This window comes from Carya illinoinensis, chromosome 5, assembly GCF_018687715.1.
Source record: "Carya illinoinensis cultivar Pawnee chromosome 5, C.illinoinensisPawnee_v1, whole genome shotgun sequence".
In the NCBI taxonomy this organism is placed as follows: domain Eukaryota; kingdom Viridiplantae; phylum Streptophyta; class Magnoliopsida; order Fagales; family Juglandaceae; genus Carya; species Carya illinoinensis.
Window position 1 is genome coordinate 135,087 of NC_056756.1, and position 72,089 is coordinate 207,175.

Below are 72,089 nucleotides of genomic sequence, written 5' to 3' on the forward strand. Positions count from 1 at the left end.
TCAGGCAAGTGGTATGGCCCAATGGGTCCTAGGGATATTAAACCTCTTCCAGTTACCCCGCAAAGTCTCGTCACGCACAGCATGATGCGACTTGTAATTATAGTATCACTTTTTTGTTTGGGCTTTCCATCATTTTGTGTCTCTTTGTCATAATATCGTTTCGTATTCACACCCTTATACTTCCCTTAACCGTCATAGGTATTTATTATCTTTAAGCACTCTTTTTTTCACTTCTCTCCTTTTGGTTTCTTTCACTCCTGTTTCATGCACTCTGTTACCTTGTTATTTCTCTCATTTTTCTTTGTGAATCCATTGCCTCCTCTAAAGTTAAACCCACGTGCAGATCTCATGGTGCTGGTTCTTTGTGACCCTGGGATTCTCTTAGTCACCCTGAGGGGGCAACTGCTAATCCCATTATGGAGGAGGAATTTGGTCTTCGTTCAATTTTCAGGGCCCATCGCTGGTCCTCCATTGTTTCTTGTCACGAATTAGACATCGCGAGGGATAACTTCAACATCCCAGATTCTGTGACTTTGGACCTGCTTGATTAGCGTCGCGAACCAGTTGACACAAGAGGTATGGCTACTCTATCGCTTTATATATGACCATGGTTGTGATGGGGCTCCCTTTGCCCTTTGTATGACGTGTTCATGACATGTTAGACGTTTTGGGGCTTGCTCTAGCCCAACTTGTGCCTAACGCCTAGTAAATTCTAATGGCTTGATGCATTCTTTAGCGGCGAGTGTTAGAGCCTATGGGTGATGAATATCCTGACCTCATGGCTTATGAATTCCTCTCCTTACATGGGTTGAAACACTTAGATAGGGACCACTGCAGCTTTACGTCTCAAAATAAATTGGTTTAGTTAGAACGCAAATATTCTCATGCCAAGGATTGGCAAAGGAAATTTTTCTTTGTATCAGGTGATGGTTGGGAGTTTCTTGTAGATGAGGCCTCGAATCAAGAATTCCCCATTAGGGCTTCATGGCCTCTAGTTCCTAATGAACACAAGTTCAAGATTCTCCAACTCCACTTGGTTAGATGTCATTTTCGATCCCCTCTAATATTGATAGGTTCTTGATGATGCCCAGCAAGGCACACGTTTCTGGTCACGAATTTTTGGGTGCCTCTTTGTCAACGACTAGTTTGAAAAGAGGCTTACTGCCCATGGCAAGGGAAAGAAAAAGAAGAGGGCTTGTTTGGTTGTTTGGTCTTTTGCACATTTGAGAACATGTCAAAAATTGCTCATGTCTACACTTTTTAAGTCAAAAGCCATTTTTCTCTTTCATATAGATTTCATGAGTGAATGCAGAACATATAATCGATGTTATTTTCACATTTTCTTTTCAAAACATAATATGCACATTTTTACAAACCAACCCCAATTCACTTTTCGTTTTATGCAAAGTCTAGTATAGGAGCCTCGTTTACCTGAACTTCTTAGCATATAATTGATTTAGTTGGAAAAAGAGAATCAGTCCATGTGATCTTTTATCGGTAGGGCTCATAGCACTGTCTGTGCTACTCACGCCAAGAAAGAAGAGATGGCTGGTGAGTTATCCCACTCTGAGTCCCATTCTCATTAACTTGAGGGCGAGGTGGCCACCTTTCATGCCTAAGTCGGTTTGCTTAAATAGTTGGTGGCGAGTTTCACCACAAAGCAGAAGATAATGGAATAGAACAGGAAAACCTAGCTACCTATCTTAACCAACTAGAGATAAAGATTGAGGAACTGGAGAAGGCGAAGACTAACTACATTGCTCGCCTACTGAACTCCAAAGAAGGGCGTCGAGAAGCCAATACTCGACTAAGCCTAGTTAATGGCGAGAAACTCAGGGCAGAACAAGATCTTAAGGTGGCGACAAAAGAACTTAAAGAGCATGATCGCAATTACTTGCAGCTAAATCAAATCAAAGAATTTGTTGTCAGACTTCGAAATCAAAGGTGACAGAGTTAAGTGTTAAGTTGGGCCGCTCTAAGTATGAGGTTGCTCGCATTATCCCTCAATTGGCAGCTACCTACTCCATTCAAGGCCGAGCCCCGGGTCTTGTATTTAAGCTCAGAAAAAAACAATTGCGCAAATTCCTGCTCAATCACCCCGAGAAAGATCTTCACACTTTGGACTAGAAGTCAATTCGAGCCACCTCTTCCGCTTATCACGTTTTTTATTCTCTTGGGAGGGATACCATGTCGAATGCTTTCCCTCCTCCTTGTAAATCTTGAAGTTTTTTTTTTTTTTAATGTTTGTATTAGGAATAAGATCTGTAAATATTTGGTGGACTTTGTTTGCAGAATCATTCAGTTTTCAATGATATAAATGTCATTTCAATGGATGTACTTTCAATAGATGTTATGTCATTGTATTGCACTATGCCATGTTGGTTTTTTTTTTTTTTTTTGAATGAATTCAAATGAAATGCTAAATATGTACATTTCTATCCAAAGATATCCCCACCATAAGGGAGGCATGAATTCAAATGAAATGCTAAATATGTACATTTTTATCCAAAGACTTCGCCACCCAAGGGAGGCACCTGGCCACTGGGCAAAGCTTGTCTATCTTCTTGGGTGTTTTTGTTAAAGTAAGGTTAACTAACTAGGTAACCTTGGTGATAAAAGTGTAGCGGGAGAGAGCCTCGACCACATTATCTTGTATGCCCACAAGATTTTAGGGAGCTCATCTGCCCACATCCCTTTCTTCTCACCTACCTTCTTCTTTAGTATTCTAACAATGGTTTTGTTGGTTGTTTCAACTTGTTCATTTGCTTGTGGGTGTCCTGGAGATGAAAATTTGACTTCGATCTTGAGTTTGGCACACCACTTGCGATAATGTTTGGAGTCAAACTATTTGCCATTGTCAGAGATAATGCTTTTTGGCACCCCGAGTTTGCATATTATAGCTTTTCATAAGAACCTCATCACGCTTTACATGGTCACTGTTGCCATCGCTTCAAATTCTGCCCACTTGGTAAAGTAGTCAACAACAACAATGATGAATTTAGTTCCCCTTTTGCTCGGGGGCATAGGGCCGACCAGGTCTATACCCCACTGAGCAAATGGCCAAGGGCAGGTTATTGACCTCAGTTCTATTGGAGGGGTATTGGGAATCAGTACATGTAGCTGGCATTGAAAATATCTTTTTACAAATTCTTTTGCATCTCTTAGGGCATTTGGCCAGTAGTATTCTGCTCTCACGATCTTCGCGGCGACTGACCTTCCTCCTAAGTGATTTTTGCATACTCTTTCATGCACCTCTCATTACATATTTGACTTCCTTCTTCAAGATGCAACTCAACAATGGGGTAAAAAAACCTCACTTGTATAGTGTCCCATCTATCATGGTGAACTGAGTTGCCCTACTTCTAACTTTCCTTACTTCCTCTCGAGAGGTGGGAAAGTTTTTGGTTTCCAGGTACTTGATTATATCATCCACCCACTCTGGTATGCTTTTTTTGACCTCCAAGACCTCCTTTCCGATATCCGATGTGTCAACAGCCTGGAGGCTGACCTCCCATGACAAAGTTTCTCCCTACTTTGCCGAGGCTGGTCATGCTAATTGATCGGCCTTCCAGTTACTCTCCTATGATTTGGCCAACCACGACTTGCGAGTCTACTCTCATCTCAACCTTTTCCCCACCTAAAGTCTCTCCTATGGCCAACCCCACAAGCACTGCTTCATATTCGGCTTTGTTGTTTGTTACCTTGAAGTTCAGTTGTATAACATGATTTGACTCAACCTCGTCGCCCATCACCATGTGTACACCTATGCTGCCTCCTATTCGGCAAGATGATTCGTTGACATACGCTTGCCATGGCGTCTTCTAGGGATCCTTGTGCCTCTTGGAAATTCATGAACTTCACTACAAAGTTGACTAGGACTTGTCCTTTGATAGCAGTTTTGGGAACATAAAAGATGTCGTATTCACTCAATTTGATGGACCATTTAACCAATTGCCCCGAAGTGTCGGGCCTTTGCAGCACCTTGTGTAAGAGCGATGAAGTTACAACTTTTGTTGGATGGACTTGAAAATAGGGGCACAATCGTTGTGCATCTATTACAACAGCGAAAGAAATAAATTCTATCTCCAGGTATCTCATTCCAGCTCCTCTAAAAGCTCTGCTTATATACTATACATGTCTTTCTTCTTTTCTTTCATCCCTCACTAATGCAGCCAATACAACATCTAGGGTTGCGCGGCCAAATACAGCGACAAATGTTCCCCTTACTTGGTTTGGCTAAGTAGGGGCGAGTGTGTCAAGTATTCCTTCAATTGTGTGAACGCCTCCTCACATCTAGAGTCCCAGCCTTGGGCTTTCTTTAATACTTGAAAGAAAGGGAGACACTTGTCTGTCGATTTGGACATGAACCTATTGAGGACCGCTATATTCCCTACCAACTTTTGAACCTCATTCAAATTCGTGGGCAACTGCATCTCAATGATTGCCCGCAACTTCTCAGGATCTGCTTTGATGCCTCTTTTCAACACCAAGAACCCCATAAATTTGCCCAATTGCACTTTGAATGCACACTTAGTTGGATTAAGTTTCAGACATAACACGCTGAAGGCTTCCCTTAGATCCTCCATATGCTATTTGAAGTCCATGCTTTTCACCAATAGGTCATCTACGTACACCTTCATGTTTCAGCTTATCTGAAGCTTGAACATCCTATTTATCAATCTTTAGTACGTTGCTCCTGCATTCTTTAGGTCAAAAGGCATGACTTTGTAGCAATACAATCCCCAATTGGTTATGAAAGCTGTCTTTTCTTAGTTGACCTAACTCATCCTGATTTGGTTATACCCTCAGTAGGCATCCATGAAGTTCAATACTTTATGCCAGGGTATTGAGTTTCTCTGATAAACTCAACTGCTAACAACCAATCTACCTCTTCTACAATTGCCATATACTTCTCGGAGCTAAAATTCATTTTCTTCTATTTGATTGGCCGTGCATCTGGGCTAATGTTCAACTTGTGCTCTATAACATACTCGCCAATTCCTAGCATGTCTTTATGACTCCATGCAAAGACATATTTGTGCTCGAGAAGGAGTTGTTTCAGTTGCTGTCTTTCATCTCTCGTTATTTTGGTTCCAATCTTTACATAGTTCTCTGGTTGAGCTAGATCAAAGTTGACATGCTCCAAGGGTTCATCCACCTCCCCTTTCTTCAAGGATCTTCGTCTCTTGTTTCTACCTAGGTCATAAATATTTCTGGTGGTGGTGGGAGGACCGTGACAATAACTTCCCGTAGTTCAACTACTTTCACCTCTCTCTTGCCTTGCCTGAGCTCCTGAACGTAGTATTCTCAGGCAAGCACCTGCTCGCCATGCACTTCACCAATCCCTACCTTTGTGTGGAACTTCATTTTCAGATGATAGGGACAGGTGATTGCCCTTAAACATTAAGCATGGGTCAAATGATGATAACATTATATGCTGATCGAGTCCTCACTATTAGATATTCCATCATGGAGGTGGCAAGGTGGGGGTCTATCCCTACTAACATTGGTAGCGTGATAGACCCCATGGGTTGTACTGCTTCCTTAGTAAACCTTTTCAACATAGTTATCACTAGGCATAGCTAGTCTACACTGATTCTCATTCTTGTGAAGGCGTCCCAAACAGGACATTTGCGGAAGTACCATTATGGATCAATATCCTCCATATGGTGTAATTTGCTACCAACATTGTCACTACCAATGCGTTACTATGTGGATAAACTACTTCTTGACAATCATCATCGTCAAAAGAAACTGTGGGAGAGACTTGTATTCGAGGTTGCTTGAGAGGTCTTTCTACGTTGTATACTTCCTCATACCTTGCCCATCTAGCATATGCCTTCCTCTTGGAGGAAGTTGGGCCACCTTCAACACATCCTCTGATGATCGTTCGTATCTCTCCTAGTGGTGGATGTCTTTGATCTGTGTCTTGCCTAGGATGCCAATTTCGTGGTTTCTACAATCTCCTTCCCCTTTTTGGTGATCCCCTCCCTCTTGGGCTCTCATTTGGTTAGGGCTTGCACTCCTATTTCCTGTCACCCAAACACCGTGGTGGAGTAGCATTCTGAACAACAATGCACTCTAGCTTGTCATTGCCCCTCATCTCTTTAATATTTTGTTTTAGTGAGTGGCAATCTTTAGTTCTATTCTCGCTTACATTGTGGTACGTGCAATAATTCTGAGCCTATCACCCTTGATCCTCACCACGCCTAGTCTCTTTGACCTTATCTTGATTATGCACACTACAATAGTGTACATGATTGCTGCTATGTTGCCTTGTGCGAATGTTTCGCCTTCTTTTGTGTTGGCCTCTCCTCGCCTTTTGTTCTCTTTTCTGATCTCTTTTTGAACCCCCCCTCAACACCTATTCCTCCTTTCGTTCCGATCTAGTAGTCAAGGTGATTAGCATATTTTTGGTGTTGACAAAATCATCTGTCCTATCCATAAATTCTCATAAAAGTAGAGGGGTTCTTCCTCGCCAACTCGGCGAAATGCCCTTGAGTAGAGCGGCCAACAAGATCATATCATCTTGGTTGTCTGTTGTCATTCTCTCCTTATTTAACCGTGCCAATTATGCTTTCAAGCTCTCATCTTCCCTTTGTTTTTGATAAAGGGTTAAAATTGCATAATTAAGTTGTTTAAATAAGTGATTTATTTTATCAAATAAGAATTGAACACTTAATTATGCATCAAATTCTAATATTGAATGTCAAATTAATTGATGCCAATATTTTATACACATAAAGTTCTATATTTGCCTTTTAAAGAATTACATTTTTAATGTACTGCAGGGCATTTATGAAAATATTAAAAGAGAATAAAATCCAACTGGATGAGGAGTAGGACAGCATATGAAATTAACACAAGATGAAGGGGCATTTCAGAATTTTCACAGAGAACATCACGCATAGACAGAGGGGCTGCTTCTATTTTATTTTTTTTTTACTTTACTTTCATTTTTTTTTTGGACGGCTGGAGGCTTCATTTCCAGGCCTAGGAGGAGAGTAGTTTTGAGTTTTATTTTTCTTTACTTTTCATTTAGACTTTTGGGGCGGTTGTTTTTGTTTTTTTTTCTCTTGCACTTTACTTTTTCGTTTAGATAGGAGGCAGCAGGATATGTTTTGGAGACTTTTTTTTTTCATTTTGCTTTTTGGACTTCACGGCTGGAAGCTTTTGTCCAGGCCTAGGGTAGAGTAGTTGAGGGTGGAATTTATTTTTTCCTTACTTTTCGTTTAGGCAGGAGAGGGCGGCTGGATGCGAGTTCTTTTCTTATCCTTTTCATTTCGTTCGGGCAGCGGAGGCTTGGAGATGGGTTTTATCTTTTCATTGCTTTTAGTTCTTAGTTTTTTTTTTTTTTACTTTAGTTCTAGGCTATTCGGCTGGTTTGCATTTTACTTTCTTGTTAGTTTAATCTCTTTCCAGACCTTAAGGAGCCGACGGGAGGCTTGGACGCTGGGCTTGTTTTTTCATTTCAGTTTTATTTTTTTGTTATCCAATTTTACTTGTTAGTTCTTAGTTGCTGTCGGCTGGTTTCTTTACTTTTATGCATATTCATTATTTCGGCAGTTTATTTCTCTCTTATTTATTTTACTTCAGTTTTTAATAGACTCACAAATACTTAGAGAGATTATCCATTTAGAAATGATAGGCTAGATTTTTGGACTTGGGATTCAATAAGTAACCTATGACTGATTTGGGGTAATTTTTTTTCAATATTATGTGATTTCAATGATTAAATTGGTAGATGATATTTCAGTTTACATCTAGAAAGGATCGAAGTTCTTTGTTCTTGGTTTAGATTAGTTGTAGACGTAAAGGCACAATTAATACTTGAACAAGTAACAAGACTTTGATGGTTTTCTTTCATTTTTTTACAATTGTTATATAATCTGTCAAGTAGTTTTGTTAGACCAAGAATTGTTGTTCATTGCTATATTATCCGACCATGACTTCTAGGAATAGGATCATGGTTGAGAGAATGTGAAAAGAGAAGTAAATCCATCTCCAAATCAGTGGGTGAAAATTGTATCCCAAGTGTTTGTTTTATTGTTTTTTACAAGTTTAATTCATTTGCTACACTTTTTTTTTCTAAACTTATTAGTTTTGGTAATTTTAGAAACATAGATTCACATTAATTTTCAACTTTCATAATCGATACATTTTTTTACACAAAGGAAATTTCACGAACGCTTTGATAACTCTTTGTCCCTGTGGAATACGATCCTGGACTCATCCTTGATACAACTTGACACTTCTACACTTGGAAGCACATTCGAAACCGAGTCAAGTTTTTGGCGTCGCTGCCGGGGACAACTGGTGTTTATTAGAGCATTCCTCTACTGCTAAGAGGACGTTTGTGGAGCTGTGAATCTCTTCACAGCCTGGGTGACATCTAATCTTTTTCCCTTCTCTCTGTTTATTCTTCATAGTCTTTGATTTTCTGCTCATGTTTGTATGACTGGTTGGACTAGAGACCATACATCTCGACTGTTTAAGACAGAATCATTGATATCTTTTAGCTCTGCATCATCTTCTGTTGAATCATCATCAGACAGTGATAGCATCATGGATGAAAATGAGCATCATGATAGGGAAGTGGAGAATCCAAACAGGACACTTAGAGAATATCTTCAGCCTGTTAGGACTAGCACACCTTCTTGCATCATTTTACCTATTAATGCAAATGCTTTCAATTTCAAACCCGGGATGATTCCTTTGTTACCACACTTTCATGGTATGGAATCTGAAAACCCATATTTGCATATCAAAGAGTTTGAAGAAGTGTGTTCCACATTCGTGGATAGAACATGCACTGATGAAGTCATAAGATTGAAACTGTTTCCATTTTCCTTAAAAGACAAGGCTAAGACATGGTTAAATTCTTTAAGACCAAGATCCATTGGGACTTGGCAAGAAATGCAAACTGAGTTTTTAAAGAAATTTTTTCGCATGCATAGAACCAATGCCTTGAAAAGACAGATCATGAATTTTGGCCAAAAGGATGTGGAAACATTTTATCATTGTTGGGAACGATTCAAAGACCTTTTAAATGCATGTCCTCATCATGGATATGAGAATTGGAGGCTCATTAGTTTTTTTTATGAGGGGTTGCAACAAAAAATGAGACAATTTGTGGAGACCATGTGTAATGGAGCGTTTTTTAACAAAGAACCTGAGGAAGCTTTTGAATATTTTGATTATCTAGCTGAAAATGCACAATCATGAGATACATCTGATGTTCATGATAGGTCGGAAAGTTCAAGAACAATTTCAGGGGGTGGGAAATATAATCTGAGAGAAGTAGATGATTTGAATGCTAGGTTGGCTATGATTTCTAAGAAATTAGAAACCATAGCACTGAAGAAAGTGAATGAAGTACAAGCTGTACCTCAGATTACCTTGAGCTGTAATATTTGTGAGGACCAAGGACATTCAACTAATGATTGCCCGACCATTCCTGCTTTTAAAGAAGTTCTCTTGGATCAATCTAATGATGTTAATATGGTTGCTAAATCTTTTTCAGGTCCTTACTCCAACACCTACAATTCGGGATGGAGAAATCACCCTAATTTCAGTTGGAGGAGTGAACAAGCTGCTTTACCTGCACCCAACATAGCTGGTTCTTCACAATTTGCACCATACACTACCCCAGGAGGTTCAGGACCATCTCAATATGCCAACCACATGGTGCCAGCTCAGAAAAAGAACCTTGAAGACAATTTCCAGCAATTATCCACCAACTTCCAGCAGCTGTCCACCAATTTTCAGCAATTCATGCAAAGCCAAGCTGCTATCAACAGTCAAAATTCACAAGTCATTGCTGAGATTCGAGGGTCAATCACAAGGTTGACTACAACCATGAGTGCTCAAGAGAAAGGGAAGTTTCCTGCACAATCTCAGCCTAATCCCCAAGGCCAAAACCAACAATTTCAAAGTATGACAGGAGATTCAAATGTCAAGCAAGTCAAGGCTATTACAACCTTGAGAAGTGGTAAGGTGATTGGCGTTCCAGCTCAAGAGGTAGAAAAGAATGGTAACACTTCTAAACCATCTTCTGAAAATGAGGCACATGATCCTTTGAAATCTGAAAGTGTCCCAAGCACTACACTTGCACCTTTTCCTCAAAGGTTAGCCCCTTTGCACAAAAATAAGCATCATGCGGAAATTCTTAAAATTTTTAAGCAAGTTAGGATTAATATACCATTGTTAGATGCTATTCAACAGATTCCTACCTATGCTAAATTTTTAAAGGATTTATGTACCGTAAAAAGAAAATTGAATGTGCAAAAGAAAGCTTTTCTTACTGAGCAGGTTAGTGCTATTATCCAAACCAACACTCCTCCCAAATACAAGGACCCAGGATCCCCTACCATAGCTTGCATGATTGGGAGCTCAAAAATAGGCCAAGCATTATTAGACTTAGGTTCAAGTGTGAACTTATTGCCTTATAATGTCTATGTTCAGCTTGGATTGGGTGAGTTGAAATCTACTTCTATCACATTGCAGTTGGCTGATAGGTCTATAAAGATTCCAAGGGGTGTTGTGGAAGATGTTTTGGTTCAAGTAGACAAATTCTACTATCCAGTAGACTTTGTCGTACTCGACATGCAATTAACTAATCATTCTACTTTCCAAGCACCTGTTATCTTAGGAAGACCCTTCTTGGCTACTTCTAATGCACTCATAAATTGCAGAAGTGGAGTTTTAAAGTTGAGTTTTGGAAATATGACTTTGGAGCTAAATATTTTTAATCTTTGCAGGCAACCGCAAGAAGTTGAAGAAGTTCATGAAGTGAATTTGCTGGAAATTTTCATTGATGAAAATTCTGCACATTACTTTCAATTGATTAATTCTTTAGAAGAATTTGAAGAAGATTTGAAAATATTTGATAATGTTAATGACTCATCTTTTGTTTCTTCAATAGGTCAGCAAGTTACTCCACCATGGAGGCCAAAATTTGAGCAACTTCCACCATTGACATCAACCCTCAAGCCTTCGGAGGAGCAATCTCCAACTGTGGACTTCAAACCTCTTCCATTGGAGTTGAAGTATGCTTTCTTAGGACCACAAAGCACCTTCCCTGTGGTAATTTCTTCTCACTTAACTAGTGAACAAGAAGATAAATTGCTAGAGGTCCTTAAGAAACATAAAAAGTCTATTGGGTGGACAATGACTGATATAAAAGGTATAAGTCCCTTGGAGTGTACCCATAGGATTTATTTAGAAGATGAAGCAAAGCCTTCTAGGGAAATGCAAAAAAGGTTGAATCCCACAATGAAGGAAGTGGTTAAAGGTGAGGTGTTGAAATTGCTTGATGTGGGTATCATTTACCCCATCTCGGATAGCAAGTGGGTAAGTCCCATTCATGTAGTTCCAAAAAAATCCAGGCTTACCATTGTTAAAAATGAACAAAATGAATCGATTCCTACAAGGATTCCTACTGGTTGGCGCATGTGTATAGATTATAGGAAGTTGAATGCCGCCACTAGGAAAGATCATTTTCCTTTGCCTTTTCTTGATCAAGTGTTAGAAAAAGTTGCTGGACATGCCTTTTATTGCTTTTTAGATGGATTCTCCGGCTACTATCAATTAGAAATAGCACCAGAGGATCAAGAAAAGACCACCTTTACTTGTCCTTTTGGTACTTTTGCTTTTAGAAGAATGCCTTTTGGTTTATGCAATGCACCAGCAACTTTTCAAAGATGCATGCTTAGCATCTTTAGTGACATGATTGAAAACACTCTAGAAGTGTTTATGGATGATTTTTCTGTATTTGGTGATTCATTTGAGAGTTGTTTAACCAATTTACAAGCTGTTTTGGCCAGATATGAAGAGAAACAATTACTACTTAATTGGGAGAAGTGTCATTTCATGATACAACAGGGCATTGTTCTGGGACATATTGTTTATCTAGAGGACTTGAAGTAGATAGAGCAAAAATTGAGTTGATTTCTAAACTTCCTACATCTAAGTCAATAAAAGACATTAGATCTTTTCTTGGACATGCGGGTTTTTATAGGAGATTTATCAAAGACTTTAGCTCTACTTCTAAGCCTCTATGTAAGCTATTGATGAATGATGTAAAATTTGATTGGACACCCGAGTGTCAAGAAGCTTTTTGTCGGCTTAAAACTTTGCTAACCATTGCTCCTATTCTTCAACCTCCTAATTGGTCACTTTTTTTTGAAATCATGTGTGATGCAAGTGATTTTGCTGTAGGAGCTGTTCTTGAATAGCGTAGGAACAAACTTCCTTATGTCATTTACTATGCAAGTAAAACTTTAAATTTTGTTCAAAAAAATTATTCTACTACTGAAAAAGAATTACTTGCTGTGGTATTTGCTTTAGAGAAGTTTCGTGCATATATTCTTGGTTCTCCTATAGTCATCTTTACTGACCATGCAGCTCTCAAGTATTTATTGGCAAAGAAAGATGCAAAACCAAGGTTGATTAGATGGATACTTTTACTCCAGGAGTTCAATATTATCATCAAAGACAAGAAAGGAGTAGAGAATGTGGTAGCCGACCATTTGTCCAGGCTCACAGTTGCTGAAACTGAACAACCGACACCTGTTCTTGATTCTTTTCCTGATGAACATCTTATGTTAGTTGAAAATTTGCCTTGGTTTGCTGATATAGTAAATTTTTTGGTGACAGGACAAACACCACCTCATTGGAGCGCTCAAGATATACGAAAATTCATGCATGAGGCGAGATCGTTCTTCTATGATGATCCTTACCTGTTCAAGTATTGTTCAGATCAAATCATTAGGAAGTGTGTGCCCAATGATGAAATTTGTGGTGTCTTAAATTTTTGCCATACGGAAGCTTGTGGTGGGCATTTTTCAGCCCACAAAACAGTGGCCAAAATTCTTCAAAGCGGATTTTATTGGCCAACCATGTTCAAGGATGCCTTTAGTTTTTGTAAAACTTGTGAACCTTGACAGAAATTAGGAGGAATCACTAGGAGAAATATGATGCCTATGCAACCCATACTAGTGATTGAAATTTTTGATTGTTGGGGAATAGATTTTATGGGACCATTTCCTTCTTCTTATGGCTATTTATACATTTTGCTTGCTGTTGACTATATTTTTAAGTGGGTTGAGGCAGTCCCTTGCAAATCTAATGATCATCAAGTTATTTTAAAATTTTTAAAAGAAAACATTTTTGCAAGGTTTGGCATGCCTAAAGCCATAATCAGTGATAATGGCACCCATTTTTGTAACAAGCATTTCTCGGCCTTAATGAAGAAGTATGGTATCCATCACAAAATCTCTACTCACTATCATCCTCAAACCAATGGACAAGCTGAACTAGCAAATAGGGAGATTAAAAACATTCTTGAAAAACCAGTTAACCCGAACAGGAAGGATTGGTCTTTGAGATTGTCTGATGCCTTGTGGGCTTATAGAACAGCCTTTAAAACCATTTTGGGCATGTCTCCATATAGACTAGTGTATGTTAAGGCTTGCCATTTGCCTGTAGAGTTGGAACATAGAGCGTATTGGGCCATTAAGCAATGCAATTTTAACATTGATAAAGCCGGTTGCGTGAGAAAATTGCAGTTGTCTGAATTGGATGAGTTGAGGAAAGATGCCTATAACAACCCTAAGTTGTCCAAAGAAAGAATGAAGAACTTCCATGACAAACACATCCAACGTAAGACTTTTGAGCCTAATCAAAAAGTGTTATTGTACAACTCTCGGTTACACTTGTTCCCTGGTAAGTTAAGGTCTCGATGGAGTGGGCCTTATGTGGTACAAACTGTTTTTCCTCATGGTGCTATAGAGATAATGAATCATCTCAATGATAACATTTTTAAGGTTAATGGTCAAAGGCTCAAGCCTTTTATTTCTAACTTTGCACCTGAGGAATCTACTCTACATTTGCTTGATCCTAATTGATGGATCTTGATCTATCCATTTCTTTTCATTGTTTTCTTTTGTTCTTCAGTTTTTATCTTTTATTTTGGTTGCATTCCTTTCAAAGCTATCCAGGTACTTCATTTTCCTCTTTCCTTCAGTTTTTCTTTGAATTTTCGGTTCTTCTTTTAGTTGTTTTGCCCCTTAACTGCTCTCTTTGTGTAAATTCTTTCGTTTCTCTTGCACCATTGAGGACAATGCTACAATCTAGTTGGGGGGTGGAAGAGAATTTAATTTTCTGTTTGCATGCCTTACACTTATGTTGGTCCACTTTGGGGGGAGTGTTAGTAATGAGTTGAAAGCAGATTAAATCTCTCATTCTTGAATTTTACATGCTGGAAAGTGATCAAAAAAAAAAATTGGATCCGTCCGTGACCTGACAAGTGTAGCTGGAGATTTGAAAAAAAATCGCCTGATGTTGTTGACAAACGAGATTGAAGGCTCCGAGTTTCTAAGAAATGTCATTTTCACCGAAAAAAAAATCACATTACTCTTTGACTTGGATGATAGCTCGTCTGGTTCTTTATGCTATCTCTATAAAATCAGTCCTGAAGTTCATCCAATCCGCATCAAGTTTTCTTCTCATCTCTATAACTCATCTGCATTCTGTCAACATTCTCATTTTAAGCCTTCTATTCCTTTGTCAATGGCTCATTCTTCTAACATTTCTCTAGATCCCTCCATGAGGCATTCTGCATCTCAACCTCCTGTCCTTTCTGCAACTACCATTGGTGCCATGTTGCAACAAGAGAATAATAGTATGGCTAATAAGTCAGACTCCGATGCTATCTACGACTTGGTGAGTCTTGGGACTCGCTACTCATCCTCTATTGTTGCTTTTTCCTAGCGGGTACAAGCCAAAAACCATGAGGTTGAAAGGCTTAAAGAACAAATTGTTGTACTTCAACGAATTGTTCAAAAGTCTCACACAAGGGAAGGAATCATTCGGCAGAAGAATAAACAGTTGAAATCTCTATTAGATTCTTCATTTCGCTTGTCAGTTCCCATGGATAGGAATGACATGATATTGTATGAAGAGAATGAGTGTCTCAAACATGAGGCTAAGAACCTCAAGTTTATGTAAAAGTAAAAAAAAAAAAAAAATTCTTTTTCTTTCTTGCTTGTTTTGCATTTTGTTTATTTTGTTTTGAGTCCACTACTCTGGAGGATCCTGCTTATTAGAATTAATTTCTGATTTTTCATTATATATACCGTATTTGTTTGTTTTGTTTTTCTTTCTTTTGCTTTTTGTGTTTTTAACTTTGACAGAAATCTACTCCTTGTGTACGCTCGAATATCTCAGGTGAATTTTTTTTCCTCTCTGTTTAATCATTTTCATCTCAATATATATTCTACAGTGTTTATTTTGCTCCAATTCATGTCTGTATAATATACATCATCGAATATTCAATTGCTGAACATTGAGGACAATGTCACATTTAGTTGGGGGGAGGGTTTTCTGTTAAAAATGTGTTAAAATTCTGTTAAAAAATGTGTTAAAAAAAAAAGATTTGTTGAGGTCATGAAACATGTGGAATGTAGTGCAAATATGAGTATATGTCAAAAGAGGGACTTATCCACTTTATTTAGTTATTAAACCAAGGGAAAAATGTTAAAAGTTTTGCTAAAACACACACAACACATACCTGGAAGGCCTAGAAAGACTACATTGAGTCATTGTTGGTTGATTTACACTTCAATTGTTTGAGACTCTAATGAACCATATCCTAATGGCTTAGGAAGAGATCTGAAATGAATTAAATGAGAAAAGGGACAAGCCAGGGATCCAAAAATAAAAATAAAAATAAAAAAATAAAAAAATCCTTTAGGTAGACTAGTGGTAAGGGCTGACTTGTGAAAGTGTGGATAGGCGCACATTCATAGGTCCGATTCCCCACTAAGAAATCTAAAAACATAAAAAAATAAAAATTACATTTGTGTAGTGGAAAAGGCTGCCTATTACCGGGGTCCTTACAAAAAACAATTAAGCACTTTTCAAAGTGTAATGGCGTGAAAGCCGCCACTACAATGGTTTTGAATTAGAGTAAGACCATGTGGTTTTCTCAGATTGGTTGTTGTGATTGAAACTGTTAATGTCTCTTGTAGTCGATATTGGAATTCTAACCCCATTTCCATGCACTTGAGAAAGCAAGCTTTGTTACATGTAATTCCCTTGGTTGATTAACTAAATTGTGTATAAATCTCTCAGTTGATACAAAATTCAGATTAATCTATCTCCAGTGTTCTTAAACTCAACAAGTCTATTTCATAGCATGTGATTTTTGGATTTTCTGAAATTGTAGTTGGTAATCTCACATTTGCATGAATTCATTCGCTTTGTTTGCTAGAGTCTAGCAATAAGCTAGTTGGGGTGTGTGATAAAGGATTCAAATTGCATAATTAAGTTGTTTAAATGAGTGATTTATTTTATCAAATAAGGATTGAATACTTAATTATGCATCAAATTCTAATATTGAATGTCAAATTAATTGATGCCAATATTTTATACACATAAAGTTCTATATTTGCCTTTTAAATAATTACATTTTTAATGTACTGCAGGGCATTTATGAAAATATTAAAAGAGAATAAAATCCAGCTGGATGAGGAGTAGGACAACATATGAAATTAACACAAGATGAAGGGGCATTTCAGAATTTTCACAGAGAACATCACGCATAGACAGAGGGGCTGCTTCTATTTTATTTTATTTTTACTTTACTTTCATTTTTTTTTGGACGGCTGGAGGCTTCATTTCCAGGCCTAGGAGGAGAGTAGTTTTGAGTTTTATTTTTCTTTACTTTTCATTTAGACTTTTGGGGCGGCTGTTTTTGTTTTTTTTTCTCTTGCACTTTACTTTTTCGTTTAGATAGGAGGCAGCAGGATATGTTTTGGAGACTTTTTTTTTCATTTTGCTTTTTGGACTTCACGGCTGGAAGCTTTTGTCCAGGCCTAGGGTAGAGTAGTTGAGGGTGGAATTTATTTTTTCCTTACTTTTCGTTTAGGCAGGAGAGGGCGGCTGGATGCGAGTTCTTTTCTTATCCTTTTCATTTCGTTCGGGCAGCAGAGGCTTGGAGATGGGTTTTATCTTTTCATTGCTTTTAGTTCTTAGTTTTTTTTTTTACTTTAGTTCTAGGCTATTCGGCTGGTTTGCATTTTACTTTCTTGTTAGTTTAATCTCTTTCCAGACCTTAAGGAGCCGACGGGAGGCTTGGACGCTGGGCTTGTTTTTTCATTTCAGTTTTATTTTTTTGTTATCCAATTTTACTTGTTATTTTATTTTTCTCTTATTTATTTTACTTCAGTTTTTAATAGACTCACAAATGCTTAGAGAGATTATCCATTTAGAAATGATAGGCTAGATTTTTGGACTTGGGATTCAATAAGTAACTTATGACTGATTTGGGGTAATTTTTCTTCAATATTATGTGATTTCAATGATTAAATTAGTAGATGATATTTCAGTTTACATCTAGAAAGGATCGAAGTTCTTTGTTCTTGGTTTAGATTAGTTGTAGACTTAAAGGCACAATTAATACTTGAACAAGTAACAAGACTTTGATGGTTTTCTTTCATTTTTTTACAATTGTTATATAATCTGTCAAGTAGTTTTGTTAGACCAAGAATTGTTGTTCATTGCTATATTATCCGACCATGACTTCTAAGAATAGGATCATGGTTGAGAGAATGTGAAAAAAGAAGTAAATCCATCTCCAAATCAGTGGGTGAAAATTGTATCCCAAGTGTTTGTTTTATTGTTTTTTACAAGTTTAATTCATTTGCTACACTTTTTTTTTTCTAAACTTATTAGTTTTGGTAATTTTAGAAACATAGATTCACATTAATTTTCAACTTTCATAATCGATACATTTTTTTACACAAAGGAAATTTCACGAACGCTTTGATAACTCTTTGTCCCTGTGGAATACGATCCTGGACTCATCCTTGATACAACTTGACACTTCTACAGTTTTACAGTTAGTAGGTATGTTGTCGGCCTCCTTCACCTTCCACTGGACATAAACTGGGTTAAGAATTGTTTGCCCAATCCTTCGAAGTTATCGATGGATCCCAACTGCAATGCTCCAAACCACCCTCAGGCATTCCCTTCAAAGTCAAAGGGAAAGCCCTACATACAAAAATCATAACAGCTGTTAAGGACATGTTTCACTGCTTCTCACACATGATTACCTGCAATCAAAGAGTTGTGTAGCTTGGGGTTTCGGGAGAATGTCGCTGATGCCTAAGTCAGTAATAATCATAAAGAATCTCTCTCTATCCAAAGAATCAGATAGGTTCCATTGCTATACTTGGATAGAGCCCACGATGTTTCTATTGATAATTGATAAGTATCTCATTTGATATTTGAAATTCAAACTTCGAGATGTTGGGGTTTTAGCCTATCCTAAATAAACTGATGGCTCCCCTCACCGAAACTCCCATGCTGCTATTCTTTTAGTATTTGAAACGGACTGGGCTCTCTGTTGAGTGGGTTAAGGTATGGCCCAATGGGCCTCGAGGATATTAAGCCCCTTCCAATAGCTAAAAAGTTTATCTAATGTTTTAATTAAAAAATGTATAAATAAAGTTTAAGCAAACATAAATTATGATTTCAAATCTTCACAAAATTTTTAGAGAATTTTAATGACTATAAATAAAATTACTTTATCTATCTTCTCTTATGGTATACATATATATATATATATACTAGTTGGCACTCAACGTGCAAGACACGTTTCTCTAGTTGGAAGGAAAAAAATATATTCATTAGATACAATATTACCAGACAACTATCAAAATTTCCAAGAATAAAGACCAATGCTTGAATAAATAAAATGCATGAAAAGATAGTAATGATAGTAATAATTACTTTCTATTACTAAAGTATTAAGTCAAAGACAAATAAGTTAAAACTGATACAAGTTTGAAGGAATTGAAATTACAGTTTTATTGAAATTACAGTTTTTTCCTAACAAGAGCATATATGATGAAGATGTTTTTTTCCATCAATTGATCAAAATAGAGAACCTGAAAAAGGACAGATCAATATGAAAAATACATTTGTCTGGGTGAAATAATTACTTTTAAAAAAATAATATATATTTTATAAAAAAGTTCATTCTAATTAATAATTTATACCCAAAAAATATGGGACTCGAAAGCAAATAAAATGCATCACTTATAACCTACTTTAAGCCTTATCTTTTTCTAGAATCCTTTGACTTTGTTACCCATAAATCTTTAATGTTATTACCATTCAGATATAATGTGGGTCAGGTCTAATATCAAATACACACTCGATATAAAGCAAGAGCGAATGAGGAAAGAGACATTTCACATTCATAAAACCAAAAAACAAGGCATTCTGTGAAGCCCAACCCATTGGTTTGTATCCAGCCCCTTTCTTTCCTTCATGCGGCATCATTTTGGCCTCAAATGCTTTAGGGCTTTGCTTCTTTTTCTTCTTGTTCTCCCTTGCGTCGAACAGCTCCTATTCCTTCTCCATTGCAGTTCTTCTTAGTTTCTTTTGCAATATGTGCTGTGCTGCAACTGTCCTCCTCCATTTTCATCTAATATTTGCTTGCACTTTAATCTCTTTATTTTGGTTTTTATTTTTCTGCAAAACCGAACTTTCTCTTCTCCTCTCTTACATTTATTTTTTCATCTGGTTTTTCTCCATTTGTAGGTCAGCTTGTGAGCTTCCATGCTCGGCTCTCTCTCTCTCTCTCTCTCTCATATCTCTCTCTGTATTTTCAACAGCTCTATGTCTGTCACGTGCCATCTTCTTTCTCTTAATGTTGCTTTGTTCTTCCTCTCTGTGTCTCCAGTTCTTTTATATAGAAAATGAAATATAAAAAAGACTTGTTCTGGAAAAACAAATACCTAGTTCTCTTCCATCACCGCTTCTATCCATTGACCAAATCTTCTCTTTTTGCAGATCCCAATCCCAAAATAATATAAAGAAAAATCCAGAGCCAATCCCATTGGAAAAAAAAATAAAATCAAACAACAAAAAAAATTATATCTTTTAAGAAATCTGTAAATAATGAAATGAAAAAAAAACCCACCAATTTTAGAGAGAGAGAGAGAGAGAGAGAGAGAGAGAGAGAGATGGCCTAAGGGAGAAAAAAAGAGAAAATATTGTTCTCTGGTTTCATTCTTGCAGTCAGAAAGTGCACTTGTAATAGATATAAACGGATACTTAACGGGGTGAAATGAAATAAATGGAAAACAATGAAAAATTACTGTTTATCCGTTAGATAGCCACTTATATATATAGAAGATATAAATATTTAAATGTAAATATTATTTTCCTAATAAATCTTCCTAAAAATTAAAATTCTTATTTAAAATATTATATGAAATAAGATTAAATGGACAATAGTAGACCTAAAATATTAAATTTTAGTAAAAATAGCAAAAAGTTTACTTGGAAATATTTTATTTTGTAGAGCCTTGGGGCCAGGCCCCCCTCCCTTTGCTTCTTCACTGGACGCCTTCTTCGTCCTCTTTATTATGTTGATTAGGGTTCTAAGCGAGAGGAGTGAATGAAAGTGTGTAGTTGGAGAAACAACTAGATCACAACTTATTTTATAATCGATTAACATCTTCTATTATTTTATAAAAATATTTTTATTTTTTAAATCTTAATTATCCATCAAATTTAATTTTGTTAATTTCATCTAATCCACAATTCTTTTAAGTTAAAATTTAGATAAGAAAAATGTTAGATCCGCAGAGATCTTATAGAAATAAATTTCAAAAGAGAAATGATATTTACAGTTGTGGTTGTGCAAGCGGCATGCAGTCGCTTTGAAAAAAATGAATTAATATAAAACTCACATGAAAAAAAAACTAACTTTTTAATCATAGACTTCACTTTTTTTAAAATGATTATGCAGTATTTACAATTTTACAACTGTATATAACATTACTCACTTCAAAATTAGCATTACTTAATATCAACTGAACATTTCTAAAAAAAGATAATAGATATTGGGCTTTGCTTGCAGGATGATCCATCCGATTGCCGAAAAACAGATGATCCATCCGGCCCATGGGGAATAAATGAATGGGCGGAGCCCAGAGGAGAAGTTGACAGAGGCCTACGCAAACGAACACACCAAAATCAGAATATCATTCTGAAAAGCTTTTCGGGACCTGGGGCTGGGAGGAGGGGTGGCTGCTGTCCATTCACATCCTCTACCCCGATTGGCCAGAGGCACTGAGTTTGCTTTCTCCATGAAAACAATCTCTCTTCCATCTCCGTATACTTGGGACGGTGCTTCGCGCTGTACCTACGCTTCTTCTTTTACGACTCCATACAAAGTTATTATAATGGGCAGGAGCAAGAAGCAGCCTACACCTCCATCTCCTAGGGTTTTATTTCTTATCATTCTCATTTGCTTTATCAACTAGTACTTTTCCATTTACTTCGACACCCGTTTCCCCACCCTTTCGCGTCATTTCATTAATATTTGATGTAAGGAGTAAGACTGGTTATTATATATTTATTTTTTGAGCAAATTAGAAGGAAAAGATTTAGCGAGTTTTGTACCATCAGATGTATTTTGATAAAATGCATTATATATATATATATATATATATATATATTTTGGTGTGAATTATGATAATAAAAGCAACTTGAGAACAGTCTGGATGCCAATGCTCTGTAAACCATATCTAATTTTGAGCTAAGAGCGTTAGTCTAAGTGTGTATAAAAGGTAGGGAGCGTTGCAGCTTACTACTGAGAATTGATACTTCTCTTCACTTTAGACTGCATGTAAGAGGCGTTATGTTGACAGGGTTCGGAGCCAACTCCTCCCAGAATTACTTCAAATGTAAAGCAGAATCTACAGTTTGTAAGGTTATGGAAGGTAGGTTACCTGCGAAGATATTTAAAGCTGACATTCATAAACGTATTCTCAAGCTCACCTGGCAAAGCTCTTGTAGGAGTTTCAAAAAAGGAAGTCTGGACAATCTAAGCCTGCTACCAGTTATCGCAGAAAAAAGGTGCAGAAGGAGGATCTTCCAGAGGATACCGAATACTATCGCGATCCTACCATGACCCTCTACTAGTAATAATCTTTTCAGGTTTCTTTCTCATTTTCATTTGCCATCTTAATTATCTTATGCCTTTCGGAGAAGTATTTTCCTTGTTTGCTAAATTTCTTCTACAGTACAAACCAGGGTATAGATAGTGCAGTCCCCGTCTTGCTTGTTGATGGCTATAATGTATGTGGATACTGGATGAAGTTGAAGAAATACTTTATGAAAGGGAGACTTGATATTTCTCGCCAAAAGCTAATTGATGAACTTGTAACATTCAGTATGCTAAGAGGTTTGTACTCTGGTTTTTTTATTAGTTGTATGAACAGGCTTCTTTACAATTACTATTATAAAAACAAGGAGACTTAGTTAAAACAGGGGCAGAACTACACACATGCCTTTTCTTTTTTTGGGTCCCAGGGAGGAGAGATAGAACTCATAAAAACTGATTTTTGCTGCCCCACCAAATTTTTTGTCCTTGTGTTGGGGGGGGGGGGGGGGGGGTTTGCCTTACGTATAACTCATAAAAACCTATGTACTTTGGCTATGCCTATTTACTTGATTCAATAAAACTTATTATTACTTATCGAAAAAACAAAAACAAACTACATGTTTATGCTTAACTGTTCTTATTAAGGGCAGAGCTATATAAATGATCACGCATTCACATATTCTAATAGCTACCTAACGAATGGTATAATGGTTAGTTTTGGGTCCATATATATGAATTTGTGTGAATTATATTGACAAATCTTTAGTTCTAAAAGCAATTTGTTTCTTAATATTTCGTTTCATGAGTATACAGCTTCCTGTGTTATATTAAAACTTGAGTCGGTTCTTCTGTCCCACGATCTTTCTCTAGAGAATTACCGCTGTATTTGTCTACCAATGTTGTCTTGTGATGAGTAGTTAAATTAGATGGTTTCTTCTTAGTGTGTTCTCGGTATCTTTATCTCACCATCTCATTATTTGAAACATTTGCAGAGGTGAAAGTAGTAGTTGTATTTGACGCTATGATGTCTGGACTCCCAACACACAAGGAAAATTTTGCTGGGTACTATTTATGAACCTACACCATAGTTATCACTTTCTTCAACTGCATTGTATTCTTAATCAATATGGAGCTTAGTGGTTCATTGGGATTAAAGCAAGAAGTGTCTATATGTTGTTGGCTTATATGTGTGTATATGTATTGACTACACACTACTTGTTACGTATCTTGTATTCCTAAGGTCATATTTGTTAGATGTAGCACGATTTATTGTCTTCCCTGGCAGATCTTATTTATTGGATAATAATGTTTTGATTGGTCATAGTTTGTCTCAGCAAGCACAGCTGCACAGCTTTGAAGACATGTTCTCTGCATATTTGTGTAATAATCTTACTTTATATTATTTTCTATTTCATCATGCGCAACATGTTGTACCGCATTATGCATGAAAACTAATATTTATTTTTCTTAATATATTGTTTCGTTACTGTTCAGTAACAATGAACCACATGGATGTGGATAAGCCCAAGTATTTTCTAGTCAAAGCCCGTTTGATTTTTGGCTGTTAAATTCGTGATAATTGGAAACCAGCCCCATTTATGACTCCTAAATGGATCCAAAGGATAGCAGCATATTTACCCTAGAACTCCTAGCCATTAGGATTCCTAGAACCCCTTTTCATAACAAAGTTAAATTTGTGCACCCTATTATTAGGTTTTCCTGGTCTCATTAAAAGGATAGCCTCAAAACTAGAAAAAGTAGAGGCTTCCATGAGTCTGGAAAGCTTTTATAGCAATCCCTTGTAATGTTCTTCAAGAAAACCAATCCCTAACCCTAGATAACTGTTGCAACTTCAGGAGATTGAAAAAAGAACCAGCCTCACCCTATCTAGTCCAACCCTTTTCCAGAAACTTCAAGTAGGTGATTATTGAAGCATTTGTTATTGATAGAAACAGAGGCAAGTAGCATGATCATACCCTTACATATATGGTAAACAATGTTTTTAAAGTATTATGTGTGTATGACCCTTTATTGAAAGCTCATTTTTATGTACCATGTTATGATATGATGGAGGTGTAACACCCATTTCGTATAGGTTAGGAGCACGTGCTTTTGTAACTATTCTCGATTAAGAGACCCAACATAATAAAAATATCAAATTTATCGAAAATAAATTCCCAAAAATCTAGGGTTCTTTGGATGAAGGAAGGTGATAACTATACAAAATTTTTTCACCAAATGGCAAATTCGCATAGAAGGAACAATGCTATTGAAGTTATTCAAGATGGTGAAAACATGCTTTCGGATCAAGAGGCCATCAAGGAACATGCTGTTAATTTTTATGAGAGGTTGTTCAAGGAAGACTACTCTTGGAGACCTAAGTTAGATGGATTATCTTTCGATGTAATCGACCCTGAAAGTGCAGCATGGATGGACAGAGTTTTTGAAGAAGATGAAGTACTAGATGTTGTTAAAGGAATGGCTAAAGACAAGGCTCCGGGCCCGTATGGGTTTTCTATGGCTTTCGTCCAAGCTTGTTGGAACATTGTGAAGGAAGACATCATGAAGGTATTTCTGGAATTTGCTTCTGTGAAGTTTGAAAAAAGTATCAATGCTACTTTTATAGCCTTGATTCCTAAAAAGGTGGGGCCAGTCCATATGTGGGATTTTAGGCCAATTAGTTTGGTTAATGGGGTCTACAAGATTATTTCTAAGGTGTTGGCCAATCGGATGATTGTTATTATGGGAAAAATTATATTGAAGTCTCAAAATGCTTTCGTGAGAGTTAGACAAATTCTAGATTCTGTTTTAACAGCAAATGAATGTTTGAATTACAGAATTAAAATGGGTGAATTTTGAGTCTTGGTTAAATTGGATATGGAAAGGCTTTTGATCATGTTTGTTGGGATTTTTTATTGTATCTCCTTGGCCATTATGGTTTTGGTGAGAGGTGGCGCATGTGGATAAAGCATTGTATTTCGACATCAAGATTCTCTATTTTTGTAACACCCCGTTCCCGTAGCATAGAGACGTTACTAACAAACATGATAAAATGCCCGGTAAAGAGACTCATTACTCTGAAATACCTCATTTATTGAAAGAAACTTAATTGAAAGGATATAAATAGTCTTGAAACGTGAAATTGAATAAAGCAAAACATGAGCTAGTCTTAAGCAAGACTAGTTATTGAAATGACATAAAAGAAACTTAATCCTTGTGTAAAAGACATTTATTCATCTCTAAGTCCTTATACTAAATCTACTCCTAGCCATCCATCTCTGCATCATCATAATCACTATCTGTGGCAAACAACATAGAAGAAAACAAAAAGACAAACAACAAAAAAATGAGTCGAATACTCAGTAAATAATACATCATACCGTAAAATACTATCTAGCTTAGCATAAATTTGATTTTTAAAGCCTTATCATAACTTTCATATAACATTCATGGATTAACATGAGTGGAAACATTCATAATCATGGCAAACATGAAGCGTGAATGCATGAGTAACTTGTTTATCTTGAATTGTACTTATTTCATGGTGAACCACGCTTGACTCCATGGCACCACATAACTTGTCATGTAGTGAAACACGCTTGAGTCCATGTTTCCCTTAACTTGCATAACATGAAGTGAAACACGCTTGGGTCCGTGTTTCACTTATCTTGCTTGACATGGAGTGAAACACGCTTGAATCCGTGTTTCACTCATCTTGCTTGACATGGAGTGAAACACGCTTGAGTCCGTGTTTCACTCATCTTGCTTGACATGGAGTGAAACACGCTTGGGTCCGTGTTTCACTCATCTTGCTTGACATGAAGTGAAACATGCTTGGGTCCATGTTCACTCATCTTGCATGACATGGAGTGAAACACGCTTGAGTCCGGGTTTCACTTAACTTGTGGTAACCACGCTTGAGTCCGTGGTACCGTCTTAGCATAACTATGGTAAACACGCTTGGGTCCGTGTTACCTTAAAATGTTTATCTTTCTTGATGCATGATAATTTTCTTGGACTTCTTAGACTTTTCTAGCATGGCATATTCTTGTACATGGCATGGCATAACATGATATATTCTTGTACATGGTATAGTATAGCATGACATGGCCTAACATGATTTAATCATTTTATGACATTTCATGGCATGCATGATCTGAGAACTAATGAACATGTCATACATGATCTGGCTATTTATTACATGGCATGCTTGACTTAAGTTATTGCATGAACAATACATGGCATATATGGTCTAAGTACTACATGAATGAAGCATGCATGATCTGGCTATTTTAATTCATAGAATACCTATCTTAAATTATTATATGATCATATCATGACTTCCATGTGATTTTAGTAACATTCAATCCATTAATCAACAATCCATAAAAGCATAACATATATATAGGCTTACTTTCATGTAAATCATCGTAATTCATAGAAGTTCGTGAAAGCGATCTAACCTTGACTTGGCTCTTAGCGCAACGTAGATAACCATCAAAACTATATCATATTATCATACCCAATTATAATATTTACATTACGTGTACATTTATATGATCATACTATTTACCTCTTAGCGCTGCTTCCGAAATCTCACGTCGTAGCTCGTGACCTATACGAGGCACTAGACGTTACTAATCTTTCTAGAAAACGTGTCATAGCAATCTAATTACTTAAAATCTTACCATAGAGATAATTTAATAAATAAGTAATTAATAAAAAGAATAAATATAATCAGAACATAACTAAATAATTTCTAACTGAATTAACCTAAATTCTAGGTTCGTATGTTACAATTTTGGTGTGAATGATAACCCGGTGGGTTTCTTTAATAGTTCTTGTGGTTTGAGGCAAGGAGATCTGATTGAGGACCTCTTCATACTCACTAATGGAATGTTACATTCCTTAGATATGCTCAAGGAAGTAAGGGAGATGTTCTTTGGAGGAATATTTTAGATGTCAAATATGGGAGCGGCTGGGGAGGTTGGTGCTCTAAGGAAGTAAGATGGGCTTATGGCGTGGGAGTTTGGAAACTTATCTGGAATGGTTAGGATGATGGCAACTGCAAGTTTGAGGTGGGAAGGGGCATGTGACTCATGTTTTGGCATGATATTAGTTTCGGGGATGTTGCTTTGAAAAAGGCTTTCCCCTCTCTTTATATGATTGCATATGATCAAGGCTCTTCGGTGGTTGATAACATGTGTAGTACTGCTGATTCCATTACTTGGATTGTGAGATTCACTAAGAGCGGTACAAGATTGGGAGGTGGGAGACATCACTGATTTCTACAATGTTATATGCGCTGAAGCATAGGGTAGGAATGGAGGACAGATTCCTCTGGACTTGCACAAGGAACAAGAAATTTTCAGTTCGTTCATACCACAAAGCCTTGTTGACCTACTCCTTCAATGACTTCCCTTGTAAGAGCATTTGGAGGAGCAATGTTCCCCTCAAGGTTGCTTTCTTTGGTTGGGTGGTTTCACATGGTAAAATATTAACAATTGACAAGTTAAGAAAGCGTAGACTCTAACTTATCAAAAAAAGAAAAAAGAAAGCGTGGACTCTATATAATGGATTGGTGCTACATGTGCAAACGCAACAGTGAATCAACAGACCACATTCTTCTTCATTGCGAAGTAGTTAAGGTATTGTGGGATGTAATCTTCTGGAGGCTTGGTATCTCATGAGCCATGCCTAGGAGGGTGATAGATTTATTGTTTTGTTGGCAAGGGATTAGGGGCAATCGCCAGATCGCAGCTGTATGGAAGATGGTACCTTTATGTTTAATGTGGTGCACATGGAACAAAATAAATGACCGCTGTTTTGAGGACAGGGAATGCTCTCCGGATAGTTTTTAGGGATTTTTTCTTGAATGGAACGAACCTTAATGACTTGTATGTTACTATCAGTAGCACGTAGTTTGTAATTAGGCTTTTTCTTGTATACCTCCTTTGTACTTGGCTTTTGCCTATTTACGTGGATCAAGAAAACCTCTTTTACCTATTAAAAAACAAAAGATATGCTCAAGATTGGGAAGTTGATGATTTTTCAGAGTTCTATGAAAATGAACAATACAATACAAATCCATGAAAATGAAAATGAACAATACAAATCCATTCCTATGGAAGAGTATTTGGAAGACAAAGGCGACTTTTTTGTATCAACGGCTTCCTTGGGGAAGATTCTCACTCTAGACAATCTAAGGAAACGTTGAATCATAGTCATGGATTTGTTGTCGAATCATAGTCATGGATTTGGTGTCGTATGTGCAAAAAGAGTGGAGTTCGGTTGACCATCTACTATTTCATCGTGAGATTGCTAGGACACTGTGGAATGAAAGCTTTGCTTGGATAAGATTAGCTTGGGTGATGGTGAGACAGGTAATGGACCTCCTAGCTTATAGGAGAGCCATTTGGGGGTAATCTCAGATCGCCTCAATTTGAAATATGGTTTCAATTTGTTTATGGTTGTGTATTTGGAGGGAGAGGAACGAAAGAAGTTTTGAAGATCGAGTGCGGTCAATGGATGAGCTTAGAAATCTATTTTTCAATACTTTATTCCATTGATCGATTGTAATTGATTTTCATGGCATGTCTTTTCATGAATGCTTTGTATCTCTAAACTAGCAAGCTTAGGTGTTGCTTTTGTATATGTCCCATATACTTGGGTTTTTGCTTATTCTTTTGATCGATAAAATCTTGTTTACCGATAAAACAATAATAATAATAACTCATTAGACTTCTCTTTCTCTTTCTTTAATGGCCACCACATCTTAACCCCCATGTGCAAGGTTGTGTACCGGTTCCTCTACTGCATTACCTATGCCCACAAGGTGAGCCGCTTAACTTATCATAACATACTACGATGGACCAGTTTAGGTCTGTGGCTTGCACATCTACTCATAAATGCATTGGTACCATGCATCTCATATAGTCATTCTTAAAGCTTCTATCATAACTTGTCTTTTATCTTTCTTAAAAACAAATTGGGCCTCCATGTAAGCCTCCACAGTCAATAAGAATAGGAAAGTGATGTGAACAGAACCTGGGCAATTTCTTTTGAACAAGATCATGATAATGTGCTTCCCATTCTAGTGATAGTGGAAATACATCGATCCTTGACCAAGATGGGTGTTCTCGGTTGCATGACCATGTGAAAGAGCCATTTGCAAGAGGAATATGCAATAAATCTTGTTTAGAGATGAAGTTAGAGAAGTCTACCATTGCTAGGTTAAAGCTAGAGCCACTTGATCTTTCACTCAGGAATCGAGTGACATTGACGTCGCCCCCAATACACCAACATAAGTCCCATGTGTTGCTTAGTCCTGCCAATTCATCACATAATAAACTTTTTGTGCGATTGAGATTCGGACCATAGACCATTGTGAACACCCACTGGTATCCATCCACTACATTCTTGAATAAGCAAGCCACCATAAAGCCCCCTAAACAATCCTCTATCTTTTTGCTCATTCTACCAAGCCATGACAATGCACAATACAAATCCATTCTCATGGAAGAGTATTTGAAAGACATAGGCACCCTTAAAGGCAACATTTTTTTATATGGACAGCTTCTTTAGGGAAGATCATTACTCTGGACAATTTAAGGAAACGTCAAATTATAGACATGGTGTTAGAACCCCAAGGAAAGTGGCCATGGGCCATGCCTCAACACTATCGTTGACATGCCAAGACAGCCCTTGACATTGTCTTTTGACATGCCAACACAGCCCCTAACACTGCCATTGATATGCCATAACAACCCCTAGACACTGTTGCTGACATGCCACAGGCATGCCATGGCCCCTGTGATGGAAGCCTCACTCTCACTTACTTTTGATTGGCGTGTTGGGTGGCTAGATCTAGGGTTACCTCAAGGCAACACAAAAATCAAAATTGGTTGTTGAAAATCAAGACTGACTCGGGCTAGCACTTAACTCTCAAAAGTATTAAAGATAAAATTCTCATTCATTGAATAACATAACAGTAATTGATGAATAAACAAACAAAACCGAAATATAAATAGAGAAACCCCTAGGGTTGGCACCACATGCCTCCCCCTCTCTTCCCTTAACTTAGATCTAGATCTAGATCTCACTTTTAGATCCACTTCTAAGTTTTAGGAATCCTAAGTTTAAAGAAACAACATCTAATGCATAAAATAAAGGAAATTAACTAAGAATTAAACTATTCATAAAAAAAAAACTAAGAATTAAACTAGGAATTAAACTAGGAAATAGCATAAACATATTAAAAATAAATAAATCCCTAAATAAAAGGAACATAGCCGGCCCCCACCATGAATGGTGCCTTCACCTTTATTTTTTAGGAACCTTCTTGTCATCTTGTCATCGAACCTTCTTGTCATCCAACCCCTAAAATCAAGGAATTGGCCGACACATTAAATTTATCTAGTTGCACTTGTCTTGGACGCCCATCGCCTCACCACCCGAGCCATGCATGCAACCCAATGCAACACTCCTAGTCTTGGCACGCCTAGCCCTCATTGTGGCATTGCAAATGGCTCCTCAAATCTCCATCACCCTGCCATGGTACGCCCTGGACAGCCCAGTAGGCATGCCCCTAACACTCAGCAGCACATAGCAGGCATGCCACGGCCCTTGAAAGCCCAGGAGGAGGCTAGTGACATGCCTCAACACGCTCCAACAGCACATGGCCTAGCCATCAGCACGCCAGGGCCATGTCAAGACATGCCCCAGCGCCATAGCACCTGCCCAACGAGGTTAGTGACATGCCTCAGCAAGCATGCCAGCTAGGCGCATGGCCCATGCAAGCGCCCAGTAGCCTTAGCACCCAGGCCACTGCCTAGGCCATGCAAGGCCAGCACACGGCACCTGCTTGTGCCCATCAATAGCCACGCCCAGGCCCATGCCTGGGCCATGCCACACTAGCAGGGGTGCCACAGTAGGCCAACGCCCAAGCCACTAGTTTGGGCCATGTCAGCCGTGCACATGGCCATGCCATCCACGCCCAGCGTGACACCCATGGCCCATGCCATGGGCCAGCCTAGACCAAGCCAAGCACTAGTGCTTGCCGTGGGCTCCCATGAGCCCCACACCACTTTCAATTATTTATTTATTTATTTAATTTATTAATTTATTATTTATGAGACCTATTAGGGTTTCCAACTATGTAAGTCTATAAATAGGATCCTTAGCATTTCATTTTGCATCTTTTGGCATATTTCCTTTGTAGACGGACTATTGTCTTTGATATCTCTTTTCGGTACTTGGCACTTGGGTTATTTGGGTGCAATTCGTAAATCCCAAGCAGGGGATCATCACCTTGCAATTCATGAATGAGAGATGATTCATTTATCAATCATATGACATATTTTTCTTCACTATTCCATTGTTGATCCTTTACTTTCATTGTTATTCATTTATTTTCTCTTTGATTCCACAAAGTCTTGCATAATCTTCCATACCCATTCCATAATTCTTTAGTTATTCATCCATATAACACTCTAGATCTACCATTGCCAAGAAATCTAGCCGTATTACTCATTCCCATATACTTTTCATACACTTTCTCACCTGCCAAACACCATTTAAGCCTCCATTGACCCATATTCCATTAAACACTTATTCCATAAAGCCATAAAACCCTAGATATAGCCTAAATGTATTTTCCCCATTGGCCTAGCCGAAAACCCTAATGCGATAAGGATTTCCTATATTTTAGGAAACCCTAATTCTAGCCTTTCACCAACTCCTAAATCTTAGGAGCTATTCCAAAACCCATTTAAACCCTAAAACTCCTACCTCTTCCTGCCTTGGCCAAATTCCCATAAACCCTAAAATACTTCCTACATTTTTGGATCTCATCAAATACATCCTAAACCCTAACCTCACTTCCACAAACCCTAATATTTCCTAAGTGGCGCCAACACCCAAAGGAGACTCTCAATCCGTACCACATCGCACCATTGCTCAAACACATTCCATAGATTTCCCAACCCACAAGCACCATCCAATTTGTCATTAAACACCATACACCATTACACAAGATCCATACTCAAGTGAAGACAAGCAAGAGGACAAGGCACTTCGGTCATCTTAAGGAAGAGTGGAGCTAGAAGATCATAGTGTTTTGGGACTTGACCGAGGCCCCTAACACATGGATTGGTGTTGCATGTGCAAAAAAAGCGTAGAGTCCGTTGATCATCTACTACTCCGTCGTAAGATTGCCATGACATTGTGGAATAAGTCTTTGCTCAGATGAGATTAGCTTGGGCGATGCCAAGAAGGGTAATTGAATTCCTAGCATCTTGGAGAGGCATTCAAAGTAATTGTGCAATTGTCAAATTCCATCAATATGGAAGATAGTACCAATATGTTTATGGTGGTGTATTTGGAGGGAGAGGAATGAAAGAAGTTTTGAAGACCAAGAATGGTCAATGGATGAGCTTTGAAACTTATTTTCAATTCTTTACTTCATTGATTGATTATAATTGATTTTCCTAGCTTGACTTTTCATGAATCCCTTGTTTCACTAAACTAGCACACTTAGGCGTTGCTTTTGTATATGTCCTGTATACTTAGGCTCTTGCCTATTCTTACGATCAATAAATAAAATCTTTCTTCCCATGATGTATTTAGAATAGACAATGACATAGCTGATCGTAATCATAAATGAAAACATATAATGATGCATGTAAAGCATATAATAACATGACATTGAAACTCTCTTTCTGTAGCATCCAAACCCAAATTTTTTTAGCTTTATAAGTTTGGACAATGGACCCAATTTTTTTAGGCTTTATTATTTGAGGATCTAGTATCGAGGAGATAGGATTGGATATGCAATTATGGACCTAGATTTAAAATGGATTAGGTTCAGTCCATTAGGCCCATATATGGATGGGTAAGCCTAAATATTTTCTAGCCAAAGCCCATTTGATTTTTGGCTCTTAAATTCGTGATAATTGGAAACCAGCCCCATTTATGACTCGTAAATGGATCCAAAGATAGCAGCATATTTACCCTATAACTTCTAGACATTAGGATTCCTAGAACCCCTTTTCAAAACAAAGTTAGATTTGTGCAGCCCTATTATTAGGTTTTCCAGGTCTCATTAGAAGGATAGCCTCAAAACTAGAAAAAAACAGAGGCTGTTGTGAGTCTGGAAAGTTTTTATAGCAATCGCATGTGATGTTCTTCAAGAAAACCAATCCCTAACCCTAGATAACTGGTTCAATTTCAGGAGATTGAAAAAGGAACCAGCCTCACCCTATGAAATACAACCCTTTTCCAGCAACTTCAAGTAGGTGATTATTGACACATTTGTTATCCATAGAAGCAAAGAGGTAAGTAGCATGATCATACCTTTAGATCTGTGGTAAACAATGTTTTTAAAGTATTGTGTGTGTATGGCCCTTTATCGAAAGCTCATTTTTACGTATCAAGTTATGATGAAAGTGATTCTTGAATGTCATGTTATTATGTGTTTTACATACATCATGATATGTTTTCATTTATGATTACGAAGAGCTATGTCATTATGTGGTTTACATGCATCATGATAAGAAAGCTAGAAGACAAGTTATGTGGTCTAAATGCATCAATTATGAATGGATGTGCAAGCCACGGATCTAAGTGTGGTCCACCATAGAATGTCATGATAAGTTAAGTGGTTCCCCTCATGGGCACGGGCAGTGAAACCAGTGCGCAACCCTACACATGGGGGTTAACGTGTGGTGGCCATTAAAGAAAGGGAAAGACAAGTTCAATGAGTTATGCGTAGTACATTTTACATGTTTATGTTAGTATAGGTATTAAGTATGCACGCTTTCAAGAAAACCCTATTGTCTATTATGTTTACTGTATGATGCACTACTTGTTGAGTATTTCACTCATTTTTATTTTATTTTTTATATTTTTAAAATGTCCAGGTAACGAGGATAGTGTTGATGAGCTGACGGCCAAGCATAGATCCTGTATAAAGGATTTTTTCAGACTTAATGTGTCTTTTCTTTTCATTAAAAGATCAGTTTTAAATTTTCTTGCCATGAGACTATTTTTGTTATTTTTTGGGAATTTATTTTTGATAAATTAGGGATTTTTTATTATGCTGGGTATTTTTACTGGGAACAATTATGAAAGTACTTAAAACTCCCTCACAATAGCAGCTGTACACCCTCACAACCAAATTGCGATAGCCCACACTTGTTTTTTTGGTGATGCCAAGACCCAAAACCAATAAATTCACTTGGCTCATAGTTTCGGGCTTCAAGTATGATTAGGCAATTCAAATTACCCAACCGAAACTCATAAATCAATTTCAACTCAGTCAACACCATAAAGATAAAACCACACAAAACCACTCTTTTCCGCCTGATATTCACACATGGAAAATCAATTAGACACTTGACAGAACCTCTCACCTCAAGTATAAGGCTTCGTTTGGTTACTTAGATGATATAAGATGAGATGAGAAATATGTGAATGGTAGTGAGATAGTTTGTGAATAGTAGTGAAATGGCTTGAATTGAGATGTTTTATGGAGTTTTGGGAAAGGAGAAAAAAAGTTGAAGAAAAATATTATAAAGTTAAAATATTGTTAGAATATAATTTGTTAATATTATTTTTGTTTTAGGATTTGAAAAAAGTTGAATTATTTTTTGTGTTTTGTTTGGAAGTTTAGGAAAGTTGTAATGATTAGATGAAAATGTTGAAAAATTGAAAGCTTGAAATTGAAAAGTATTTCTCTTTGAATGGTGTTTAGATATTGAGATGAGATTGGATGAGAGATGGTTTGAGACTATATGTGAAACCAAACGGGGCCTAAATGCACCAAAGTTCAACTCAAGGAGAGTGATAGTGTGAAGTGGTATTGTGTCCATGTGAAGAAGGAACAGAATAGATGAATTAAACCAAGAGGAAAGAAAAGTTAAGAAAGTAAGAGGGAACAGCGGCTTACTGAAAAGTGCTATGATTGCCAAAGCTCAAATTGCCAAAAGAAAATAGGCAAGGGTGTTGGGGGAGAGAAAGGGAGAGGGAGATGAGGGCATTGTGCGATTTCTCAAGGACTACAATCATAGCCAGTGGGGGAGAGCAAGAAGTGGTAATTCTTGTTGATTCTGGCTTTAATGAAGGGAGTTTACAGAAGTTAATAGCAAGAATGAATGAAAAAAAAAAACAAAAAAAAAAAAAAAAACAAAAAAAGAGAGAGAAGAAATTTGGGAAAGGGAATTAAGGGAATAAAATCTTGCCAAAGATGAGGGGGAGAAGAGAAAGGAAAGAAAAGGGAGGGACATTTCAGAGGAGTCTGGTGAAGTTTTCAGGTGAAAGAATTTAGGGCTTTCTTAAGGTGTTTTGATTCGCTCTCTCTCTAACTAAAATACTGGGATTTGTTTTTTCTAGTTGGGCTGGTTATGACACTGTGGGAATGCAATTTTTTTTTTTTTTTTTAGAATTTTGACGTTGTCATTCATAAAGATTATAGTCAAGCTTATATTTGAATTCTACTCTTTATTTCTGTTGGAAATGAAACTTCTTGATAAGATTTATTTGATTATGTATTTATTTTTTAAAAAAGATGATTAATTGGATTATGAAAATTCACAATGTTGCAGTATCGATGTAGTGTACTCAGGTGAATCATGTGCTGATGCGTGGATAGAGAAAGAGGTAAGAGATAACATCAAGCTGGTAGGATTCTATAAGTGTACTCTGGCTGTGTGAAGATATAAATTATTGTTTTCCTGTGTGGGTTGACTGTCGAGTTGAATTGTTTTTGCTAGTTGGTTGTCTCTTCCTTTCATCTATGTCATAGATATAACTTGAGCTACAGTTGACTTTAAATGTCCGGACACACACACACATTAAAAGTAAAAATTTTATTGATAGAACAAGGCAAATGCCCAAGGAAACAGGACATATACAAGAGGAAACACCTAGTAGGAAGAAGAGGGAGAGATAGATACAAGGAACTCGTGAACATTTTGCCCATTGAAATCTATAGCTATTGTCCAAAGAAATAATGTCTTGAAAAAAAGGCTTCTAAGCTCCACCGAATGTACTTTGTCTTTGAATGTTCGTACATTTTGTTCCTTCCAAATACACCATTGGAGGCATATGGGGACAATCTTCCAAATTGATGCAATTTTCTGAATTCCATAGACTCCTCCAGCTGGCGAGAAGATCAGCCACCCTCCTGGTGATTTCCCATGCTATCCCCATCCTGTTGAACATATCATTCCTTAAGGCCTTAGCAACCTCATAGTGAAGAAGCAAATGATCCACTGTTTCACCACTTTTCCTGCAACATGCAACACCAATCCATTTCAATAATCCGTCTTTATTTTAGGTTGTCGATGTCCAAGATCTTCCCCAATGAAGCAGGATATATTTAGCATATTAGGATGTTCTTTTCATTCAACTCCTTGTTATCCTGTTTTACTTGCACCATTTTTTTCTGTCCTGCTTATATTTTCAACAGCACTTGAACCATGACCAACCCATAAACATTTACCAACCACCACTTGAAATGACATCTTTCCCTTATATATGGGGATACAATTTCCTTAGTGCACGCATGAAATACTCAGCCTGTGGAGCTTTACCATGACCTGCTAGCTGAAAAGGCCCTAAAAGTGAAAATTTGAGAATAAAGGAGGTTCTGTGGGCAGGCTAACTCTTTCACATCTCATGGAACTACACATGCATGCAATAGAGTATTTTGAGAAAGTTTTTGTCCTCATGACTCAGATGTATTCTGTGTCTTATGCATTTAAATTTTTATTGTCCTCAAACTATTTATTGTAGATTCTTGTGTATGTAGCATCATCTTCCTTCCTGTCTTTCCATCTGTTATTTTCTGACAATTTTTGCAGTTGGCATGGTTACACTTTTTTAAAAGTTTTATAACACAGTCCGGTGTGGAAACCAGTTCTGTAGATGAATGTTTCGTTGTATTTATTAAGCATTTTCCATTTGCTATATTGTGATAATTGTGTTGTCCTGGTGTATGCTTTCTTGTTTATCTGGCAGGTTGTAGAGTTGAAGGAGGATGGATGTCCCAAAGTCTGGGTTGCCACTTCTGATCATTGTCAGCAGCAAGCAGCATATGGAGCAGTATGCATTCTCCTCGTAGTTAGACCAATTTTTGTGAAATTTATGCAACTTCTTTGTTAATCCATTGAGCGCAATTCTTATATTCCCATTTTCAAATACTTATAGAAAGGGGTTAAATACTAAAATAGTCCCTGTGGTTTGCCTCTAAATTGAAAATTGTTTTTGCAGTCACACATTCAAGCAAGGGCCTTTGCCTAAAAATACAACTAATGAGAAAAACATAGTTATTCATTTAAAATTGAAAATTGTTTTTTAGAAGTTTTTTAATTTTTTTTTTATAAGAAGAAATTTTATTGATATATATTTTTTTGAAACATAAGAAGTAAATTTTATTGATATGAATGAAAAAGGCATATCCTTGTACGCGGGAAGTATACAAAAGAACACCTAAATACATTCTAGATTAGGGACACAAAGTCGTGAACATTGTTTCCATTAAGTACAATGGCTGAGAATCAAAGCATTAAGGTATGCATAAAAAAATTCTGAAGCTCTGCCATTGTGCGCTCCCTATCTTCAAAGCACCACTCATTCCTTTTTGACCACGTACACCATTGCCACCACTTGAGGACGAACTTGAATCTCCTTCCAACAAGCCAATAAGTCCACCACCCTCGATGGCATTGCCCAAACAACATCCACTCTTCTAAAGATCTCATTCCATAGCCCCCTTGTCACCTCAAAGTGTAATAATAAGTGATCCACAAATTCTCGGTGCTTTTTACACAAATAGCATCAATCCATCACAATGAGTCCCATCTTCCTCAGGTTATCCATAGTCAAAATCGTCCCAAGAGCAGCAGTTCATACAAAAAAACCTACTTTAGTAGGCACACGAGATCTCCAAATCCTCTTCCAAGTCAATGAAACATGTTCTTGTGCTGTCAAGATCTTGTAGTATATACCTTGATTGTACATTTTTTACTACCATTGGCCCTCCAATGTATCCTATCCTCCTGTGCCATAGTGTTTCCCATGGAGTATAGCTACCTGAAAAATTCATAATCGGTGTGCAATTCCCAATCATGAATATCCCTATTAAAAAGGACATTCCACTGGTAAGAACCATGAGAAAATACCCGCATATCTGCCATAGAAGTCTCATATAATACCCCATGTCATATGATAAAGATAAGGGTAGGTGATGTATGGAATCCCACATTGTTTGGGAATGAGAAATTCTTACTCTTTATAAGGTTCCAATAGGGCTCCAATTGTATCATTGACTAGTTCTTTTGGAGTATAGGCCATGTGGTTTGGGCCTTCAATTTGGGCGTTACAAAAATGGTATCAAAGCCTATCCCAACCAGAAATGTGGGACTTGAGCCGTACTACCTACAACGGACAGGCCCGATGAGGACATCAGGCATTTAAGGGGATAGATTGTAATACTCCATGCCATATGATAGGGATAAGAGTAGGTGGTGTATGAGATCCCACATTGTTTGAAAATGAGAAATTCTTGCTCTTTATAAGATTTCAATGGGGCTCTAATGGTATCATTGACTAGTCCTTTTAGAATATAGGTTATGTGGTTTGGGCCTTACATTGGGGTGTTACACCTCACTATTAGCTGCAATACGATAAAGTGCTAGAAAAGCCCTAAGAAGAGTGAAATCTCCACACCAAACATCATGCCAAAACTTGATTCTAGAACTCTCTCCAACCACGAAACAGATATGACTTTCAAAATTCTGCCATCCCCTCCTAATAAATTTCCATAAGCCCACGCCATAACCCACCCCCTCCCGGCACTCCCGTGTCTAGAGTCAATAATCTCTTTCCATAGCGAATCCCCCTCTAAGTGGTACCCATAACCATTTCCTCAGATACATTTGAAGTATACATGTGGGACACCGATTTAAGAACTAGAAACTATTACAAGAAAATCAAGGAGGCTGAGACCATTTAAATCTAAAGCAATGATTCACATAAATAAAGTCTTCCAGAAAAAACTCTTAAACTCTTTCAAGGATCGTTCATGATCCTCAAAATGTGTATCATTTCTTTCGCTCCAAATACACCAAAGAATACAAATGGGAGCCATCTTTCACACAGCTACAATCTATGGTGTCCCTGTGATCCCTCTCCAGCTAACTAATAGTTCAACCACCCTTCCCACCATTACCCATGCTAATCCCATACTGCTGAAGAAATAATTCCATATGTCCTAGGCCAACTCACAATATAAGAGTAAATGGTCCACCATTTCACCACTATTTTTGCACATACAACACTAGTCCATAATTATAAGTCCACGCTTTCTTATATTATCAATTGTTAGAATCTTCCCTATAGCTACTGTCCAAACAAAGAACACAGCCTTGGGAGGTGCTTTACTCCTCTATATGTTCTTCGAAGGAAAATTTGGCCTAAGTTGAACTGTAAATGTGTCATAGAAAGAGCAACTGAAAATTTCCTTTTCCTAGAAGGACTCCATTCCATCTTATCTTCAGCTATAACAATAGGAGTGTTGTTATACAGCAAGTTAAGAAATCCACCAGAGCACTTACTTCCCAATCATGTGCCTCTCTAGTGAGGTTGATGTTCCACTCTTGTGAATCATGACTAACTATCTGCAAGTCAATCACCATAGCTTTTTTTTTTCCCGTGCAATTATGAAAATATTGGGGTAAGCAACCTTAAGAGTCGTATCTCCCACCCACACATTATGCCAAAAGCTGATTCTATTGCCATCTCCCAAACACGGCCTAGTATTACTAGAAAAAGCCCCCAACTTTTCTGTATATACTTCCATAACCCCACACCATATGCCCCCCTACCCTCATTAGAACACCAACCCCCCTTGCTCTCCCATACTTCGCATCAATAACCCATTTCCATAAGGCTTCCCTCTCTTAATTAAAGACCCTCACGTTAAGGACACCCAAACCACCATCTCTCATAGGAGTAAATACTTTATCCCAACCAACTAGATGATATTTAAACTCATCACCTAGTCCACTCCACAAAAATTCACGCCGGCGTTTCTCAATCCTAGATGCAATGCTCGCTAGAAGGAGAAATAAAGACAAAAAATATGTGGGAAGGTTAGATAAAGTACTTTTTATAAGTGTGATCCGCCCCTCTTTAGATAAATGCAACATTTTCCACCCGGCTAGCCAACGCTCTAATTTCTCTAACACTTCCTCCCAAATTTTCTTAACTTTAAAAGATGCTCCCAATGGGGGACCAAGGTACTTCAACGGCAACGAAGAAACCACACATCCCAATACGTTGGCCAGCCCCCTAATATTACTTACATCACCCACCGCAACCATCTCCGTTTTAGCAAGATTTATCTTTAACCCAGATACAGCTTCAAAACAAATTAAGATAGCGTTCAAAGATTGAATATGTCCTACACTATCCTTACAAAAAGCAGCATATCATCTGCAAACAAGAGATGAGAAATAATGGTGGAGCTATGATGAATATCCCCCGCTGAAAATCCTGAAAAAAAGTCCACCCTTTACTGTGGTTGACACCATTCTACTTAGAGCCTTCATCACAAGGACAAATAAAAGTGGTGATAGTGGATCGCCTTGTCATGGCCCCCGCGAACTATTAAAGAAACCCACACAATCACCATTTATCAAGATTGAGAAGGGCATGGAAAGAAACGGGGTGACGGATCCCTAATGATTTATTTTTAAATTAATTATTTTATAAATTTTATTATTATTTATTGAGGATCCGTCGGCCCCTTTTTTTAATTATTTATTTTTTTTATAAGTAAAAATATTTTATATATCAAAAGGAGTAACCAAGTACACTGAACATATACAAGAAAACACTAAGCCCATAATAAAGCGCCCCTAATGACCCAAAAAAGCCCAAGAAAAATAACCCAAAATACACAAATCCCAAAACTACCCAAAATACCCAAAAATTACACTGAACCTCAACCCCTTGTTTCCCGTATAACTAATACCCAAGCCAAAGCCCGACCTATTGTGGTTCCCGTCTTCACATTGCCCTCCCTTTAGACTTCCCTCTAATTGAGCTACCTCCCCGTAGTGTCGTAGTCAATTGCCCAAGAAAGAAGCTGTAACTCCCTGTTTTTCTTGAAACTTTTGGTTTCAAGCGCGTGGTTTGCCTCGATCGCGGTGATTAGTTCATTGAACTGGTCTTCACATCCTCAATGTGAAATCCCCATGAAAGGCAGAATCTTGCTAATTTTAGGCAAAATCCAATCCGCTATCGGAGGAGAAGAGACCAGGGGAGCAACATTATCCTCAGATACATTAACCAATTGCATTCCCAACTTTGGACTTTCTTCCACACAAGGCACCAACGACAAGTCCCGTACCTTCTCATCAACTCCATTGTTTCTTTCCATCCCCATTAAAGCTTCTGGGGTGGCAGCAAGTCCCTTCATCTCAGGCAACCTTAAACGTCCAACTTCAGCGGGTCCTACATCTCCTTTACCATTTGCAAGCAAGGGTGTAACACCGCCTAATGGTTTATCCTGTGTTACCTGAGGCGCCATTACTGCATTCTCTACACCAACATCCAATGTAGACCCCAGCTGATTTTAGGGATAGGACTGAAACCGATCTTCCGTTTTCCTTTATCGGAATTTAAAGGAATTAGACCTATCTTAGTCTTAACAACCCTGTTGCCTCCAGCTGAAAGCGTGTCTATTTTTGTTGACGAGAAAGTTATTGCTGTCTTCAACTCGAGAAGTTGGGTTTCCATATCCTTTAGAGAATTTTGCATCACTTCAAGCTAGTTCTGAGCTTGCGTAATTTGCAGACCACTTTCACCATTCCCCTTACTCTGAGCCACAGAAGCATGACCCATCTTCAGAGCTGCCACATACGATCGCTTCGCCATCGTGGATGTGCTTGGGTCTTTGGTGTTCTCAATCTTCTTTTCCTTTCTTGACCCCTCACCACATAGCAAATCCGCGGTTCTGCGTAATTTTGCTGCAAACTTCTCCTACCTTGTCCTTCATGCCTTTCAGGAATTACAACACTACTCCGCCGGCCTCCTCCACCATATTCGGTGATAGTTAGATACCAACCATGCTTGTTGGAGCATCGTTGGGCCAAGAATTCTTTGTTACCTTTGCGCAAGTGTTTTGTATAATCTGTATTTCTCCCCACCGTTAATGCTGCTCCCACAGTAGCAATCAACCAATCTATACCATTCTGACCCATCACAAGCCGACAACGGAGGCCAGCGGTGTCCGTCAGTAAGTTCTGTGGAAGCCAACAAGGTTGCTGCTCCTGACAAATCTTGAAAAAAAGAAACCCAACCCAAAAAAAAACCAGTCGCCAAAGTAAATCCGATGTCGGAGGCCGGCGAAGAGCTCGCGGGGACACGTCGCACTTTTTTGTGAGAAGAGATGCTGGTGGCTCCACTAAGAAAGCTAGTTCAAGGCAGGCAGAGGAGAGGCAGAAAAAACTCAGGTCACCGGAAGGATATCCGGCACCAGATACCCTTTAGTGACGTCACTGGTGTCTGCGGGGCCTATCTGTGCCGGACGTGTGATGTCACTCGCCGGGCAGGTGACGGTGGTGGTGGCTCCTCTAGGGTTCTCTCTCTCTCTCTCTCTCTCGCTATCGTATGTGGTTCGCCTTTCTTTCTATATAATTATTTGTGTTTTTTAATTAATTATTTTATTATTATTATTTTTTATTGTTGCTAACAAGACACTTCTAATAATTCAAGTTCAGTAACAGAGTAGGGACGGAAGGATTTATTTGATCAAAGTTGTAACTATGGGTAGTAAATAGGTTTAAAACTAAAACTTGGACTAATTTGTTTAGAGGCAAACCACAAGGACTATTTTAGTATTTATCCTAAAAAACTATTTTTAATATCTTGTGTGTGGTCATTTGCTGGGTTAATTAATAATAATAACATGCAACTTAATGTGCAGTAGTTGATTATATCATATGGTATCCCATATTGTAACCAATAAGTTTAGGTCTTCAACCTTATGGTTTCATTTATTTTGATATTAAATGTTCTAAATCTGTTTGACATCGAGTTTGTCGTATTTGCCTGCATGTCTGAAATAGGAGCTTATTTTTTTGGGTTAGTATAATCATTACATTTTCATTTAGCCTAGATACAATCATACTTGAAACTTCATTCTCTCCTTATAATCCCATTCGCCCCAACCTCACCAGTTAAACCCATTTAATTAACTTACCTTGGATCCTCGCATCTCCCCTTCGTATCTCAACACTTCCTCAGTAATCTGATTTTCTTCAACCTAATGTTTCTCTAGTGTACTTCAAATTTAAACATTGCAATGTTTTCTCCAATTTGTTTAGCCACTTCTGTTTTTTCCTCAGTGACTGGTTTATTTTCAATTTTTCTAAAGAATCTATTCAAATTTGGTTGCTTGGTGTTAGTCTACATTTTTGTAATCTGTGTCAGGATAATTCTCCAAAAATCCCCCGACTATTTTTTCCACAATTTTTTTATAGGTAATTAAGAAGTTTTATTCATAAGAAAAGAAGGCATAGCCCTTTTTTTCCACAAATATATAATAGATTCCTTCTTTTATCTCTATATAGCTAGTCTTTGGTCATTCGCTGGTGTGGCAATCACTGTAGATCTCTTAAGATTCATAACTTCTGTATTATTTGCCATAAGACTTTCTTGTAATCATTTTGTGTGCCATCAGCACGATTAATTCAGGAGTCAAACTCAGTTCCCTCATGGGGAATTGGCCATTCCGATTATAGTTACTGAACTCTAGATATGTATTGTTGAAGGAAAGTTCACATTTTGAAAATTCTCTCCGTACACATGTAACCTCTCTAGGTGGTGAGGGTGTCACGGTGAGTTTAGGTGTTGTTTTCCGGCGTGCTATGGCTTATTCTCGTGAAATAGTTGTTGAGTCCAAGCTGATTAGCCTCTCAAAAGAAGGAAATAATTTTCGTTTTTCAGAACACGGGTGGAAGGAGAGGTATGAACTGTTGGTGGGCAGAAACACAACTTTGTGGATGGTGAAAGTGTTGGAGGATTGCCTGAAAGGGGGAAGGAAGGATGTTTATTCAGTAATAAGAGAAGGATATCGCAGTTTTGTTGCCCAACGCTGTTCGAATTGGCGAGGACGATATTTGTCGATTGCCGAATATGGAAAGGAGGGTAGAATCCGCTTACTCTGTTTTCCAGAAGGTGAGGAAGGATGGGGATGGAGGAAAGTGAAGAATCTGGCTTTAGAGTTGGTTCAAATCAGAGGAAATGGATATGGAACGGGGGGAGGAGTGAAGAATCTGGGTAAGTCCTCTAACACTGTGCACAGAACCTTCAAGGAGGTCCTCACTGCAGGACCGACGTATGGGCAGAAGGGGCTTGCCGGAGGTGCAAGCCAGGTAGCTGGGGGGGAACGTCGAGCCCCACACCATCTTCGAAAAGCTGAGTTTGGCAGGGTAGTTGGAAAGGAGACGTGGGTGTCCAGCAAACGTCTGTTGGAGCTACAGGGCCAGTTAAGGAAGCTGCAGAAAGAAATGGATGAAGTCAGAATTTATGTCGGGTTGATTAAGGAAATTGGAGGGAGATGGTAGGAGGAAAGGGAGAGGTCTGGAACGGTGGCGTTTCAGAGGGAGGGTTTTAAAGAATTTCATAAGGCTGGGTTGAGGCAAAGAGTGGGCTTGGAGGTGGGGGCCCGTAGCCTAGAATTAGGGCCACTACCCGTTTCTCACGGGAACAAGGCCTCCACGAGTGGAGGGCCTCGCTTTGGGCCTGGGCCTGGGCCGTCTCAGCCCAGGTCCAGTTCTGAAGACCCAGATGAACCAAATCTGGGTTCTATCAAGCCGGGTTTTATCAACCCGGTTGTCTGCGTTTCTACGGAAGAGGTGGAGAAGCCACCGCGGCAGACGTCGGCGGCGAAGGTGTCGGCGACGACACAGAACTCGCCGACGGTGATTCTGGAGACCGTCGACGAGATCCCGGCGGCCCTGCAAGAGAATACGAAGGCATCAAGTGTAGATCCGAGCCCGAGGATATCTGAGAAGATGCTGCAAAGCTCTCCGACGGTGGAGAGGAGGGAGGCGAGACTACAGACGACGCCGTTGATGGCGTTGGAGCACTCCGATGTGGTCCCGACGGCGAGGATGGAACAGGGCGAATTTTTGAAGCTATCGGGGGACTTGCCGTTGAATCTGGAGGGCAGTTTTCAGTACAAGGAAAGCCAGAAAGTGCCGATTTGCATGGATGAACTGGGTTTAGTGCCGATGGAGGAGCAGGTTAGAGTTGTATTGGAATCAGATTCAGGGGAGGAAGAGGGGGAGGGATCTGACGATTTGATGCTGTCGGTGGATGGGGATTTGGTGTTACCCGATGTCAGTGGTCAGTTGGGGCTGGAAGATATCTCTTTTGAAGATGATTTACACGGTTTTCAGAACTGCAGGAGGGAGGATCCTGTTCCTTTGGATTTCTATTTTCCGGATCAATCGAAAGTGTCTGATTGGGTCTTTCATAAGGTGAGAGAGATCCAAAAATTCGTGGGGATAGAATGTGACGGATACGAGGAGCAATTTGTGGCTTTGCTCACAGCGATTGAAGCTGGGCATAATCAAAAAAACAAAGGCCATTCTAAGAAACAGCGAGAACTGAGAAGACTGACATGGTCTATGAATATGGAGGGCAGCTCCAGAAGGGGTAGAGGAAAAGATAAGGGGCTGGCTGCCTCCCCATGAAGCCTAAAATTGTTACTTGGAATGTCCGTGGGATTAATGAGCTTAACAATCGCCTACGGATTAGGAACATGCTTTGAGAGTGGAAAGTGGATATAGTATGCTTGCAAGAGACAAAATTGAAGATGATTGATAGGAGGGTTGTGAGGAGTTTATGGAGTGGAGTACATGTGGATTGGGCATACTTGGCATCTAACGGGGCGTCGGGTGGGGTGTTGGTGTTGTGGGACAGGAGGGTGGTGGAGAAGATAGAGGAGTTTATTGGACAATACATAGTAGCTTGTTCGTTTAAGTGTGTGTCCGATGACTTTCTATGGGCCTTTGCAGGTGTATACGGCCCAAATGGAGATATGGACAGAAGATTACTATGGGATGAATTAGCCGGGGTTTATAGTTGGTGGGATCTTCCATGGTGGATTGGGGGAGATTTTAATGTTGCAAGATTCTGTAGTGAAGTTGATGGAAGTAGAAGAATGAGGCCAGCCATGGAGGAGTTCTCGGAATGTATCTTTGATCTGAATTTGTTAGACTTGCCACTAGCCGGAGGCACTGCTACTTGGTCTAACAATCAATCATGGTCTCGACTGGATCGTTTCCTAATTTCCCCAGAGTGGGAAAGCCATTTCCCGGATGTATGGCAAAAGCGTTTGCCCCGGATAGGTTCAGACCATTGGCCCATTTTGCTGGATTGTGGAGGGTTATGTATTGGCCAGCGGCCTTTTAAATTTGAAAATATGTGGCTGAAATCTGAAGGTTTTGTGGACAGGGTTAAACAATGGTGGTCTTCCTACCAGTTACACGGTACGCCCAGTTTCATTTTTGCTGGTAAGTTGAAAGCACTTAAAAGAGATTTAAGAGTATGGAACACGGAATCATTCGGAAATGTAGGGGAAAACAAAAAAATAAAGATGCTGGAAATACAAGAGATCGAGAGGCGTTAGGGGATGCAACCACTTACACAGGAAGAATTAGGTCGGAAGGCTGAGTTGAATGCTGATGTTGAGAGGTTGATACTTCTAGAAGAGGTGTCATGGCGTCAAAAGTCTAGGGCATTATGGTTGCAGGAAGGAGATAAAAGCACAAGGTTCTTCCACAGAATTGCAAATTCTCATAGAAGAAACAACAATATTGAGATGCTGAAATTTGAAGGGGTGGAGTGTAGAGATGAACAGACCATTCACAATCATATAGTTGACTTTTATGAGAACTTACTTACAGAACAGGTGGGATGGCGGCCTCCTTTGAATGGGATGGTTTTTGATACTATCGAATCAAGTGATGTGATACGATTGGAGAGGGACTTCCAGGAGTTAGAGGTTTATGAGGTAGTGATGAAAATGAACAGGGACAAAGCACCAGGACCGGATGGGTTTTCTATGGGATTCTTTCAGGATTGTTGGGATGTGATAAAGGAGGACCTGATGAAGGTGTTCCAAGAGTTTTACAGGGTCGGAAAATTTGAAAAAAGTCTGAATACCACTTTCCTGGCACTGATACCGAAGAAGGTAGGGGCATCGGAAATCACGGAATATCGGCCTATTAGTTTAGTGAATGGGGTATATAAGATAATCTCCAAAGTTCTTGCGAACAGGCTGAGTGAGGTGGTGGGGAAGATTGTTTCGAATCCACAAAATGCTTTTGTAAAAGGGAGACAGATTCTAGATGCTGTGCTTATTGCCAACGAATGCCTTGATAGTAGATTGAAGGCTGGAAATAACGGGATCATGTGTAAACTAGACATGGAAAAGGCATATGATCATGTCAATTGGGAGTTTCTTTTCAATTTGCTAAGGAGATGTGGTTTTGGGGAGAGATGGGGGAAATGGATCCATTGGTGCATATCGACGGTGAAGTTTTCAGTTTTGGTAAATGGTGGTGCAGTGGGCTTTTTTAATAGTTCACGCGGGTTGAGACAAGGAGATCCGTTGTCACCTTTATTGTTTGTTATAGTCATGGAGGCTTTAAGCAGGATGATTACGGCCTTGGTTACGAATGGCTTCGTTGAGGGTTTTAAGATAGGAACCCCGGAGAGGGGTTTTATCAATATTTCTCACCTTTTGTTTGCAGATGACACCCTTATCATGCGTGAAGCGGAACAAAATCAGATGCAAGCACTGAAGGCTTTATTCCTTTGTTTTGAGGCAGTGTCCGGGTTGAAGGTGAACCTAGAGAAGTCAGAACTGGTGCCAATAGGAGATGTGCCTAACACGCGCCAGTTAGCTAGATTGCTGGGGTGCAAGATAACGTCTTTACCTATGACTTATTTGGGATTTCCTCTGGGTAGTGCCTCAAGGGCGTTGTCGGTATGGAATACTATGATTGAAAAAATTGAGAAGAGATTGGCGGGATGGAAGAGAATGTACTTGTTTAAAGGTGGTAGGTTGACTCTGATAAAGAGTACACTCTCTAACCTACCTACTTATTTCTTATCTCTTTTTCCAATACCAGCGAGTGTAGCGGCACGTATTGAGAAACTACAACGTGACTTCTTGTGGGGGGGGATGAGGGAGGAGTTTAAGTTTCATCTGGTTAAGTGGGCACAGGTTTGTCGTCCAATCTCGGGTGGAGGGTTGGGGATTAAAAACCTAAGGGTGTTCAATCGAGCTTTACTAGGAAAATGGCTGTGGAGATATGCGATAGAATCAGAATCATTATGGAAAAAGGTGATCGAAAAGAAATATGGTGTGCTTTGGGGGGATTGGTGCTCTAGAGAAGTAAGGGGAGCCTATGGTGTTGGGTTGTGGAAACACATAAGAAGAGGATGGGAAGTGTTTAATCGCTTTGTGAAGTTACAGCTGGGTGTGGGCTCAAGGATAAAATTCTGGAGTGATGTTTGGTGTGACAATAGGGCCTTGCAAGATTTATTTCCCTCTCTCTATCAGATAGCAAGTGCAAAGGACGTTTCTGTGGAAGATGTTTTGGAGACCACGGGGGGACATATTCATTGGAATGTTACCTTTAGTAGGGCGGCACAAAATTGGGAAGTAAGTGGCTTTGCTGAGTTTTATAGCCTAATATATGCCATCAGACCAAACAGGCAGCATGAGGATGTGATGTGGTGGAAGCCGGCAGCTAAAGGCGCTTTCACTGTTCGCTCGTTCTATAAGGCTCTTACTATGGAACCAAATGCTCAGTTTCCTTGGAAAAGGATTTGGAGACACAAGGCACCACCCAAAGTCTCCTTCTTTGTCTGGACAGCTTCTCTGGGGAGGATTCTCACAATTGACAACTTGAGAAAAAGGAGGATTATTATTACAGAGTGGTGTTGTATGTGTAAAAGAGAGGGTGAGTCGGTAGAGCACCTTCTCCTGCATTGTGACACAGCCGCAACCCTTTGGAATGAGGTACTTACTCGACTAGACATGGCATGGGTTATGCCGAAGACGGTGCAGGCAGCTTTGGCGAGTTGGCCAAATTTAAGAGGAAGGCAACCAATCAGAGCAATGTGGAAGATGATTCCTCTATGCGTTATGTGGTGCTTATGGCAGGAGCGCAATGAGAGGACTTTTGAAGACCAAGAAAGATCTCTAGAGGAACTAAAAGTTTTATTTTTTAGAACTCTTTGTAGCTGGGCCATAGCTGTGGATTTTAATGGCATGGTTCTTCAAGATTTTCTTGTCTCTAATGTGCTTACCTAGTTAGGGCATTAGACTAGTGTAACTGGCTTTGCCATTCTTTGATCAATATATTTATTTATTCATAAAAAAAAAAAAATGTATTGTTGAAGTGCACTAATCAGACATCTAGTCAGTTTACAGTTACTGTGCTTCTGTCCTTCACATTTTTTGTTGTCATGCTGTGCGCGGGATGTTCCCAGTGGTAGGCATGTCATATACTCCTTTTATACTACTAATGTACTTCAATGATGGTTGAATCATGCTTTTGTTGATTGCCCGAATTTATAATATTTTCCAGGGTGCCTTTGTTTGGAGTAGCAAGGCGTTGATTTCTGAGGTGAGCCATTAATATATGTGTGGAATTTTTGAACTTGTACTTACTGTACTCTTGCTATTTGTTTTACTGTCCATATCACAAATCACCAGTAGCAGTTTATACTTCATGATGATGCACGGTCATCTCTCACAAGCTGTGGGGCGCTACCGTCTAGTTATGATAGCCTTATGTCATGATGATTATGTCCTACACAGAATGCATTCATTGTAAAATGGGTCTCATGATTTTCATTCCAACTGTTTGTTCACTAAAACCAATAGAATATTACTTTCATTGAGATTAAAAAAAAAAATGAAAATACGTTAATAACCTAGGGCTATAACCATGTTCTGCTATCTTGGCTCACCAACATCCATGTCTGCCACAATTTCATTCTTTCAGTAGACTAATCCCATCTAAGTTTTGGTTGTTTCAACAAATCTTTTCTCAACTAATCGGGATCCATTATCAGTATCGTTTTTCTGCATCGTATCCTATCTGAGTTCATACTCTCATTCACTTCTTTTTTATATGAGTAAGATATCTTTATTATAAAAACCCCAAGGGGTTGGCCCAAGTGGTGAAGGCCTTGGTCTTGGGGTCTCATTCCCTTCAAGGTCCAAGGTTCAACACCTCATTGGTGCAAACAATCCTTTGGGGCCACACCCCCTGGTGAAAAGCCAGCGATTTAACCAGTTCCGTGTAGGGAAACTTCCGAGGGTGCGGTGCACGGGACCGGGGTTTATTCTGCAGGGGTGGGTCCAAAGGGCCCTGCCTTGGAGAGGTTCCCCGACATCAAAAAAAAAGAAAAAGATATCTTTATTATAAAGTGGAAAGGGCGCAACACTCACTTCCCTGTTATTCATTTGCGAGATGCTCTTAAATTCAATGTGCTGTGTCATTTTCTCACTCACTGATGGATGATTAAACAAGATATGAAAAATATTTTCACTTTGGCATGGTTGTAGACTCCTGCCCACTTTTCCTGCTAAATTACACATCTTATATTGTTCCTGTTGTTACTTATCAAAAAAAAAATATTGTTCCTGTTGTTCTTATGGTTTTACTTTTTGATAATTGACCCATTCAACAGCTCTATATTTGTATAATTACGTGAAAAAAGAGAGATCAATCAGTTTTGCTAGGAAGTTTCTAGCTTGTTCTTTGATGGCAAAGTTTTTCTGGTACAGAGTATATTCCAGGTATATTATGTATTTTAATTTTTTTCTCCTACGCGGTTTTGGTTTAGATTAAAGCATCACAGAGGGAGGTTGAAAGGATGCTTCAAGAACAAAGGTGTGTTCTGTCTGAGATGAATGTTCACATCGATATTGCTTACATACTCAGTACTCTTTTGCATTTTGCTTGTTATATTCCCTACTAATTAAACAAAATGGCTGACACATAAGTATCTCATAGAGATTTGTCCTCATTGATTGTCGGACAAGATCAGAGATTATTATAGTTACATAAATTGGCAACGTTTCTGTTTAAAGAAAAATTTTAAAAGCCATAATTAAAGAGAACTCATGGTTTTAAGCAAAGCACTCAATAAGAGTTGTCTCATGAAGTATCATGACATTTGTTCTCAATGCTTAAAGCAAGCCATAGTGTAGACAAGATCATGTATTAGAGGCAAGTGCACTAAGTGAGTGTTCTCTGAGTTTAAATTCTTTTGGTAGTATATTGTTCTTGACAAGTTGTGCCACCCTGATAAGATTATAGGAACTTAATCAGGTTTTTCTTTGATTAACTTATCTTTTAGCCACATTGGAAGTGTTAGCTCCATAACTCTAGGGGCTACATATCCCTAAGAAGTATGCCATCAGAGTTAAAACAAGAAAACCGTGGTAGTGGTTTCTTCTTGCACTGGGAATCTTCACTCGCGGCATAGTAAGAACACAAATGCAGTTTGACCATTGTAAGACAAACAATTAAGAAGCTTCACAAGCTTTAGGAAACTAGTTTATGTGGATGCATGCTTACCTTTTCTGATCATGTACATCTTTAACATGGATGTTTACTGAAAATGGTTGTGTTCTGATCTTGTGCTGGTTTCTTTTGCTTCAATTATCATCATCACCATCATTATTCTTCTTGATATTGTTAGAGTAATGCTAGATACAGTCATTAGTTATACAAGCATCGCACACTCCTTTTAAAAGAGTTGGCTTTATTATTAAAAAATTAATTTTTTAATATGAGTCCAATATTTAGTCACTTTTTTCAAAATGAGAATGATGCGCCTACACTGTTACTAATATTATTTATCTTAAATGGTTAACCAGTTTGTTTCCCTTTTCAGATCTACCTCTTTTCAAGGTAAATTGTTAAAGCACAATCTTGATTCAGAAGTTGTAGATGCTCTTAAAGATCTGAAAAGGAAGCTATCGGAAAATGAATCAAATACTCAAAGTAGCTGATCGGATTGATTTGATGTAAGGTTGATTTGATGCTTTCTCTTCACGTTTAACCTCCTCATTGCGGAACAAGCTTCATGAGACAGTCTGGATTGGCAATCACATTGTACCCATTACCCTGCACCGTGCACATCCTCATCTTGATTAAGGGTACGTAAGTAGCTATTCGGTGCAGGTACATAATACAGAATGTAAATAACAAGTAGGTATGAATAGATTTCGAGCGTACGGGTAACGACGAAGTAGTTCTCTATTGAGATTAGTTCTAAATTTTGGGAACTGTGTGCCATCGTGACGGATCTGGATTGGCAATCACATTGTCTACTTGAACCATTATATATATATATATATATATATATGATATTTGCAATTTTAAAGTATGCAAGTGCTGTGTTTTTTTTTTATTTTTTGAAAAAACTGAATAAATGTGACTCATGAAAATAATAATTTTTTAATGGCTAACTTCACTCTTTTTCGAAAGGAATGTGTAGTTCTTGCACAATCAATAATTATATTTAGCATTATTTTTATATATATATATATAAATAATATATGCAAAAGTATTATTTAAAATAAACCTACAACATAGAGAAGCACTTCCAAGTTACAGGGTCGTCATAGTTTCATGGATAAATTAAGGACGTATGGTTATACAAGTGAGATGAGAGATCTTTGAATAAAAATATTATAAATTTTAGAATATGATTTTTAATATAATTTTTGTTTTAAAATTTGAAAAAGTTTAATTATTTTTTGTGTTTTGTTTAGAGGTTTATTAGATGAAACTTTAGAAATTATTTAAAATTAAGAAATATTTATATTTGAATGGTATTTAAATGTTAAAATAAAATAAAATAGAATAAGATGGGTTAAAATGAATATGAAATTAAAATAGGCTTAAGTGCGTTCATCAACAGCTCCTGCGCTCTTTCGAGGATTATTATTTTTGGGATTTCAATGAAGAGACGTAACTATGTATAACGGTTCCGAATACTAAAGTTAGTCTGTAGGATAAAACAACAAAAATTTTAAAATCTGAATTAGTTGTAGACTTTGTCCTTTACACCATTCACATTACTTTTTCGTTAATGGTAAAATAAATCCATCTACATGGGATTTTAGTCCTAATAATTTAATTAAAATTAAAAGAGAAAAGACTGGTGAATTGTCGAAACCTCTAGCGTGAGGGTGGCCTACCAGCACGAGATTAACAAGAGACAGTTAGAATGGTCAAGTCTAATGCGCCTAGGCACTATATCTGGTACATTCAGTACCTAAGTGGTGGATCTACCTCATCTAGGCTAGACAGCCTTATTGGCATTGAATCCATTGTAAGATTTTTTTCGCTAACAAGATTCTGGTTGTTGCTTATGGTGGCGACTGTCGCCAACAGATGCCGATGGCGGCTGCCATCTAGAGCCAAGGCCCAAATTAATTTATTTTGTGATTAATCAACTGTTCTTATAGTGGTATGTCTTTATCTGAGAATTGAAATATCAGTCATTATTTTTTCCTCTCTCTGCTCTCTTTGTAGAGCAGCATAGAGGCCTTTTCCTATCCTGTGTAAGTGGTTGAGGGTTGCATTTTCTATTCCTTCTGGTACGGGTACGGAGGCCGTTACGAGTTACAACAGGAATAGTAATGGAGGAAGAACTACGGGCACTCTACGAGAAACTTTCCCTTATTGTAGAGGAATCGGCAGGGGTAATAGTTGAAACAGAACGACTTAAAGATGTTAGAGTTCATGGCAAGAAATCCTTGATGGTCAGGCTTCTCACGGAGCGATATTTCAATCAGAATACATTTAAACAGACGATGCGGCGGGTATGGAGACCAACGAAGAACATTAAGTTCCATGACCTGACTCAAGGTTTGATGTTGGTGGAATTCGATGAACCTAGAGACAAGATACGAGTTCTCCACGATGGCCCATGGACTTTCAACAAACAGCTGGTGCTAACTAAGGAGTTTGAGGGCCATTTACAAGGGCATGAAATTTCTATGACAACGGCAGATTTTTGGATAAGAATCCATGATTTACCAATGATTGCATGTAATGAATATGTGGGTAAATTGATTAGGGATACGCTAGGTAACGTTATCGAGGTGGATGTAGATTATGATGACCTAGCCTGGGGGGAGTACATGAGAGTCCTTCTAGCACTGGATATCACAAAGCCCCTGTTACGGAGGAAGAAGATAAGTCTGGGTGACCACCGAGATTATTGGATTCGGTTCACCTATGAGAGGCTGCCGGATTTTTGCTACAAGTGTGGAAGGCTGGGACACTCCCACAGGGAGTGTGATATTTGGAAATCTCGAAGCATAGATTCTGAAGACGAGACTCTTCCCTATGGACAATGGCTGAGGGCAACGCAGTCAACCGGATGGGGAACCAACAACCTGTAGCACGGACAAAAAGATAGTACCACGGGAAAGCACCCTATCCTGAGCACTACGGCTCCATCCATGGGACAACTCAAATCTCGCAGGATGCACAACTAGGAGACTAGATTATCCGAGATAAGGGGGATGAGACAATTGAGCCTGCACAGCTATTCAATGTCCCTATCTTCGAACAACAATCGGGGGAGATAAACAGAGGAATGGGAGGATTTTGAATGAAGATGACCTGAGCAAACAAGTACAATCCGAGGAAGAAGGAGCCACCAACGTCTTGGATGAGGTCATATCCAGCGGCCAGGAAACCCCCTCAAGGGCTGGGGTCTCGAGCTCACTTTCTCAATGGCTTCCATTGGACCATTTGAAGACGTATGGATGTGGCGACAGAAAAATGGGGTATTTAGTGTTCGAAGTGGTTACAGATTTTTCAAAGCTCTTTCAAAACAGGAAGCTGTTGAGAGCTCTACTGCCTATCAAAACCAGAAACTATGAAAAGCTATCTGGAAAATGCAGTACCCAATAAAGTTAAAGTGTTTGCATGGAGAATTTGCAAGGATAGTCTACCCTCCAAGCTACACCTATGTAAGAGGAAAATAGTAGAAAACACTACCTGCGAGTTCTGCAATTACCCCATTGAAGATATAGCCCATGTCGTGCTAAATTGCTAGGACATCAAAGATACATGGAAGCAGTTATTACCCGAGGTAGCTGACCTGCCTGAGCTATGTACAATTGATCAAGCTACTCTAGTTTTCGTACATAGGGGGGACTAAAACTTACTTTGTAGATTTTTCTTAATAGCTTGGTCTGTCTGGTATAGGAGAAATAAGCGGAATATCGAGCATATACTTCTAAGTCCTATGCAGGTTGCCCACCATGCCATCGGTTTACAAAAGACTCAAACACCCCCCCCCCCCCAACCTCTGAACCAAGCTTCTTAACGCAGAAAATAGGCTGCTGGTGTGTTCCTCCAACTGGTTTCTGCAAGAATAATGTGGATGCTATAGTATTTTTTAATCTTAGGAAGGCTAGAGTAGGGGTTGTGGTTAGAGATGATAGGGTTAATATGCTTATGGTTGTCAGCAAAGTCGAACACAAGCTCCATGAACCAGAATCCGTTGAGGCCTTAGCAATGTTATGAGGTCTTCAGTGGTGCTTGAAAGTGATTGTTTACTCATGGTCGAAGCTTTGTCTGCAAACATAGCACTGTTATCATCTCAAGGCAATGTTATACAGGAGACCCGATCTCTACTCAGATTGTTTGATGACTATAAAGTTCAGCATGTGTTACGTAGTGGAAATCAAGTAGCTCACACCTTGGCAAGACATACCTAGTCCGTAGATGAGTTGGAGATATGGATGGGGTCTGTCCCTCCTTTTCTTTCTCAAGTCTGTTGGCTTGATCTCTCTCATCTATGATCTTTGTTTTTGAATGAAGTCGTTGCTTCTTATCAAAAAAAAAAAAAAACTGTTCTCATAGTGGTAACCAGCATCCTAAGTGATGATTAGAATGGTGTATGATAATTGTCTAAAAAATTATTAGGATTAAGATCTTTACATTGTTGGGGTTTTAGATTTTTCATTAAAAAATAAATTGCAATTGAGTTCATGCTATAATCATTAGCAAGTTGAGGTGGTGCGACAGGGTTGGACGGATGAGTTTAACACCCAATCTTAGAGTGCCACTTTTCTTCTTCTTTCTTTATTTTAAGTAAGGAAATTTTATTAAAATAAAAGATGATATATGTTAGAGAGGGTGGGGTTCCTCAACAAAACATCCCAAAACAACAACTACAATACAAAAGTGGTGAAAAAAAGGGGGGAGTTCTGAGACCAATTTCTTGGTCTCTACCCACACCCTACAAAGAGGGTACCGTCTTAAAAGACATTTTGAAAGTAAGCCACCACTAAAAGTGGTGTAAGCGGATGCACTGTAGTTGAAAGTCTTGAAATATTTATTGGTAAGGTCCTTAATCTCTTTTACAAGATTACCGGTTAAGGAAAACAATAATCCGGATACGCAGATATCAGAAGGACAAATATGCAGCGACAAAATAGTCAACCCATGCCTTTGGAGTGGCGCATGAGGGCCATGCACTGGTGGAATGGAGGTGGGGTTAGGCCGATTTGAAGAACCGAAGGGTGGGGAGTACTGATGCAGCGCGTGTAGCGATGTAGCTGTCAGAGCGCAACAACGCGTGAAGACCATGCACAGAAAAGGGCGGCACATGATGGCCACACGCTAACATTTTGGGTGCGGTTCCATGTCGTCCCAGTAGATCAGCAGGAGGGGAACATCGTGGTGGGGCGCGTGTCGACTGTTCATAGTCAAAGTGCTGCAGATTTGAGGAAATCTAAACCAATAAAAAAACACTACCATAGAAGGATATACACAAAAATGTAGTGGAAATGAATATGAAAAGGAAATGAAGAGGAATGTGAAGTCGAGACTCACATCTTCTCTTTGGTGAGGCAATTAGAAGGATCAATTTTCTTTCTATAGAGAAGGTAGGACTTCTTTGTCTAGAAAGAGATGAAAGACTCTTCTTTCTTCTACTACTTATTCTTCAATGCAAATCTCCATAGCGCCACTTGTCTAAAACTAATATGTAAGCCTATTATCATCATGCATTGATTTTTTTTATCTTTAAAAAATTCTATTTACATGCTAGTGTGGATGATACATCTTTTAATTCTTTAATATGATATGATTTAGTTTGGAAGAAAAGTTTAGTTTTATAAATCAAATGTTGCTATGAAAGAATTGTAAATAGTATATTCTCCGTACTTACTTATAAATAGAATGACTTTTTTTTTTTTTTTTTTTTTTCCCTAAGTATTTTCTTTTAGCCTGTATTTATAGATGTAGACTTCTCCAACCTGGTTAAGACAATTTGAAGAACCTTGCTTTGGAATATCAGTTTCAAAACATATACCGAAAGTCTAACCTAGTCGAACACTTCGTGTAATTGTTAATTTTTTTTACAGATAATACAAAGCAGTTCCTGTATTAGGAAGAACGAAATATGATCCGGATCCCATAACTCATTTTGGCTGGGCCGCTCTATCTGGTCCAATTTGATTGAGCTCGACCTCAGAAGCCGACTAGTTGACCTGTGAAAGGAGCTTTATGATTGGTCCTGTCGGTGTAGCGACATTTGCCGACATGGAGGGCATTCAGATCGTATTCTGCAGGTTGAATATTGAATATTATGCACTTATTTTATTTTACGGTTATGACTAATTAATGTATTGATATCATTTTAAAAAAATATATTAAATTTTCTTTATCTGAATCCTAAATTTTATATAACCATAATCAATTAAAAATAAATGATTACAAAAAAAAATATATATCATCATTATTATTTTGACAGAGACAAAGTCATAAGCACTCCATACCATGTTATATTACGACCAAGATTAAATCCATTGCACCAAATAGTATGATAGCTTAATAGCTCACAGAGCGTTAGAGAAGCACATGCATGCCTGCTAGTCGCTCTTACTTCCGCCATATTAATTATTTTATATGACCAACATTTCTCTTGACCAGAGATTAAGGGCCACGTGGCAAGGACGTTACTGTTACTCAGCGTTGTACTGTTTAGTATGCCACTTTCTATGGATACTCTCTTTAACATTTTGATGTAAGCAAGATAATTTAATTGGTCCACAATATTGTCACTATAATCCCTCAAAATGACTACGGAGCTCAAATCAAAAAGACAATTACGAACGGTATGTATTGCATGACATATCGAAGAAAGGACAGAGGGCCGTGATCGGTAAATCTGCAGGGAAGCATGGCATTTAGGAGTGTCAACGTCTTGCAGGGGAATCACGAGATACTTGCCTGCTCGATCAGTAAGTGGCACTGAAAAGGTACGAACAAGAAGGAAAGGAAAGACCCATCCGAGAGAGAGAGAGAGAGAGAGAGAGAGAGAGGTGAAGTTAGTTCCTTCTTAGTCATATTTTTGCTTAACGTTGGAGAACATTAAATGGGTAGTCAGAGAGTCAATGGATGGTCAGGAACAGAAAGAAAGTTGGAGACAGGGTCAGACGGTCAACATGTTGGGGGTCCTTTTTAATTAATTTTATGGATGCCAATAAATGTTTAGAAATCCAACGGTGGTGGTGGACCCTTCCCATGTTTGCGTGATTGTGATTGTGATGTGATGCCCCTGTGTAGAAATCCAAAGGCCACCCTGCAGATTTAACGTCCGTGATTCCTATGACAACTACACTGACGAGTACTAGTAGTTTTTATATATTATATAATCCAAAATGAGAAATAAAAGAAAAATCCGACAGAGTCTATTGTGTTCGAATCCGGTGAAGGTCGTCTCGTGTCTGACTGACTGCGAATGGGTCCGGTCCTCTTTTCTTGGTTTTGTCATTGGTGGGGGTTGATTGGAGATAGGGCGGTTCCATTGCTGCTTGCTGATTGCGATTGCGATAAGGTCGAAAATCAGGCTTGGGCCAGCATACCTTCCATTACGGCCATTATATTTATGGCATTACCAACTTCACCGATCTTCGAGAGAAAATGCCATTCAATGAATTTTATTTGAAACGAGAAAAAAAATTTCATCCTTAATAATCGTAACAAAACAAATTTTAAATTTGTTTCGGAGAACTAGTCAATAGTCATTGCCCAAAAGATCAGCCGCACAAGCCAAAGTTAAAAACGCGTGCGTCTTGCTATCAACGTCCACTACTCCTTTGGGCATTTTCTGCCACATAATTTTAGGTGCATCTAGCCAGGTTACATGAGTAATAAAGTCAAATGTGTTCTTCACATCCATTGTGTATTATGTTTTAAAATGAAAGCAGATTGAACTGCTAAAACTCTATTTGAAACTAAGACTAAATTGAGATTAACTCAATTTTTAAGTTGAGTCTAATATCTAAATATTTAATTCTCACATCACTAAATTTGTCTCAACTTAAAATCTCTTTATACATAGAACTCACAACCTTTTTTAACTCAATACATCTTTATACTTGGAAATTGGGATCCATAATCTTATCCATAGAACTCACAATCTTTTTCAACCAAATACATCTTTATACGTGGGATCCATAATCTTTTTTAACTTCTCATAAATGCATCTAAACTTATCTTAATATATAAACACATCTAAATTCATCTTAGGTAGATCCTACAAAACTCAATCTACTATCTCAACTCGCTACTATTCATACAGAGCTCAACTTATCTTAACTTAGTTTAACATCCAAACGGAGTCAAGTTTCCGTTTGAGATTTAACATCTCTTCTATTTCTGTACAACTTTTAATCTATAATTGTAAGTGATCCCTTTATCATTCCATAAAAATAATGCATTCTCACATCTGCAAACACCTCCTGAAAGTTGATATATAATTTTTTTTTTCTTTTTTTGTTTTTTTTTACATGAGGTGGGGGATTCGAATCTAATTCTCCCATTTGGAGACCACGCCCTATATCATTTGGTTCAAAGGACCTTGGCTTATATATAGGTACTTGATCTTGGATGGCTGTACAATTGTTACATATTTAAGAAGAAAAATGCTAACTGTACTTAAAAAAAAAAAAAAACTTGCAAAAAACTTAGATCTCTATATGTCATCTATTGATATGATGAAAATTATGAAGTGGAACAAGATGAGAGAGCTACGTACATTGAACAGGAGAAACCTTCTCAATGATGAGTTAAGTACTATAGAAGTTTCATGAAGTTATGGATGGGCCAGTAAGATAGTTAATCGAAAAAAATAAATGCAGTGCGTGTGATCTATGTATCTTTAATAACGCAGAACTCTTAAGTTAAGCCAATTGATATGGCATAACGTCATTGAGTTTCCATACTATATATGGAACCATTTAGGAGGGGTGATAAGTAATAAACTGATATATCTAGAGTCAAAGTTAAATATGATATTCCTCCTAAGCTCTTATTCTTATCTTCAAGTCTCCCCATGTACGTGCTTACTTACCATGTGATCTACATGATCATCCTGCGTCATGAGTTGGAGAGAATGCGACCTCAAATTCTCATTGTAATCTGATCATGGTCATCTAATATTTATTAATGATTAACATTAAATGCATCAGTTGTCTTGATATGGCTAAGAAGCTTCAACTCGTAGGCATTAGGATAATTAATCTTTTCAATCATCTCCGCTGGTCAAATCTTTCTTCAAGCTAACTTTCTCTATTTACCCATTAAAAACGTATCTCTGATACTAATTATTGGACTCTATAGATCAAATCTGACACTGTAAACATAACAAGTGTTGTAGAAAATAAATATGCTAGCTACTGATCTCCCGATCGAAAATCGTACGTGAAGACAAGTCATTTTGGGAACACTGGAAATTAAATAGAGAAATTTTTCAAAAGATTTCTTTTATCGAAATCCAAAAAATAACAAGTACATTTAAAAGACATCTCAAATACTTAAACGTTTATTACAACAAAATCAATTAAAACTCTAAAAAAACTGGAAATATACAAACAAACACGAAATAAAGCTCATTCGATCGACTAATAAACATGATCTCTCATTCCTTACTTGACCAAAACAGCTCACGTGGGTCCAATATTGATCATGAGTCTTATATCATAATTCTTGGTGCACTACCACGCATCAAGTAAATTTCCTCCTGTAAAATCTATTCTTTACACAGTACTAGACGAACTGCAATTCACGGGTGTCCAATGGTCGGAGGTCTCAAGACTATTGATGCAACCAATAGCCATGTGATCCACATCACAAAATGGCCAGGGAAGTTACATTAATCATGACATTACAACGCCATTAATGGCTCAATTACATAACTTCAAGGTAGCATTAATTGGTAGCTAGGAATAAGATCAATAATGCATTTTGTTAATTAATATTGCGCTTGTAGAGTGACAAGTGATCAAATGATCAAAATACACATGCTTATATATACTCAATGGATTCTATCCATTTTAGTTGAAATGGATCGATCAGAGGATAATTCTCCTTAAGGGTGAAAGAAAGTACAATTTTAATTAATTTATGGTCACCATTCACAACAACAGTGCATTACATATTTTATATCCATCACTTAAGATTGACAATTTTTTAAAGTGTGATTGACAAAACTTTGGGTAGATTCATTTAATTCACCCTGTATGTGAGCATATCATGTACTGTACCCTTCAAGAAAAAGAGTAATTTGTATTTTTCTGTAGGAAGGGATAAAAGAAAGGGAGGTGGCCGCTGGGTCCGGTTGGACGTGATTGGTATATGGGTGGTAGAACCCGATCAAAGAATAATGACAAATCGTGTACGTCCTTTACACAAGATAAAGATTGATCGGACTCGGACGGATGAAAACAAAAGCCACATATGGGGCAGTCCAATTTCTCGATCCATGGTCGGTGATTGTCCGAACTCAGCCCTGGCCAACTTGCTTGCAGGGTCCATTCATCCATATGGCAAGCACTGATCAAGCTGGATCGATCTTTAATTTGTTGGATATGACGTTTTTCTCTTTCCTTTTGATATTAAAGCTGAATTTTCCATATATATATATATATATATATATATTTATATACACGATTTAATTACTACTTGCCTGTACATATATGATGTCTCTCTCTCGAGAATCTCTCTCACTCACCCTCAGACAGTCACATGTCCATGCAAGAGGCAAAGGGTTGACGACCGCCAAAATGGTCCAAGCCACGGGATCCTCGTGGGTGTCTGTGTGGAGGAATTTAATAATTCATTCCTCAACTAACCCAGATGGGTCCATAGATATATAGCTTGCTTGCTAGCTAGGTGTGTCCTCTGCATGAATAATATATATAATACACAAACTCGTATATATATATACATGCTGCTACCGATCATGATGTCTATATATATGTGAAAGAGACACCCTGGCTGCATGCACCTCTTCTATATATATGCATTGATCTCTTAATCACAGCAATGGTATCAGAGCCTTTTTTCGATTCCAAAAAGATATTTTTAGCAGATGACAAGGTTGCTTTCATTATACCGATCATGCAATTGCAGTAGCATCAGCTAGCAGCAGTAATAATAATAATAATAATAATAATAATAATAATAATAATAATAATAATAATAATAATAATAATAATAATCATCATCATCATCTTATTTTATTATTATTAACTGCAATTTTCCATCGATCCCGACAAAAAACCTTTTATGAAGCCGGCTTGTGGCATTTAACTGAATGCTAATATATAATAACCAAATATCTCATCATTCAGAAATTAGAGAAAAAATTAAGGAGCAAATGCAAATTGCCCCCCAATCTTAATATTAAATATCATAGGTAGAGAAATTAAAAAAGAACAATACCACCAATATCATTACATATTTCATTCTATCCAAAGGATATCATCTATCTGATCATGGCCGATCATTCTCTAATAATATATCTACTTAATTATTCAGAAACCAGAAATATTCTAATTGTAACGTACGGTAAGTTTTTCTTTTTTTAATCTCACTCTTTTAAGTTTCCTTGTGTTAAGAGCCTAATAAGGCATGGTTTGAGTAGCAAAGTCATCTCAAACACAATAAGTCTTTCTGATCTTATCTTATGCTCTCATCTCAATATCCAATCAAACACCATCATAAATACAAACAGTTTTCAATTTAAATATTCAACTTTTTATCTAATAATTACTTAATCATTATAATTTTTTCAAATTTTCAAACAAAATTAAAAAAAAATTCAACTTTTTCAAATCCTAAAATAAAAATAATATTTTAACTTTATAATATTTACTTTTTATTCAACTTTTTCTCTTTTCTTTTCCAAAACTTCATAAAACATATTAACTCATACCATTTTTTTTTTTTTTGAAATATGAAAATTTGGGATAAGGCAAGATAAAGATACAAGATGAGTTTTTTTTTTTTGTCCGAGAGTGACCCCTCCCCATTTTATTAAGAAAACCTCACTTATGACAGAAGAAAACCTTATATAAGGACTAAATCTACAACAAAATATTAGAAATAATTAATACAGTGCAGCATAAACCAAATAAATTGCTCACAAAACCATGTAAAGACCAGCTTTCCAATAAACGACACCATTCCAGAAGTTCAATCAAAATATTAACTCATAGCATTTCATTACTATTCACAGATCATCTCATTTTATCGATCTGACTATCCAAACAAGGCTAGCTAATTTGTCTTTTGAGGTTACTTCTAGCTCATAACAATTTCTCCTTGTTCATTTTTTTTACACCGGGTTTTATCCAAACCAAATAAATTGCTCACAAAACCGTGTAAAGACCAGCTTTCCAATAAACGACACCATTCCAGAAGTTCAACCAAAATATTAACTCATATCATTTCACTACTATTCATAAATCATCTTATTTCATCGATCTGACTATTCAAACGAGGCTGGCTAATTTGTCTTTTGAGGGTACTTCTAGATCATAACAATTTCTCCTTGTTCATTTTTTTTTTTACACCAGGTTTTATCCAAAACAACTGATCATGATCATAGTATTTGTTTAATGTTTAAACCCCAGGTGCTCAAATATAACTACTTTAATTTTAACTATCTTTTTTTATCGGAAATAATATATCCTTCATTAATTTTCTCTTAAGAGAAATGATATTTACAGTCATGAAGTGTGTAAATATCGCGTAATTTATTTGAAAAAAAAAATTAAGTTTCTAATAATGAAGCTCACTGTTTTACAAAATAATTATATAGCACTTATGCAATATACAACTATACATTGAATTACTCTTCTTTTAAACATCTTTAATTAGTACGTGCCTATAGCATCCTAATTTCTATTATTGTCTTTATGGACAAGTCCACATACGAGTCCCTTGATCGAGTGACTGATTCTCTAGTCAATATGCTGCCAGCTCACATAAATAAAGGCAATACGCGCGATATGGGGCTTGTTAACTTCATCATGAGGATGCTGTCCCTCGGCACCATAATTCATGAGGAGGACTACTAATTTAAATACATCTAAGAAACTCTATATGTAATTAATAGATCAACTTCACTCCTAACTTATAACCAACAGAAAATACTAAATATACTTAAGAAAAACATACAAAATATTTACTTCTCTACGTGTCAATTATTAATATGTTAAAAATTATGAAATTTCAAAATTTAAATTAAAAAAAAATAACAAAATGAGTATAGTAAGTAAAAGTATTGTAAGTAAAACTTTTTTTTTTTTTTTAATCAAACAATACCTCATTCTCATTCATTTATCATTTAATCATAGTTATTACCAGTCATCTTTCTGTTTACAATTAAACTGATCTCAGCAGGCCATCTTCTATCCAGCATCTTTCTCCATCTATCTGCAAACCTTTCTTAACTAGCTCATGAGCAATACTATTTCCTTCCCTGAAAATAAAGCCAAACTCCTAATATGATCTTTTAATCACAACACCTCTGATATCTTCTATAAGCTGCCCCATCCAAGCATCAATATGAGTCTTGTTATTGACCTCTTTAATCACCTTTTGTGCATCTCCAAGATCACATTCCTAAGATTCAATTCATAAACCAACTCTATAGCCCTCCATGCTACAGAAGTTTCAGCCAGTTCAAGACTTCCTATAAACTACTTCAAGGCACGTCATAGTGATATCCAGAGTTCACCTTATGATTCCTTTCAACAATTCCTAAATCCATCCTATTATTTGCTTTATCCACAGCAGCATCAAAATTTATTTTGTAAAACCTTCAGCTAGAGAATGCCATTTAGGGCTCATTTGGATAGTAAAAACGTTTTATCTCATCTCATCATTACAACGTTTCTAAATTTTCACACAAAATCTAATAAAAATCTAATTTTTTTAAATCTAAAAACAATAATAATAATAATAATAATAATAATAATAATAATAATAATAATAATAATAATATTCTAACAATATTTTATTCAACTTTTAACTTTCATTTAAAACCACTTCATCTCATCTTACTATCCAAACTATACCTTAGTATCCCTTCTACTTAAAGTTCTTGCTTCCTACTATTCCTCTATATCCTCATCTAATTCTTAAAAACTCTTAGATTTGATAAACTCTATGTATTACTATGCTTGGACCCTCAAATTTACTTTTAAACACTGTTTTATTCCTTCTGGACTATAGTCCTTTATAGATGACAACAAGATCTTCTAACTAAGACTTTTGAAAACATCTCTGTAACCTTCCTTATATCTGGAAAAACTCAAACTCTTCACAACTCCACTTCTATAGACTACTTTGCTTCTGAACCCATACATCACTTGCTGTTGCCCATGACCAAAGCACATGAGTAATTGCCTCTTCTTCCTTGTAGCATATTGGACATATTGAATCTCCCACTATATTTCTTTGGAATAACTTTTCCTTAGTATTTAAAATCAAGTTCAAAGCTTTCCACAGAAATTGCTTAGCTAAGTTTAGAATATGCAATTTTTAGATCCCTTCCCATAAAAACTTATCTGATGGTTTGTTTGAACTCTCACCATGGCTTTCTTTTTCTTTACTTATTCTTAAGTGATAAGCACTTCGAACTGAAAACTTCCCATCTCTTGTATAACCCCAAATGGCCTTGTCTTCCTCCCCATTTTTGCTCAATGGTATGATGCATATTTGAATGGCTTCCTCTCTGCTAAAAATATTCTCTTGTATAACCCCAAATGGCCTTGTCTTCCTCCCCATTTTTGCTCAATGGTATGATGCATATTTGGATGGCTTCCTTTCTACTAAAAATATTGAAGATCAGCTCATCATTCCATTTGTTTTGGTCTTCTAACACCAGCTCATTTACTTTTGAAGTAGCTTTCAAGATGTTCACTAGGGATCTCACATAGAAACTGGTAGATTGAGGGAGCCACTTTTGATTCCAAATCTAAATTTTCCTGCCATTGCCCACCATCCACACCAATTCTTCTTTTAACAAAGTCTGAGCTGCCAACAAACTCCTCCATATAAATGATGACTATAGCCCAATTGAGTTGATATAAATTGAGAGTTGCTATAATATTTTTCCTTGAATACTCTTGCTGCCAAACTATTAGGATTCTACTGTAACATCCTATTAGGATTCCACTGTACCATCCATCCTTGCTTATTTGAGATGGCCCTGTATATTGAAAACTTCAATGTTTTGAAAACCCAATCCACCCTCTCTTTTGTTGTCACCCAACCTACTCAACTGCTTCCAATGAATGCCTTTTCCCTCTTTTTTGCTATTCTACCAAAACTTTGATAGTATAGCATTAATCTCAAGACACAATCTTTTTAACAGCAGAAACACATTCATTATATAGGTAAGAATTGATTGTAGCACAGCTTTTATAAACACCTACTTCCCTACAATGGATAAGAAATTATTCTTCCAGCTATGAGTTTTCTTCCATAATCTATCTTTGATGCCTTTAAAAGTTTGGTACTTTGATTTTCCCACCATAGTTGGTAATTCAAGATATTTCCCATAGTCCCCACAGATAACAGCACCAATTTATTCTAATATTTCATTTTTCATACTGCCACCGGTATTTAAACTAAACAATATAGATGTTTTTAGTCTATTGAGAGCTTGTCCTAATGCTTCTTCATATAACCTTAGTATTTCATGAATTCTCTTTCATTCCTCCTTATTGACTTTATTAAAAATCACAGTTGTCTGCAAATAGCAAATGAGTGATTTTAATTCCACTCCTTATAGTTGCCACTCCACCCATACTCCCTTTTTTATTTGGTTTGCTTAGAGGAGAGTTAAGACCTTTTGCACATATTATAAATAGGTAAGGAGATGGGGGATCTCCTTGCCTCAAGCCTCTTGCTGACCAGCCTTCTCATTAACCACAACTAAGTATGAGACAATTTCCACACACTGCATGATCAGTTGAATCCACTTTTCATTGAATCCCATCTTTCTTATTATTGATCTTAAATACTGCCACTATATTCTATCATAAGCCTTCGACATGTCAAGCATCAATGCCATGCTGCCAACTCTTCCTTTTCTTCTAGTCTTCATTGTATGCAGTAGTTTAAAAGCCACCATTACATTTTCTATTATAGATATTCCTAGTACAAAAGCACTTTGGTAGCTAGAAATGATATGAGGAAGCACATTCTTAAGCCTATTAGTTAAATTCTTAGCAATGAGTTTATACAAAACATTACATAATAATATAGGCCTATATTCATTTACAGACAATGAAAGACTAATCTTAGGCACAAAAACTATATTAGTATGATTCAACCAATTAAGCATACCTCCACTATTTAGAAACTCTAGAACTACCTTGCACACCTTTGATCCCACTAAACTCCAATGCTATTGGAAGAATTTTGATCTAAAACCACATGGTCCTGGAGATTTGAATGGTCCCATCTGCTTCAGTGCTTCATGGATTTCTTCCATTGTAAAAAGATCCTCTAGACTTGCATTCATATCATTAGTCAACTTCCTGCCTATGCCTTTTAGACATTCTTCAATAACTTCTGACTATGGTTCTGTTGTTGTGTAGATATTCTAGAAGTGAGATTTAAAAGCATTGACCACATTTGTCTCTTCAATCATTGTAATGCCATTTGAATCTTTCACTTTTTTTAATGAAATTCTGCTTCATTCTTTGTGTGGCACAAGTATGAAAGAATATAGTGTTCGTATTATCTTGTTGATACCAATGTTGTTTTGCCATTTGCCTCAATTTCAAGTCTTCTTTGTCTAATAAAACACTCAACTCTTTTTATACCTTCAAAACTTCATCCACATTATGCTGCATTCATCATCTTGCAACTGCTTCAACAACTTTGATTTTTCTTTAATGAGTTTTTCTTGAGTCAGAATAAGAACATCTTCTCCACTTTGATATAGTTGTTCTACTATCCTTCAACCTTTCTTGCCGCTTTTGTAAAGACCCACATTCACCTCCCCCATGTCTCCACATCTTGTCAACAATTTCCTTGTATTCATCTTCAGAGCCCCATGCTACTTCATATTTGAATGACCTACTCAAAGCTCCCTTATTAGAGCACTTCTGCCAGAAAGTAAACAGCAAGGGTTTGTGATCAGAACAACATGTTACTAGAGACTCCACTTTAACAGATTTAAAGTACTCTATCCAGCCTCTATTAACTAGCCCCTATCTAATCTTTTTCCAGTGAATGTATCATCATAGTGCCTATTGCTCCATGTGAACTTAGATGCAGTTCAACCCAAGTCCCACAATTCACCCCTCTCTAATATTTTTCTAGACCTTATCATTTGAGATTCACTACATAATCTTCCTCCTCTTTTTTCATCTTGTAGAGAATCTCATTGAAATCTCCAAATACAAACCAAGCCACATTATCAGATGGCTTCAAAGACACAAGTATATCCCAAGTTTCTCACCTTTTACTAGTTTTTGTATGGTCATAGAAACATGTGAACTACCACTCTCTTGTTCCTTTTTCATTTCTAATTCTAGCATTTGTATGAAACCTGGAATATGACTAAATTATCACTCCAATTTTCAATTTCCATAACAATACTAATCCACCACTTCTACCTATAGGATCCTCCACAAGACACCCCTCAAGCTTGAATTTCCTCTGCAAAATCTTCCATCTATAGGCATTTATCTTAGTTTCCATCAAGAAAACCAAGTCTGGTCTCTTCTCCTTCACAATGCAATGAAAGTCATGAACTGCTCTAGGGTTACAACTTACCAAGCCCCCGACAATAATCTGCAAGAGTAATGTTTTCCCTAAGCTCATTACCTCTCATCTTCTTCCTACCCTCTTCACATTCTAGACCCTCCTCTTCATCAATCAAACCCCTCTTCTTGGAAGGAAAGCATTTTATAAGTTCAGCAATATTACCTTTGTCCCTTGCACGTTTCTTCCACTTGCCTTTAGCCTTCTGAGTCATGCTTCCTCTAATGCTATGTTTTGTAACAACATTTCTTTCACCCACTACCTCTATTTGGCCTAGACTATAACTCCTGGCCATCCCATAGCTCATTATTCCATCTGCTTTCTCTTCAAAACTTTTCTCAACATTCAGGCTCATATCGAAGCCTAGACCCAATTCTTGACCCACAAACTCCTCTAAATTTTCAAAATATGTAAACCCCTTTTTTCCAGCCATGTTTTCATCAACCATTCATTCTTTTCTGATTTCCTGCCTCATCCACTTCAAAAGTTTCATCATGATCCTCATCCAATTTTGAAATAGATTTGATCCCTAGATTTTTGCCAACCCTACCCCCCGTCTTTGACCCCGACTCAAAATCATCTACTGTGTTCTTCCTCAACCTCTCAGGGTCTCTATAGATGTCCCCCTCAGCTCTACCCATATCAAAAATACCATTAATTTCGCACTTATGCATTCTGTCCTTATTTGCATCTCCTTTGACCTGACCTTTCCTAAAAACATTGGCTCAACTTTGAGCCACGACCCATATTACTGAGTCTGATCAGTAGGAAAAAATAAAACCTGACTTACTACCTTACAACCCCTAACTCCATGCACAAGATACCCATATACAAAACACACTTTGGGTAGCTTATCTCCATTAACACTGATCATTCTCCCTCTAGACAGAACCTGATGTAACTTCAATTTAATTTTAAGTCTGAGGTACTTTCTCCATCCAATCCATCTTCCATCGTATCAACATCAATCACCCGCCCAATTGAATCATCAATCTGCTTTCCACAGGCTTAATTTGCTCCTGTATACTAATGGTAAATTATGGAGTTGGATCCATAATTCTTCACTATCAAACTTGGTTTTACCTGGTTGAGAGAAACCATTGAAAAGCTTTAACACGAACAAGCTATTGTCAAAAAACCATGGTCCTCCATCCATCACCTTTTGTTTATCAACATGTGTCATAAATGTAACTGTAAAACTATTTGACCCACATTCTAACATTGTTGCCAGTTTGCTAATCCTCCATATCTTTGCCAATGTTGAAGCTAATACCTCTCTTCCAATTAATCGATCAATGTATACTTTTCCCACCAAACTTCTATCACCCTTCTTCTGTGTTTCAGCCACCCCATCTTCGTTTAACTCTAGAAGAAAGTTTTCCTCCTCAATTAAACTTAATCTACTCCACTTATCTTGAATATCTTCCACCATCTTCACGATCAACACAAACTTAACAATAACCTAGAAAATCTCTAGGTCATAGACTCACAACTTCACCTCGCCACCTCAGAGAGAAAATGAGAGAAGACTCTCTAGTATAAAAGTGTAAGTAAAACTGTAAGTACATATGATACTAATCTAACCAAATAATACGTCTCATATATGATTAATACAATGTTTTCTATAGCAAATCTCATTGGCACATAGTATTTTATGATCTATATATGATGTGGTGCATTTACCATTATTTAATAATAAAGAAGCATGCAATAAATAATCATTCACTGGTGATAAATATGCCACATCTTACTTAGTGGAATGCAAGTGGGATGGTAGTATGATGTATAGAATTTTTCATATATATATATATATATATATATCAAGAGGAAAACATAGATCAGTAAACAAGTATGTTATATATGCACAATGAATCCATGTGTGTAAGTACCTAGCTACCACCAGACCTCCATATATATAATCTAAGAACTAAACGTGCCTAGCTAGAGCTTATGAGCTACGAATTTAAACATGATTGCCTTCTCTTCCAACATGCATGCATGATCCCACTTCATATCTTTTGAATCTCTTTAACAACAATTTAATTAATTAATATCTTCAAACAAAGGACCATGTGCTAATTATAAGGTAGGATAGAATTAGGATTGAATTAATTAAGCACTTATATTGTCCTCAGAGAGTCATGACCTTTAAATATGATATCACTAACTCCAACACTGAAAATAATGTTGATATCCAAGCTTTGACGCAGCAATTGCCTCAATAATGTCTTCACCATCTACTCGCCATGATTTCAACTTGGATCAAAGCCAGCTCACAATACATGATCTTCCCACATGATCATCTCAGAGAACATGATGCAGCACCAAACCAGCTTTTAGAACAAATTAAGTACCATCAATATTAAGTTCAGCTCAAAAAACTTGAATTGTAATCGAGTCAGATACTTAATCAAGCCTTCTTGGCTCGACTCCACTAGAGAATAGTACTTGAGAACCTTTTTTGTTATGAGGTATAAAATAATGCTTCATAAATTGGAATCCAAAATTTTGTTGATGATTGTGAATTTACGAGGTTTTAGTTATGAGAAGTATATACGAGCTAGGGATGTTGAGATGAAAATACTAATCATGACCAATCACATATGAATGTCTTGGTGATCTTCATTAATTCTTCTTGGACACATAGTGTTAATTAACTTCTAACATTATTAGCGTAATACCCTACGTACAATATAATTGCATCATTAATGTGCATGGCAGACGTCATGCAATTTTTGAGATTATAGTTTGGTAATTTCTGAATTTCAACATTTGTTGTCGTCACTGCATGGTTAGCAAGCTGATCAGATACTTAATTATTACAAAGCTAGGGTAGGTGATCTAGTACTACAACTTTCCAGTAAAGACAAATTTTCACGCGTATATAGAAGAATGTAAAA

General features: G+C 37.6%; 1 protein-coding gene and 1 non-coding gene across 5 annotated transcripts; one reads left to right on the top strand and one right to left on the bottom strand.

The window, feature by feature from the left end:
* Positions 1 to 8,963: 8,963 nt before the first annotated feature.
* On the bottom strand, positions 8,964 to 9,071 carry LOC122312101. Its single transcript, XR_006243015.1, has one exon. It is a non-coding gene; the product is annotated as a small nucleolar RNA R71 (small nucleolar RNA).
* Positions 9,072 to 21,038: 11,967 nt separating this feature from the next.
* Positions 21,039 to 52,465, top strand: LOC122308760 (uncharacterized protein YacP). 4 transcript variants are annotated; one of them, XM_043121969.1, is made up of 11 exons: positions 21,043 to 21,305; positions 21,732 to 21,803; positions 21,880 to 22,004; positions 22,107 to 22,267; positions 22,960 to 23,029; positions 35,569 to 35,623; positions 36,986 to 37,069; positions 49,648 to 49,686; positions 50,915 to 50,961; positions 51,971 to 51,987; positions 52,109 to 52,465. In XM_043121969.1, exons 1-11 carry the CDS (start codon positions 21,168 to 21,170, stop codon positions 52,111 to 52,113), a joined length of 813 nt encoding a protein of 270 aa, XP_042977903.1. In that variant the 5' UTR covers positions 21,043 to 21,167; the 3' UTR covers positions 52,114 to 52,465. The 4 variants fall into 4 exon arrangements, 3 of the variants coding, with proteins under 3 accessions (XP_042977904.1, XP_042977903.1, XP_042977902.1); XR_006242219.1 differs by lacking the exons at positions 50,915 to 50,961; positions 51,971 to 51,987; positions 52,109 to 52,465 and adding exons at positions 23,292 to 23,347; positions 33,886 to 33,956 and having other exon boundaries at positions 21,039 to 21,305; XM_043121968.1 differs by having other exon boundaries at positions 21,045 to 21,305; positions 51,971 to 52,465.
* Positions 52,466 to 72,089: the final 19,624 nt, after the last annotated feature.

Coding starts and splice junctions, on each gene's coding strand:
- LOC122308760 (XM_043121968.1), top strand. CDS start 21,168: ATGAAAACAATCTCTCTTCCATCTCCGTATACTTGGGACGGTGCTTCG. Junction 35,624..36,985: donor ATGCGTGGATAGAGAAAGAG/GTAAGAGATAAC, acceptor TTTATCTGGCAG/GTTGTAGAGTTGAAGGAGGA. Junction 50,962..51,970: donor AGGATGCTTCAAGAACAAAG/GTGTGTTCTGTC, acceptor TTCCCTTTTCAG/ATCTACCTCTTTTCAAGGTA.